At 52.0% G+C, this 68,830-nt stretch overlaps 3 protein-coding genes across 3 annotated transcripts; 1 reads left to right on the top strand and 2 right to left on the bottom strand.

Annotated features, from left to right (window-relative positions):
- Positions 1 to 28,586: 28,586 nt before the first annotated feature.
- On the bottom strand, positions 28,587 to 32,155 carry LOC147412677 (acrosin-like). Its single transcript, XM_086481147.1, has 5 exons — positions 31,974 to 32,155; positions 30,525 to 30,725; positions 29,906 to 30,186; positions 29,488 to 29,627; positions 28,587 to 29,002 (listed from the first exon to the last, which is right to left on the bottom strand). Exons 1-5 carry the CDS (start codon positions 32,153 to 32,155, stop codon positions 28,655 to 28,657), a joined length of 1,152 nt encoding a protein of 383 aa, XP_086337273.1. The 3' UTR covers positions 28,587 to 28,654.
- A 21,506-nt stretch (positions 32,156 to 53,661) lies between these two features.
- Positions 53,662 to 58,397, bottom strand: LOC147412676 (ubiquitin recognition factor in ER-associated degradation protein 1-like). Its single transcript, XM_086481146.1, has 12 exons — positions 58,352 to 58,397; positions 58,141 to 58,154; positions 57,931 to 57,964; positions 57,709 to 57,830; positions 57,280 to 57,410; positions 56,849 to 56,921; positions 56,241 to 56,309; positions 55,655 to 55,720; positions 55,293 to 55,340; positions 54,815 to 54,897; positions 54,134 to 54,215; positions 53,662 to 53,736 (listed from the first exon to the last, which is right to left on the bottom strand). The coding sequence occupies exons 1-12, from the start codon at positions 58,395 to 58,397 to the stop codon at positions 53,662 to 53,664; spliced, it is 843 nt and encodes a 280-aa protein (XP_086337272.1).
- A 111-nt stretch (positions 58,398 to 58,508) lies between these two features.
- LOC147412675 (ubiquitin recognition factor in ER-associated degradation protein 1-like) lies at positions 58,509 to 66,972 on the top strand. Its single transcript, XM_086481145.1, has 15 exons — positions 58,509 to 58,521; positions 58,623 to 58,731; positions 59,750 to 59,883; positions 60,909 to 61,009; positions 61,073 to 61,265; positions 62,016 to 62,048; positions 62,803 to 62,924; positions 63,223 to 63,353; positions 63,712 to 63,784; positions 64,324 to 64,392; positions 64,913 to 64,978; positions 65,293 to 65,340; positions 65,736 to 65,818; positions 66,419 to 66,500; positions 66,898 to 66,972. Exons 1-15 carry the CDS (start codon positions 58,509 to 58,511, stop codon positions 66,970 to 66,972), a joined length of 1,332 nt encoding a protein of 443 aa, XP_086337271.1.
- Positions 66,973 to 68,830: the final 1,858 nt, after the last annotated feature.

Here is a 68,830-nt window from a genome sequence, read left to right as displayed (position 1 = left end):
GCCCCAAAGGCAGAGCGGAGAGGCCCTGGCTCCCATCAAGCTGCTCCCTTCCCCACGTGGCAAGGGACACCCACAACCTTGCCGAAGGTGGCCTGATTACTAAACCAAAACACTCATCCTGTCTGAGGAACAGTGATATTCCACAAAAGAGCTGTACCAAGGTCCTGACATGGCCATGTTCCTGCAGCTCTGATTTGGGAGATCCCCTTGGTTTTGCATCGCCTGCTAGGTTTTCCTAGCAGCGTTCACTCACCAAAGGTGTGGGGGGGTGGGGGGTGGGGGGGTGGGTGAGGGCTCTCAATCCCAGGGAGTTTCCTCAGGCAAAGTCCCGACCCCAGGGGAGAGTCCCCGACTGCAGCCCTGCTGCTCCCAGGAGGATCGGCTCCAGTCGGCCTCCGGTGAGGCCGCATGCGTACCCGAGTGATACAAAAAGTGAAGGGAAAAAAGGACTCAAAAGCAGCGTGGCCTTTTCCGTCACTCCGATTTACAGCAGAGCGAGCAGCTCGTATTTTAACACCTCTGAAGGAATCCCTAACAAGGGCTGCTTCAGAACACTGCTTCGGGGCTCCCGAGACTCGGGCAGATCGGATTAAACGCTCAGAGCTGCCAACACAGAATAGGGAAATGAAGAGGCTATTCTAGAAAGTCCTGTTTGTGTAAGGGCAAAAAACCCCAGCTCTTTCATGATTATCACAACTGTGAGGTTCACTTTAGAAAAAGATGGGAATGAAGGAAAATAACCTGCCTAGGTTGAGGTATCACAGAACCACAGAATGCCAGGGGTTGGAAGGGACCTCAAAAGATCACCTAGTCCAACCCCCCTGCCAGAGCAGGACCACCTAGAGCAGGTCACACAGGAACATGTCCAGGCGGGTTTGAATGTCTCCAGGGAAGGAGACCCCACAACCTCTCTGGGCAGCCTGTTCCAGTGCTCCGCCACCCTCACAGTGAAAAAGTTCCACCTTATGTTAATGTGGAACCTTTTAATATGGAAGCTATAGCATGATCAGTTCATGAATGACCAGGGATTACTCTGTCCAGAGAGGGCAGGAAAGATCCCAGGAGCAGGGTGAATTTTACTGCAGAGGAAACAGCATCAACACCCTGGCAGCGTGAAGGCTACAGGAGACTACTGAGAAGATTGCAGGCCCCAGTTCTCTGTGGGACCATTATCCTGCAAGGGGCTTTGCTGTGGCAAGGCGACGGCAAACCAAACACGGCCACTTCAGCACTCGAACTACAGCGTCACCATCCCAAGGGGCTCAAGTCCGCAAGACTCAGACAGACTCAGCTGAGAAAAGAGTGAGTCCAAATGAAATGGATCTCCAGCAGGCAGAGCTCCATGGCCTGAGCACAGCACTATGCTGTAAGCTCGACTGACTGAACCTCTATTTTTCTACACAAATGCTAGTGATCTCCATGAAGAGAAAGCTGGTTTAGGCAGTTCTTCTCCAGAGCCCTTACACTGGTAAAGCCAAACAAAGAGGAGGGCCCTTCTGCAGACAGCCACAGCAAGCGGAGAGGAAAACACTTGTTAAACCCATCTGGAAACCCATTCCAGCAGAAAACAGAATCCTTACTGGACTGCTGGCAAAACTCCCCACATCTCCAGGTTGGGGGACATCAGCAACATGTCCGCACCTCTGACGTGTGGGGTCCACAACAAAGATGGTTTCCGTTCTGTGGAACCCTCTCAGCTTAACCCATTGGCAGGAGCTGGCTCATCCTGGGACTCGGTACCCCTCAGGCACGCGACCTGCAGTCCAGAAGTGCCCCTGAACAGCCCTCGATGGCCTGCATTAACACACCAGCACGTGCTTGAGACGGCAACACTGCCAAGTCATCTCTGATTTGCAGCACATACAGAGGACCCAATTGCGCAAATTGAGCCTCGCTTCTGCTGGAACTTCCCTTACAGACACCTCCTTTTCTGTGTTCACAGACTGTAGCAAAGACCTGTTCTAGTGCAAAGGCTCAAACCCGGCCTACGATGAAGAAGCCATTTAGACAAGCCCAGTTTTCTTTCCTCACTGCTCTCTTGCTTCCCAGAAATCAATCAGGATCAGAAGCTCTGTATGAAGACTGCATAACAAAGCCAACTGCAGGTGCCTTTACCTGGTACTATTTTTGTCAGGCACCGTTCTAGGAAGAAACCAGCTTTTCCTACGTGCTTTGCTACAGCCTCGTTACCTTTGAAGATGGCGCTTCTTACCTCTGCTACCCCAATGCAGCCTCACAGCCCAGCCAAATCACACTGCAGGGAGGAAACCTTCACCGTACAGAGATGGGCACGCTACAGGAACACGTTACTCTCAAAGAACAGGCTCTTCCAACCCCTCTTCCTTTTGCTTGCCAAAGTTCAGAGTGTGCTAGAAAACAACAGCAGCAAAGCAGGGTTCCCTCTCACATCTGCCAGAGCCCATTATAACAGCCATTCAACATTAAGTCTAACTCCAGGCTGAAGCCCAGAATAAGAAATACATCTTAAAAACTGCCGGGAACAGGAAGGGCTTAAGTGGCAAGAGCAGAGAACATTGATGGAAGCCCCATCACGCAAGTACCTGATCACAGACTAACTGCACCGTTGCCTGAGTAAGCAACGTTCTCCACTGACGTGCAGCCACTGGCATCCGGAAAATGGCTCCGGGTCTCTTTTTTATTAGCGCTGAGCACACGGGTTGGAATTGGAGCTGAGGAAGAAACGCACAGGCAGTCGGTCTGGTTTCATTTAAGTGCATTAAGACAAGTCCAGGTCACATTTATGAGGAATCACAGCAGGTCCCACCCGTCCCTGCAGACCCCAACACCGCTCCTCTGCAGCCTCCCTAGGAGCAATAACCATCACACAAGAAACCTTCCTTAAAAATAAGGCCCACAGCCTGCTCTTTCAACGAGGTGCACAGAGCACAAGCTTGGGAACAACCTCTGCTTTAACTATGCCTACCTCTGTCATCTGCTTAAGGAGATCAGCTCCTAAATGATCCCTAGCCCTAAAGACACGGATCTCCCCTAGGACAGTGCTAGGTAAATACCAGAGCACGGGGATACCTGGTCAGGCCAGTTAAGCTGATGGGGTGAAGGGCTAGAAAGAGAAAAATAAGATGAGGGAAAAGCCTGAGGAGCCAAGAGAGAAAGAAAGGTGCAGGGAAAAGCCCAGAGAGACAGAGAAATCAAGAAAAATAGGGACAGGGAGTCTTGCAGAGAGATGGAGGAAGAAAAAGTAGGGTCGGGGAGCAGCACAGAGGGATAGGGAAGAGGGTGGGAAGAAGGAAGACGGGACAGAGAAAGACGGGGACAGGGAATAGGACTTACAGACAGAGCGAAAAAGAGGACAGTGAACAGGACAGAGAAAATAAGGACTAAGAAATAAAGAGAGGCAGGAAGAGGGAGCAGGGCAGAGAAAGAAAAATAAGGGCAGGGAGAAGGAGAGAGATGGAGAAATAATCTGGGGTAGGCACCAGAACAGAGAGCGAGTGAAAAAGCAATAGGGTCAGGGAGCAGGACAGAGGGATAAAGCAAGAAACAATGGGACAGGGAGCAAGACAAAGTGACAGACAAGAAAAACAACAGAGAGAAAGACAAGGGAGTTTGAGCCTCACCGAGGGATGGAGAAAGAACAAGAGGGATCAGGAGCCCTGTGGAGAGATGAGGAAGAAAAAAAAAAAAAGAAAGGGGGTCAGGGAGCAGCAGAGAGGGGCAGCATGAGTAAGAGATGGACAGGAAGAAGGACAGGGACAGTGGGATACAGAATGAAAAAAACCCACCCAGAGACAGTGAGCAGGACAGAGGGAGAGAGAGAGAAAGAGAAGGAAGGTCAAAGAAAGTGTAGCCCCCGATGAGCAGCAACAGTAACAACAGTAACAACAGACAAGGAGAAGGCTGAGGTTCTCAGCAACTTTTCTGCCACAGTTTTCACTGGCAACCCCTCTCCTCACAGCTCTCAAGCTAATGGCCCACAAGACAGCCACCAGGGAGACCAAGTCCCTCCCACAGTAAGTGAAGACAAGGTTCGTGACCGTCTGAGGAACCTGAACATACACAAGTCCACGGGACCTGACGAGATGCATCCCAGAACCCTGAGGGAATTGGCTGATGCAGTTGCCAAGCCACTCTCCGTGATATTTGAAAAGTCACGGCAGTCAGGTGAAGTCCCTGGTGACTGGAGAAAGGGAAACATGACGCCCATTTTGACAAAGGGTAGAAAGGAGGACCCTGGGAACTACCGACCTGTCAGCCTCCCCTCTGTGCCCGGGAAGATCATGGAACAGATCCTCCGAGAAGCTATGCTGAGGCCCATGGAGGACAGGGAGGTGATTCAAGACAGCCAGCGTGGCTTCACCAGGGGCAAGTCCTGCCTGACCAACCCAGTGGCTTTCTACAACGGAGTGACTGCATCAGTGGGCAAGGGAAGAGCTACGGGTGTCGTCTGTCTGGACTTGTGCGAGGCCTTTGACACAGTCCCCCCCAACATCCTTCACCCTACGTTGGGCAGATACAGATTCGATGGGTGGACGGTTCAGTGGATAAGGAATTGGCTGGATGGACGCATCCAGAGAGTAGTGGCCAATGGCTCAATGTCCAGATGGAAAACGGTGACAAGTGGTGTCCCTCAGGGGTCCGTACCGGGACCAGTGTTGTTTAATGTCTTCATCGATGATATTGACAGTGGCACTGAGTGCACCCTCAGCAAGTTTGCTGATGACACCGAGCCGGGTGGTGCAGTCGATATGCCAGAGGGACGGGAGGCCATCCAGAGGGGCCTGGACAGGCTGGAGAGGTGGGCCCAGGCGAACCTCAGGAGGTTCAACAAGGCCAAGGGCAGGGTCCTGCACCTGGGCCGAGGCAACTGCTGCTATCAACACAGGCTGGGAGAAGACAGGCCAGAGAGCAGCCCTGTGGAACAGGACTTGGGGTGCTGGTGGATGAGAAGCTGGACGTGAGCCACCAGGGCGCAACTGCAGCCCAGAGGGCCAATCGCACCCCAGGCTGCATCAAAAGCAGTGTGGCCAGCAGATCGAGAGAGGGGATTCTGCCCCTCTGCTCTGCCCTGGGGAGACCTCACCTGCAGGGCTGCGTCCAGCTCGGGAGCCCCCAGCACAAGAAGGACGTGGACCTGTCGGAGCGTGTCCAGAGGAGGGCCACGAAAATGATCAGGGGGCTGGAGCACCTCTCCTATGAAGACAGGCTGAGAGAGTTGGGGTTGTTCAGCCTGGGGAAGACAAGGCTCTGGGAGGACCTTATACCTGCAAGGGGCCTAGAAGGCGGCAGGAGAAGAACAATTCACAAGCGTTTGTCGCGATAGGACAAGGGTAATGGTTTTGAGCTAGAAAAGGGTAGATTTAGGTTGGACATTAGGAAAAAGTTCTTTAATATGAGGGTGGTGGATCACTGGGACAGGTTGCCCAGAGAGGGAGTGGAAGCCCCATCCCTGGAGACATCCAAGGTCAGGCTTGACGGGGCTCTGAGCAACCTGACCTCGTTCGAGATGTCCCTGCTTGTTGTAGGGGGGTTGGACTAGATGGCCTTTAGAGGTCCCTTCCAGCCCAACACATTCTATGATTCTGTGAAGGGGAGAGAGAAAGAGGAGGACAGGGGTAGGACTGGGACTTACAGGCAGAGAGAGAAAAAGCAGCTCAGGCAAGAAGCCAGAGAGATTGTGAACAAGGAGGGATGCAGATTGGGACAAAGAGGCAGCAACCGAAAAAACAGCCGTGCGCTGCAGGACAGAGACACAGGAAGGAAAAAAGCCGGGCAGGGAGCAGGACAGATGGAGAGCAAGAAAAACCAAAGGGGCAGGTAGAATAGCAGAACAAGAGAGGGGCTTGGAAACCAGAGAGGGATGAACAGGGAGCAGGGTACAAGAATAGACAGAAGAAGAAAGGTACAGGGAAGAAAAACAGTGACGCCAGTGATGGAAGGTGGGAAGGCACAGGCACAGGGAGGGACCTGCACGCAGAAGAAGGGTGACACAGCCCCAAGGGCCCAGGACTCACTGCAGCTCCCGCTCTTGGTGCTGCTGGGAGGATTTTACTGTTCAGACACTTCTGTCTCTGCCTCTCTCAGCTCTTACAATACGAAGCTTCCTAGATACACAGCCTCACGTGCGCACACACACACACACACACTCCACGGCTGTACCGTGCTTTGGCTACGCACACAGACCCCGCGGTGCATGTTGGTGACCAGCTCTGCTGAGGACTACTCACAGGGACCCTTCCTCACGCCGAGAGGCCCGCTGTCTCTTGTCTGCAGCTGGGGGCAGCTTGCAGCCGGATCCCCTTCGTGTCCTTCTCCAGCCGCTTTTCCTTTTGCCCATCTCCTCAGCTTCAGCCTGAGCTGGATGCAGCTGACGACATCCCCAGGGCAGGAACAGACAACCGAGCCCCTGGCACGGCCTCTGGCAGAGGGAAAGAACCCTGACTGTCACAGCCGGCCCCAGGCCGGAGCCCCTCCTGCTGCAGCAGCTCCTGCAGACCCCGCTCCTTCCCCGCACGGCTGCTGAAGGCCCCTGGGTTAACAGAGCCCTGGGCCTGCCCGAGGCCCCGCTCGCCGCTGCCAGGACAGGCCGTGGGGCAGCCTGGGGCTGCGGGACTGGCCTCAGGGGAGGGGCTGGGGACGGGGCAGCTGCAGGGGGGGAGCGGGGCTGGGGCGGCTCAGGGGGGCTCTGGGAGTCGGGGTGCCCAGTGCCTGTGATGGGGGGTCTGTCTCCCTTCTCCTTCCCCTTCCCAGCTCTCAGGTCACCCCTGGGCATGCCCCAGCCGGCCCGACTCCGACTCCGGCTTGGAGCTCCCACCCACCACCCCCGGGCAGCCAGCGGGCAGGAGACACCCCCTCGCCCGCCCAAGGGCCTCGCTCGTCTCAGGGGCAGCCCCAGCACTCACCTCAGCTGGGCCACGGCTGGAGCAGAGCCTGCACCTCCCGGCACCAACATGGACGCCCGGCAGCCCCTGCCCCAGAACTACAGCTCCCGGCATGCTCCGGGAACCAACATGGCCACCGGCAGCTCCTGCCCCAGACCTGCAACTCCCAATATGCTCCGGGAACAAACATGGCCGCCCGGCAGCCCCTACCCTAGGACTACAGCTCCCAGCATGCCCCGGCGCCCCTTGCCTGCTGCCTGCCCCTGCGCAGGCCGAGAGCAGGGCGGGAAACAGCCCCCAGAGCCTGAGGGCCAGCGGGAGGGGAGGTGTGGGGCAGGGCGGCAGAGAGGGACCGAGCAGCGATGGCCTCCGGGCTGGGGGAGCAGGGGGAGCACGAGGGGCCGGGGCAGGCAGGGAGGAGGCTAGAAAAGATGGAGACGAGGAAGCAGAGTGAGGAAGAGGAAGAGAAGCGGCACAACAGGCTTCAGGGCAGAAAGGGAACAGCTGGAAACCAGGGAGCCAGAGCCTGAGAGAAAGGGAGAAAGACCAAAAATACCGGCTGTGGGCACTGCTGCCATTGCTTGAGCCCTGCCCAGGAGCTGCACGGCCAGGAGCCTCAAAATAGGGGCGGCCTGTGAAAGCCCTTGCCCCGGGCCCGCTCCTGCACCCCGATGGTGGTGGTGAATGTCGCCTGGCAGGGTGGCCAGGGCCCGGGGGAGAAAACCCGTTGGGGGGCGGAATTGCCCAGCTGGTTTTCTGTTTGCTGGTTGCTGTCGCTGTTTTTAGAAATAGCATTAAAGCTCTGAATACAACCTGCAAGGAGAAAGGAACCAGGCGTACCGGGCTGGGAACATTTAAAGCCCAAACCCTCATCGGGAGGGTCCAAACCCGGTTAGGGCCCCAAGCCTTGTTTTTAGATGCCAAAGCCTCATTTCTGTGGTTCAAAGCCTCTTTTTTAGGGTCCAAAGCTTCACTGTTAGGGTCCAGACCTTCACTTCTAGGGCTCATCGCTGCATTTTAGGCTCCACTGACTCACTTGTAGGGTTTTAATCGCTCTTTTAGGGTAGAAAGCCTCATCTTTACATTCCAAACCTGTACCTTTAGAGTCCAACCCCTACTCTCTAGGGTCCAAAGTCTCAGTTTCCAAAACTGATGACAGAGCCCAGATTCCCTTTTTCAGGGCCCAAAGCCTCAGCTGTAGGATCCAAGCCCTTGGTTTATGGGCCAAATGCTCCTTTGAAGGTCCAGCCCCTCCTCTTGAGTACCCACAGCCTCATTTTTAGGGTCCAAACACTGTTGTTTACGACTTGAAGCCTTGCTTCTAGGGATCAAAGCCTCATTTTAGGGTCCAGATCCTCTTTTTGGACACCAAACCTCATTTTTATGACCCAAAGTCTCTGTTTCAGGTTGCAGACTCTCCTTTTTAGAGGCCAAACTGCATTTTTAGTTTCCAAAGCCTCGTTTTCGAGCTCCAAAGCAGCATTTTTAGGATCCTGCCAGTCCTTCTGAAGGGCCAAGCCGTATCTTTAAGTGTCCAAACTCTCATTTTTGTGGTCCAAACCTACGGTTTAGGGCCCAAAGCCACCTTCTTAGGTCCCAAAGCCTCATTTCTAGGATACAAACCCTCCTTTCTAAGTTCCAAAGCCCCCTTTTAAGGTCCAAAGACTCGTTTCTAGGGCCCAGAGCATCATTTTTAAGGCCCAAAGTCTGATTCTGAAGGTCCAAAGCCTCACGGTTAGAGTCCAAACCCTTATATATAGGGTCCAAACCCATCTTTCATTAACAGTAGCCTTTTGTGAGGACACACACATTTGTGTTTAGGGTCTAAACCCTCACTTTAATGGCAGAAAACTTCATTTAGGCTCCAAAGCCTCATTTTTATGGTCCAAAGGCTCTGCTTCACTTTGCAGCCTCCTTTTCAGAGTCCAAAGCCATATTATGAGTTCCTAAAGCCTCATTTTCAGGCTCCAAGGTGGTGTAGCGTGCACTCCTGGTAACCTCACCGGAGGTCTGCCATTGCCAGGAAATGTCCTTTCTCACTTCGTTAGCACCTCTGAACGGGTGACCATGCTGCCGCTGCAACGTTTGCTCGGTTTCAGCAGAAGCAAAGGACACTCCCAAAGTTGCTGCGAACCAATGCGCTCCAGAGCCTCTCTTTCTCCTCTCAGCTGTGCTTCTGCTCTGGGGTGGCCATAATCCAGTTTTCCCAGGGCTGTGGGTTTGTTCCCCCTTCACATTTGCTCCCCCCTTCACATGCGCGCACCACTTCTTTTCCACCCGCCCACCTTCGCTCTCCAAGGCTCGCTAGTGCTGCTGCACGGAGGCAGTCTCTGACCCTTTGGGACAGTTGTTATTGTCATTGTTGTTGTTGTTGTTATTATTTCGTGATACTCTGTTCCATCTTGATGCCAGCCTGGTCGCTGCTGTCACATTCCTTCCACTCCCTCTCCCCGCCCAGCCCCGCTCACTTATCCAAGGTCTGGGGTGGGGAGCACTGCTCCAGCCCCGCAGCCTCTGCCACCATGGCAGCCCATGCCAGACGTGCTGCTCAGCGCTGGAGGGCCGTCCTTGCCAGCACCTCCTTCCCTCTCTGCCCAGGCCATCCTGATTCAGGGCAGCATCCCAAGCAAGCTCAAGGGCAAGCCTGCGCACCTCAGCTCCCACCAGCCGTGCCCCTTCTGGGGAGTGAAAGCCTTCCTGACAGCCCCTGCTGGGAAGCCAGGCTGATGCTGGGTCCCTCGCTGGAGGGCAGGTCTCCGACAGCTTCTCTCACAGACCCAGCGCTGGTCCCAGCTCTCTGCATTGTACCCTGATGGAAACGGCCGAGGGCTCGCTGCTTTTGGCCAAACCATGTTTATTATGTGTTCTAGAAAGATTCATCTTCTGACGTACAGTATCCCTGTTGGTACTGGTAGCAGGGACACCAGGAGGAATTAGGACAAGGCGAGTAGAGAGAAATGCAGGTATTGGGCTGAGAGCAGCTTTGAGACGTGGGCAGAGCTGAGGGGTCTGCCTTCGTGTTCTTGGACAGCTGGGCAAGCTCTTCCGCAAAGCTCTGTGGTAATGGGCTGGAGCTGCTATTGAAAATCTCCGTTGTTTGGGCAACCACATTCTTTCTCGTTCCTTCTCCTGCCTTCGCTTTGCCTCGATCTCCAGTTTGATCTTCACGTTTGCAGGCAGAGTTGGAATCAGCTTGCTCCAGCTCTTCTTTGCCCCTCCGAGTCCTTCTGCACAAATGGGTTTCAGAAAAGACTACTCACTGAGATGAAGAGGCCTGTTAAAAAATCTGACAGCAGTCCTCTCCGCAGAGCGCGGCCAGGAGCTGCCCTGGCACTCGGGGCGCTCTGACTGCAAATCCTTCACTGCCCGCTGCAATAAATAACTGTGGGGAAAAGCCAACTCACACATTGCTCTTCCTCAGCCACACGACGACTCCGCAAAACACCACAATCTGAAGCACCAGCATGCCCCAGGCTGCTGCGGTCACTGGGATATTGGCCTTGCGCTGCTCCTCACGACTGGCAGCCTCAGCCTTTTCCTCAGCGTCTGCCCCTGCGGGAGAAGAGACAATGCCAGACGTTCCTGTGCTCTGCGCTACGGATGATCTCACGGTGTTCTGCACGGGCCCAAGAGATTTTCTTTTTCCGCGGTTGCTGCCTCTGGCTCCGGTGTCTTTGCACCAGAGGACAAGAAGGGTCGCCTAAACTTCTCGGGGAGAAGCTGCAGCAGCGCTCCCCCTGTCTGTTCCTGCGGGCTGCAGGCCAGGGCTGCATGCTGAGGACCTGCGGCTCATCCAAGGAGAGCCCTGCAGGGATAGAGCAGAAATGCTCCTGCTTTTCCAAGCAGGCATCTCCCGAGCGCTCCCCTCCAGCACGTCCCTGAGGCTGAGAGACGGGATCCAGCCCACGGGCTATGGCCTGGCTACTGCAGTGTCACTTCCTTGTCACTCCCGGCCCTGACACACACCCTGGGGGAAGGCTGGCCCTGGGACAGTGTGGCGCGGAGCTGGGTTGTAGCCCTCGCGTGGCCTCATTCCCAAAAGGGCAATGTTCCTAAATTCCTGGGGACTGGGGGTGGTAGGAGGCGAACAATCCCTAACCGCATCCAGAGAGGTCTAAGAGCGTTGCTGGCACGCTGCTGGCGATAACCTCCACACACCACAGACACGTCATCCTCCGAGAGCTGCTCCTGGCTGCTTTGACAGCCCTTCTCTGCACTAACACTTCCCGGTTTGGCTGCTGACAGTTTGGACGTGCAAGAGCGGGCTCCGGGGGAAGAGCCTGCGGGCACACAGTGATTCTGACTGGAGACACCGGGTGACCTCGGGACAGCAATTACCTAGCGCGCTGATTCCTTGGGGTAGCTCTCTGTCTGCACCTGAGACTGGCCCTTTGTGACTGCTGCTCTTCTGACAGTCCTCCTCCTGCGCAGTCTCATGGTTAGTCTCTTTCAAGAGAAAGCAGGACAATTAAATCAGAAGTCGCCCTTCCTCCTCAGGGACACGATACCTCCAGGAGGCAAAGCTCTCCAGATACGTTAATAAAGCTTAGAAACAAAGCCTGGGCTTTTGGGGGTGCATCTAGTCCAAAGGATGTATCATTCACAGAGAAAACTCAAAGCACGTCACACTTTTCCCTCTCCCAATACAGTCAGCAAAACCTGACCTGCTGGGAAACCGGGAAATTGCGTGGGACCTTCTTGTTCACGTTACGTGGAGCGCATTTTTGGCAAACCCAAGATGATGCTAAATTGCTTCTTTCAGAGAGGATGGGCAAAAGCTGCAGAGAGCGTGTTCTGACCCACGTGGCCATAACTGGACAGCAGAACATAGAAAGGTGTCACGTCATGACACGGCACAGGCGCGCGGGGCTGCGTTCTCACCCCCGCAGAGGCGCCTGGCTGACTTTGGGCGTTGAGCTGGCAGCTCCCGAAGGTTTAAGGACAAGGCCATGACGCACCTGCGCGACCTCTCTGCAGGCCAGCCCTGGAACCCAGCCGGGAAGCTGGACAGCCCTCGCCTGCAACCGTGACCACAACACAGAGCAGCTCCTGTGAAACGTTTCAATGTGCTGCTTCAGGTCAGAATGCCAGCGAACGCAGCTCAGACACAGGACTGCTCCAGAGCGCTCCCCTCGCCTTCCGCTCAGGTGCCTCTTGCCGATATTTACCGTCTGCCTGCAGTGGCGTGGAGCTGTCTCGGAACTCCCAAAGCTCATAGTCAGGATCCAGCTGAGAAGCTCGATAAGCCAGGCCAAGGCCATCACCTGCAATCCAGCAGAGCTCAGAGAAGTTTCCACACACACAGAGGAAGCCCACCCCTGGAACTGGAGGAAAAAGTGACAACAGACTGTGACAGGCGGCAGCAGCGCTACCCCTGCCTGTTCCCGCAGGCTGGGGACCTGCGGTTCATCCGAGGGGAGCAGGACTGCAGGACTAGAGCAGAAATGCTCCTGTTTTCCCGAGCAGACCTCTCCTGAGCGTGCCCCTCTGGGGTGGCCCCGAGGCTGACAGCCTGGATCCAGCCAGGGAGTGGCAGAGCCACTGCCCTGGGCACGGCTGCAGCCAGCCCGGGGAGGAACGCTGCCGTGGGCTGTTGTCTGGCTCCCGCGGTGCCACGCGCTCACCCGCCCTGGCACACAGTGGGGGCGGGCTGCCCTGGGGCAGGGCAGTGTGGCACGGGGCCGGGCGTCCCTACAGGGACTTAGTGCTGGGTTTCTTACTCTGCACTGCTGCTCCCAGCCCCCCTGCTCACCCAGAAAGTGCCCCCAAAGCAGCCACAGCCCCTCTACAGCTCCTCAGAGGGTGTCTGCCCCCTCTGCCCACACCGTGGTGCCTGCCTGGCTTGCCCAGCCCGGCCCAGCTGCTCTCCCAGACCCAGCCTTAGCCTTGGCCCCACGCCACCCCACTGAGGCGCACTGGATGCCACACCGCACTCCTCGGGGCTGGGTGCTGGCCCTCTGCCTGCCCACCTGCTCCCTGTGCTTGGACTGGAGCAGCCTGGGCGTCCTGGGCTTGCAGGACCACCAGGAGGAGAAGGAGGAGGCGGGTAAGGACCCGGGACCCACACACTCGCACCATGCTGCTACCGGCCGCTGCTGCTGCCACCGCTGCCGGAGTGTTGCCCACAGCTGGCGCGGCACAGCACAGCAGGGCGGGGCTCTGTGATGTCAGAGACCTGTCGGGCCACACGCCCCACCAGGCCCCCCCAGCGTACACCCGGTGCCATTGAGTTACCGAATCTGCACACTCTTGCGTTTCCTCGTTCTCCGTGCGCGGGGAAGAAGCTGAAGCGGAGAAGGGTGGATGGACTTGTTTTGGGAGGTGTCGTGTCTCTAGTACCTCACCTGTTGTGCCTCTAGGATAGAACTCTTGCATGAATATATTTCAAAACACCTTTCTCTGTCTTTGAGGTGAGAGGGAGAGTTATATACCCTGTTTGCTTTCTGGGTTAAGAAACGAAGGAAAACAAGGCCTGTCTTCTCAAGTGTGGCTTCAGGAACCCACTGGTGAAAGCGCCTGAAAGGCTGGAGCGGATGGTGAGCCTCCGAGGACAGCGATCTGTCTAACTGCAGTGCACTTCAAAGTTAATGGCTGAAATCTTTTGTGCCTTTCCTTGGGAGCCAAATGCAGTATGTGTGACCTCACAGGCACGCTGGTTCTCCAGATGCCCGTGGGCTATACCCAGACGGATCCGGAAGAGCAGTCCAGGGTCACTTCTGCTGTCCCCTCCACGTGGGCACCAGATACGTCAGTGTGCTCAGAGGTGCAGGTCCCGCCCTGCCCAGCGACCCGTAGTTGTTATCACCTGATACAAAACAGTACATAAGCGCGTTGACTGAGCACCGGTTTGGTATCAGGAAGGGCTGTTGAGGCCTCTTCCATTCGGTACCGAAGCCCGTTACCGGCCTGCAAGTACAGACGAGGCTTGTCCAGAGGTGAACTGCGTTTTTTCCGAAGAACATCACAGAGAGAACCCCACAGAACAAAATGTACCAAAGGAAATCAAACCAACCATAGAATGCAGCCTTTTCTCCTAAAGTCAGTGGTGACCAGTGACGTTTCAATTCCTTTGTTAGCACAGGTTTTGCCCTGTTCAAACTCAAGGCGGTATCTACCTTTACGAAGCGGAGAGAGCGTCCTGCGTTACAGCTGAAACCCCAACGTACAGGAGCTGCAGATGAAGCATGGAGGAGTGGTTCTCCAATGCGCTGGGACACACACGCTCAAAGATCCCGATATTCAAGATATTTTCCATTCTAAAGAGTGACCAAGGAGATTCGAAAATTGGCTGGTCTTTGTTCAGCATCTTCCTTCAAGGGGACTAATGAACTGACCGTTTTCCAACAACAAGCAGCAGTGTGGCATTTGAGACCCCATCTGGAATAGTGTGTCCAGTCCTGGGCCCCTCAGGTCAGGAAGGACGGGGAACTGCTGGGAAGAGTCCAGCACAGAGCCACAAAGGTGATGAAGGGGGTGGAACATCTCCCTCATGAGGAAGGGCTGAGGGAGCTGGGTCTCTTGAGCTTGGAGAAGAGGAGACTGAGGGGTGACCTCATGAATGTTTATAAATAGGTAAAGGGCGAGTGTCAGGAGGATGGAGCCGGGCTCTTCTCGATGATGGCCGATGACAGGACAAGGGGCAATGGGTGCAAGCTGGAACATAGGGGGTTCCACATTAACATAAGGAAAAAGTGAGGATTTGCAGCTCAAAATGAGGTTTTGGGCAATAAAAAGAATGGGCAAGATGCTATATCTGACCCTTTGGACCCTGCCAAGGGGGGGACCTCTTGGTTCCTCTGTGGCCCCCAGAAGTGCAGCTTTGATCCCAAACACAGGGCTTTGGGCACTACAATGGAGGCCTAGAGCTGCAAACGAGGGCTTTGGAGTCTCTGAAGGAAGGTCTGGGCCTTCCCAGTGGGGCTTTGGGCCCTAAAATGGGGCTTTGGAGATGCAAATTAGGCTTTGAACCTCCAAATTTGGTTTTGGACCCTGAAATGATGCTTTGGTACCAAAGCCTGAGGCTTTGCATCCCCAAACCAGTTCTTTGGAGGCTTAAAATGGGGATTTGGGCCCTCAAAATTGCAGACTGAATCCTAACAAGGGGGCTTTGCTGCCTGAAAAGGAGGCTCTGGCAGCTAAAAAGGAGGGTCTGGGCTTGCAAATGAGCCTTTGGACCCTCTAAAGAAAGCTTTGCACTCTAAAAATGAGGCTTTGAAGAAGTCGTTACTCACAGGATTGGGTCCACACTGTGACCATCGCTCTTCTTGGCAACAGAGGGGAAAGCTCTGGATGCCTGAGGCTGTCAGGACGCACTCCAGAAAGAGAAGATCACTGCAAGAAGGTCCCCGTCACCTAATTGCAAAGAAATAATTCTAGCTCAGTGCAAAGGGTACCCAAAACGAAACACACGGAACAGCACCCGTTATCCAGACTGTTTCAGGGGTAGTTTTAACTGCTGCCGAGCTGCAGGTGGACAAACGTCGCCACTGTCACAGGGCCCCAAAAGAAGGAATCATTAGCAAAGAGGAACTCTCCCCGTGGCCCATGGCTCTGCAGCCTTTAAAGGGACAAACTCATCCTGCAGCTCTGGAGGTACAGACCAGCCCAGACTTGTTTCCTCTGTCCGCCTGCTCCATGGGCTGTCCACAAACTCAGACCACCTCTGCCTTTGGGAGAGGAGGGAACTCGGGAGGAAGGGGGCAGAAAGGAAGACACCGGTGGGAAAAAGGGAAAGCGTAGGCATGCGATTCCAAAAGGGAGAAGGAGCCGAGTTATCCCAAAGATCGGCTCAGCCCAACTCGCTTTCGCTGGCAAAAATCTGGGCAGCTTGGAGGCCCCAAAGCTGCCTTTGGTGCTGGGATGCACACAGATGTCGGAGTTCAGATCTGAAAGAGCAGGAAAACCTTGTCAGAGCTCCTTTCCACTGTCTCCCCACCTGTGCGCAAGCTGGGACTTCCTCGCTTCCCCGAAGTCCTCGCGGACTAACAGGGCCGTGGCGTCTCTCCAGTCCACGTGCCGCAAGGACAAACAGCGGTGACCACGGAAGGGGCAGCAAATAACTGCACCTGCAGAGGCAAAGGGGCAGCCACCCCTCAGCTTTGGAGAAGCCCAAAGCTGCCCGGAGCCTCAGGAGCCCCTGGCACCCCAGCCTGTCCTCGGCCCTGAAGCCCAGCGGGGCCACCCAGCGTGGGGGAGCCCCAGGGACAGGAGCCAAGGACAGTGGCCAGCCCCGTGGGGAGAGTGAGGCGTGCTGTGTCCTTCCTTCTGGGCCACAGAAGGCTGCCCTGGGCCACGCCAGGACAGGGCGTTTCTCCTCCCCATGGCCCGGGGGAAGGCGAGGCCTGAGGAAGGCGCCGGGCACTGGGCTCAGCCTGAGCAGTGTGACGGGGCAGGGCCCTGGCTCCTGCCCGGGGCCGGCCTGGCCGATGCCGGCGGCTCCGTCACACAGCTCCTCCTGCCCGGGGCTGTGGCTGGAGCAGAGGCAGAGCCGCCTTTTGGGAAAGCCCTGCCGGCCCAGAGCAAGCCCAGGGCAGCTCCCCTCCTGGGCCCTCCTTCCCTGAGCAGGCCCAGGCCCCCGACGGGACCGAAGGTGGGCAGAGCTGTGCCCCCCCCTGCGCTGCTGTGGGCTCCGCTCCTGCCGAACGGCCCTTCCCGAAGGCGGGCAGGGGGCAGGGGCAGGGGGCAGGGACAGGGGCAGGGACAGGGACAGGCCCACACCAGGCCCAGACCCAGGGGTGCTGCAGATGCAGGAGCAGGTAACTCCCAGCGTGGCCGGGCCTGGGGAAGGGACCTGGAGACCGCAGGGCCCACGGGCCCCACCATGGCCCAGTTCACCAGCCCTGGGCCCGAGTGCTCAGCCCCAGGGACAGCCCCACATCCAGGTTCAGAGAGGCTCCTGCTGCTGCCCCCAGGGTCACCAGTTCCCCTCTGCCAGCCCTGAGCCAGCCTGCAGGGTTCTGAGCCAGGGTGAGGTGGAGGACCCTGGAAAACAACTAATGGATGAGGCGAGGGAAGAAGGTGCAGCGGGTGTGGTCCCTGGGGTTCACTGACCCCCTCAGTTTTGTGTCTGGATCAGTGCTGGACTTGGGCATGGACTGACCCCAGCTGAGAGCAGGAATTCCCTTTACTAATCCTGGGTGCCCGAGGGCTCTTGCTGCCCTCTGCTCCCCGGTGCGACCCGAGCACACGCCTGCCCTGCCTGCTCCTGCCCTGGTGCCTTGGGACCTCGGGGTGAAAAGGAGAGAGGGACTCGTGTAGTCACAGGGCCTCTTGGGGTGTCCTGGGTTTGCTTTGCTGCTCACTTCTGCACCGTTTCCTGGGCTATTCACCGTGTGTGCGCCTAGGGAGGCAAAGGAGGCACTGGACTAAGTTTCCAATTCAGGGTTTTCTCTGAGAATAAAACCTCCTTCCATTTTCTCATCGGTAACAGCCTGAAAGACCGACGCTGAGGCAGCACGTGCCTCCTGTGACAACAGGTAACAGCAGGTGATTGTTGTGTTCAGTTGATCCTTAGTAGCTTTGGGCGCAGGGAAAGAGTAGAGCGATGTTACTGCGTGGGCACCGGGTGTGTGGATGTCCACTTTTCTGCCTATTTGTGACTGATCTTTCTTGTTTCTTTTAGACAAGAAAATGTTGATATGTACTGCCAAGGACAGAAGGAAATGCGAAAAACTGATAAAGCAAGAGGTGCCAGTGAAGGAGGGCGTGCAGGTTAGTGCTAGTTGTAATTTTCTCGACGGTGTTCTAGCTAAAAGCCTTGCCTGAAGCGACTGAAACGAGCTGACCCATTGGGTAATTTTCGTCCTTGCACAACTGTGTATTGCTACGGCCTTTACCAGCCGTAGTCACGGACTCTGGGCCTGTCCTGTAGTGAGCTCAGAACAGGAATTCAGGGAAAAAAAGTGTGACTTTTGCACAATTCCTATGAGATGGAAGGCAACAGCCGGCTGCACACAGGTGGGAGCACACAGAAATGGGCAGCGTCGCTCAGAATGACAAGAGCAGTATGGGGACAGCCGCAGCGTGACAGTTGTGGTGGCCGTGAGCAGCACGGCACAGGTTTTTCAGGCAGCAAGGCCGGCTGGCAGGGTGGGTGAACAGCTCCTCCCGAGTGTGGAAATGGGCACGGGAGAAGCCAGGGCTGTTCCGTCTGTGTGTAGTGGGGGACGGTCGCAGGAAGCTGCTCTCAGGGCCTGTGACCAGGAGCTGTCGCCTTGGCACTCCCGGAGGGTGACGGTTCCCAGGGAGCGGAGCTGCCGGACAGGGGCTCCAGCTCGCAGTGTGCCGTGGGGTGAAGGACTCCCGCTGCCAGCGTGTGTGGGGTTGTTATAAAGGGTCTGGGGAGCTCCTGCTGCCGACTGACGGGGTTCAGACCGGACCCCCTTGGCTTTCCAGAATCCCTCTTGGAGAGGAGCCTGGGTGTGGCTGGATCCAGCCTTAGCCCCCGACTGTGAAGAAGAGTTGGGACCCTCGGTTCTGCCCCAGAGCCGGTTTCGCTCAGCTTGAGCTGGCTGCCTCTGGAGAGGGACACCCCTCCGCTGTTTCCCTGTGCCTTTTGAGGCCTCACACTCGATTACACAAGGTGCTCACGCGCCCAACTGTGCGACAGGCACCGACTTTTTGTCCAGTTAGCTGTTTAATAACGCAGCCCGTTCCCATCTGCTCTGGGCACAGGGGGAGTCTGAGCCAGTCAGCACCACCTGGATGGGCCCAGACCTTTCCATTGCAATGTCAGTGTGGTCTGAAGTGGTTTTGGAAGCAGAGGGGTGTGAAACATGGTGCTAGGCACGTGACCCATCTCTTCTAAGGAACAGATTTACCAGTCCCTTGGGCACTTTTAGTACCCACGAGATAAGCGAAAGCACCAACCAGTGGGAGCGCCCTGTTCAACTCAAAAGGAACGTGTGCCTCGTTGAAGAACCAGAGGTCTCGCAGACTTGTTAAAGCCCTTGTTTGCCGAGGTTTGATCCCTCCTCTGCCCTCTCTGGGGTGCCCGTTGGCTGGCCGTGGGGGGCACTCCAGGCCCGCCTGACTACAGCAGCCAGTCAAACACAAGCGGTCCGGAAGGGCAACGGGTCTCTTGCCCTACTGCAGGCTGCACAAGCAGGTACAGGGCTGCTGGACTGGGACCCCCAGACATCCCTGGCTCATTTTCAGCTGCACCTTCAGGTCCCTCTTCCCCCCTTTTCTCCTGACCCTCTCCTTAGCGGTCTTTTGTCTGGCAGGTTTTCCCTTTATGGTCTCACCAGTTTCACCCCAGGCCAGTTTTCTGCTTTCACAGTGGGCCATCTGCAAGAGCTTCTCACTTTATAAAGCTAGGGATGACGGAGGCAGAAGCGAAGGAGAGCTGTCAGCCAGGAGACCGCAGCCACCATCCAACAATATCTGCCCTCTCCGCTGCCCACCTTAGAAACCTCGAGAAATCTCTAAAGGCACAACGAAGGAGCAGCTTGGAAGCTGTTCAGAGCAGTGGGATGTGGTTTGGGTCCCAGTGAGACCCGTGTGCTTAGAGAAGGCTTTTCTGGATGAGTCATCCAGTTCTCTGTCTCTTCGGCTGTAGGTGAGGGCATTGATTCAAGACATTAAGGCAGCGTAAAAAGAGAGAGAGTACTTCTTTTGGGTTTCCTGTTCTGGCAGTGCCTGGTGAGCGATAGGCACAGTAAGAGTCCCATCGACAGCTGTATCCCCAAGCAGGGACTGGAGGAGAGGAGCAGGCGTGAACACCTTTTGCTTCCTGGTGCTTAGCGAGACTTTCAGAGTGGGGGAAAAGGTGTAACCGCGAGATGCCAGAAAGTGTAGAGGTGCGTAGAGAGCACCGCACAGAGGGGGACGCGGGGGTCTCCCAGAGAGGTGCTGGGGCCACGCCAGGGCGCGTGAGGACAAGGCTCCGGGACAAAGCAGCAGGTACAGGAAGGTCCTGAGGGGACATAAGGGTAGACGGGGGCCTGGGGGCACCCCAAGAGGACCCATGGGTCAATGGCGAGCTGGCTCCTGCCCCCCACATGGGTGCCCTGCCCCTCCCAGCCCGGGTGGTGGGTCAGAGTGGGGCCCTTCATGATGCACCTCTGTGACACCCCACAGTGCCATAGTAACCCTCGTGACTGTGGCCTGCAGTGTCTGATGGGACAGCAAGGGGACAGGCAGGAGGGTGAAGCTGGCGAGGAGATCCCCAGCACAGCCCACCTCTTTCCCTGCCGCCCCGGCAGCCCCGCGGTGCCGAGGCATTTCCCTAAGCTGCCCCCCCCCCCCCCCAAACACTTTCCCCTGTTTGACAGGATGGTGGAGGGACCCCTCAGCCACGCCAGGGCACCCTGGGAGCTGCGGGCTCCCCAGGAGAGCAGCTCTCTGCTGGAGCCCTACAAGATGTCCTGGGTCCAGGTGGTGCAGACCGGTGAGTGAGGGGCCCCCGGGGCTGGGCAGCGTCAAGGCCAGCGAGTGGCACTGGCTTGATGCCGGGATTCCCTTTCCTGGTCAGGCTGTCAGCGGGGGTCCCACGGGCGGGGGGCACGGCGGTGCTTGAATGCCAGGGCTGCTTGGGGCTGGGAGCCGGCCCCAGCACAGCCTCTCTCCTCAGCCGTGCGGAGTTCAAAGCTCTTTTCGCCCTTTGGGAAGCTTGTTGACAAAGGGGCTGCATCCGACCGACTCTTCTGGGTTTCCCCTCCGCGTAGGTGAGACGCTGCCAGAGGAGAATGCAGAGCTCGAACAGGGATGGGATTCTGAGAGTTCCTCATTGAGTTCTTCACTCGACGTCGTAGACCTGCTCATGGTAATGAGCCCACCCCTTGCTGGGAGTCCTGTCTACGGCATCGGCAGGAGCCAAGGGACCCAGAATCGCTGGCCCTGCTGAGAGGGTTCCCGCTGTCCCCGAGCAAGGACTACCCGAGGGCGGCACTCCAGTGTCCCAGCAGCAGATCCAGCCCTCCTGGCCACCAGCGAGCCCTGGTTCTCCGTAGGGCCAACACCTGGTGCCATGCCACTCCTCCCTCACCCTGGGACCCCTCTGCTCTCGTCCTCCACCCTGTAGAGACTGCAGCCCCTCCTTCCAGCTTTTCTGCAGGCACTGCTGCTGGCACCGCCTGGCATCTCACCAGACCTGGTGCTGCTCAGCCAAGCAGCACCATCAGGGCACTCAGCGTGCCGTGTCTTCTGTCCGTTCCTTCCTCCCACAGGAGTTTGGAGAAGACCTCCAACCTGCTCAGAGGACAGAAATTCTCTGCATGGCTATGGAGGCCTTGGCAGCGGGTGACATCAGTGACAGGCAGATGGGCAGCGACATCCTGGACATGGCCATGAGACACCCTGACTCCTGGCTGACGGAAGTAAGTGCCCTGTGGCTGGATCGCCCTGCCCGTGAGCCCTGTCAGGCCCTGTTCTTCCCTCCTTCCCTAAGCCAGCTCTCTCAGGTACCTGAAGTCATTTCAAGGCAGCAGAGAGGGATGGGAAGGGCAGCACTTCCAGCGGCAGCTCGGGAAGTGGCTGCACTCCAGTTGCCGCACCGTCCTCACCTGTGTCCCCTCCAGGTGCCAAAGATCATGAGGTGCATCCACCAAAATGTGGAGAGCGTCCGCACAGAGCCAGCCCGGCGCAGCCTGGAGTCCCTCCTCCTCCTGCTGCTCAACGAGTGCCCCAGGGAAGTGGTCAGGAACCTGCTGAGGATCTCTCCAGCGTGTGACAGGTACTGGCCCTGACAGCCTTGTGGGCTTGTTCCCCGTGATGAGAGGGGCCCAGAGACTCTCTGGCTGCCGGACCCATGGAAAACTGCAGGACAGCACGAGGAGCAGAGCCCTCCCTCCCACCACGCTTCCCGGCCCCAGTGTGTCGGCCAGGCCCGCAGCAGCTCAAGCTGCCCAAGGCAGAGCCCCGCCACCACGCTCCTCGCTGCCCCCTGGGGAACACGACCTCAGCCCCCTCCTGCCTGCCTGGGCAGGCCCCCGGGCACCCAGGGAGGAGGGTGGGCAGGGAGAGGGCTGCAGCACCGCCTGGGGCTGGAGGAGCTGGCCCAGGCAGGGTGCAGGGGCCGAGGCAGCCCTGCTGAGTGAGCTCTGGGTCTGCAGCGCTGCCCTGGACATGTGGGAGGTGATGGTCTCCCTCGCTTTGGGGAGAGTCTTGCCGGAGCTGCTCAGCGTGCTGCGGGACCAGCAGCCGCGCAAGGTGTTCAGCCCTGCCGCGGAGGATGCCTGCATCTGTCCCTTGGCTGTGAGTGACCGTGCACACCTTCAGGGCTGTGCCTGCCTCCCCAGGAGAACAGGCACGGCCCCCCCCTCCCCCTGCCTCCCAACGGCCCCCTCCTCCGGCGCGTAGGGACACAGCCCGTAGGGTCAGCAGGGACCTGCTCAGCACCAGCCAGACCCCGTGCCAGGCCCTTGGGGCCACCCCGTTCTGTCTTGGCCCCGCTGAAAACCACGAAGCCTGCCCCTGCCCAGGCAGCACTCCACTTCCCGCTGCCTGCACCCCCCTGCCCCGCTCTGCAGCCTGGAATCCTGGGGCAGGGGCAGAGAAGGGGCCAAAGCCAGAGTCAGGCCAGTTGCTGGGCCCGTGCAGAGGCTGAGGGGGCTTCAGGTCTGGGGAGAGGCGACCCTTGCCCCCGCCCGGGTGTCATGCCTCCTTTGTGCCAGCGCGGCGGAGGGAGCCTGCAGGCTCTGCTGGTCTCTCACCGCTGTCCTTGTTTCAGCTGCTGCTCTGCGGGGGCATTGGGACAGAGGAGTTCGCTGCCCTGTATGAAGCAGAGAGGTTCCTGAGGTACCCAAGCCCGCTGATGCTGCTGCTGGTGCTCAGGGCCCTTGTCGTGCTGTCGGAGACGCCTGACACGGTGAGCGGGGTGTAGTCAAGTGGAGCCGTGTTGGCAGCTGGGGCCTGGGGCAGGGAGGAACGTGGTGGCTTGGCCTGGCCTGGGTGTGAGAGTGTGGGATGATGGCTCCGACCACCCTCCCCGATCTGGAGGGGGCTGGCGGGTGCCTGGGGAGCGGCCCAGGCCCAGGGGGTTCCCAACCCTTCTGCCCCTTGGGGTCAGAACAGGGGGTGGCTGAGCAGGGGACACACCTGCCAGCGGCCACTGCCTGCCAGGAGGCTGCTGCAGTGACTCCTGTGCCGCCTGCTGGGGAGCTGGACAGGAGGCCTGTGCTCAGCGCGCACCGCATTTCCAGGTGGCCTTTCAGTGCCTCACCATGAGGAAACGCTGTGTTTCGTACAGGCAGGAAAAGTGCTGGTCCTGCTGCCGGACATCATGGAGACCCTGCAGGATGGCAGCCCTGGTGTCAAGACGAAGGCCCTGCTCTTCTTCAGCAATGTGATGCAGCACCTGAAGAGGGAGGAGGCCAGCCTGGTCCTTCTGCAGCTGGCGGAGAAGCTCCTGCCCCTCTTTGATGATGTAAGGCTGCCGGGGGAGCCTCAGCCCTACAGATGGGCGCTCTGCAGAGGCCGCTGCCCCTCAGCCCAGCCCTGTGGGCAGCGCTCGGGCAGGGCTCCCCTCCTCGCTCCTCCTGCCGGACCTTTCAGGGCTCTGGGGCCGCTCAGCTGCAGCTGCAGACCTCGTGCGCTCAGGATCCGACCCCAGAGCATCTCTCCTGACGTCAGTCATGCTAACGCCTTGCTCAGCGTAGGCAGGGAGCAGCTGTTGCTGAGGTCCCTCTGTCCTCCTCTCTGCCAGGGGTCCAGCTGGGTGCGGGAGCTCACCATAACCCTCTTCAAAGATGTCATCAAAGCTGTGGAGGGGAGAAACAAGAAGAAGATGAAGACGATGGTGCAGAGGGTCCTGCTCCCGCTGCTCCTCCATATGAGTGACGAGGTGGAGAGCGTGGCCAAGGTGAGCAGCGGCCGGTGTTGTGGGCTGGGCATGCTGACACCACAGGGGTGGCCTGGGCAAGAGGGGCATGGGCTGCTGGACGTCAGAGTCTGGGAATGTGTGTCACCTCAGGGTCCGTCTGCTCCCCTCCTTCCCTGCACTGCTCCCCCCGCTGCCTTCCTCCTGCCCCACTGCAGCCTGCTGCAGAGGTGGATGGGGAGGTGGGGTCCCCTCCCAGCCCTGCTCTCCCCGTTCAGCCCCTCCTCCAGCCCAGCCCAGAGGAAGGGTCCCTGCTGATCCCACACGAGCAGGACCGGCGAACCCGGCACAGACACTTCCCAGAGCTGCTCTGCCGGCTCCAGCGGGGCTCAGCAGCAGCCCATGGCCACCAGACACACGAGTCCCTACAGGCTTCCCCGCTGTCCCTGCAGGAGTCAGAGGCCAGGGCGTTGAGCCCCAATCCCCATCCCCCAGGGCTGTGCCCTAGAGAGCAGCAGGTGTTGGGGCCAGGGCATGTCCCAGCTTCCGGGGAGCAGGACGGCCCCAGGAGCGAGGCCCTGCTCACCCAGGTGCCCCTCCGTGGGGCCAGTGAACTTGGTCTGTGCAGGGGGGTGCAGCACTTCCAAGGGGTGGAGAGCCAGCTTGTTGCCCAGCCTGGGGCAGGGTGAGTGGTGGGAAGGGAGATGCAGCTGGAGAGGGACTGGCCCTGCATCCCGGGATCAGAGCTCTGCCCATGCGGAGCCTGGGCTGAAGGAGCTGGGGCAGCCCTGGCTGGGGAGCCAAGCTGGGGGACGCCCATGGGCCGTGCTGCTGGCTCCGTCCTGCCCCAGTGCCTCTGGCACTCAAGCCCTCGCTGCCTACAGCCCTGGGCCCACCCCTCCTTTGCCCTTCGCTCTGCTCCCAGCCCTGGCAGCAGCTCAGCAGCTCTTGAGGGTCTCTGTTCTGCTGATCGCAGCATGAGGTCCCTGAGCTGGTGGCTGCCCCATGTCCCTGCCCTGGGCGCTGAACCCAGTTCAGACTGGGTCCCCCGCTGCCCCTTCCCCTGAGGGGCTGGGAGCGGCTGGGAGCCCGGCCAAGAGGAGGAGGATGCCAGGTCTCCTTCCCTGGGCTGTGGTGCCATCTCCCAGACTCTGTTTCTCTGCAGGCCTCTGGATGCACCCTCTTGGCCTGTGTGGAGTTCCTGGGGTGGAGGCTGCCCAGCCACCCGCCTGAGCCAGAGCAGGCACAACGGATGGCAGAGTACATGGTGAGGATGACCCCCAAACCCCAGGGCTGGGCTGGACGAGGGCTGCCCCACGTGCCCGTGGGGTGGGCTGTGCAGCTGTGCCTCACCTGCCCTGCTCCAGCCCGCAGCCCAGAGCCGCGTTCTCCCCTGCCTTCAGGTGCGGATCCCCCACGGGCTCTTCTCCAGGCCCCTCTGCCCTCCCTGCCCCCAGGGTGCTGAAGGAGACCCTGGTCCACCTGGGCCTGGCAGTGAGACAGAGGGGTCTCAGTACCCCCAGCCCCCTCTGCCCACGGCTCTTTCTGAACCTCAGCCCCACAGGGCTCTGCCTGTCTGGGGACAGGAATCGCCGGGGGGGGGCGTGGGGGAAGATGGTGCTGGGAGGAGGGACTGGTCTGGTTGACTGGGGAGGGTCTGTGCGAGCCTCGTGCCCTTGTGCTCTCTCCAGTTAGCGCACAGCAGGAGCAGGGTGGAAGAAGCCTTTCAGAGCCTGCCGTACCTGAAGGACGCTCAGGCCACCTTGCGAGAGGCGGCCGTCAGGTTCATCGGTGAGCCACAGTCCCCGGGACCCTCTTCTGGCAGCCTGGCCCCAGTCCCCGCCACTGCACTGGCAGCAAGGGGCAGCCCTGTTGCTGCCAGAGCCCCAGCTGCCCCGAGGAGGGCCCACCACACGGGTGGGCTCGCTGGGCGCCTGGCTCAGGGCCACCGCCCTCGGGTACTGTCCTTGCCTGGGGCCGGCCCTGCCGAGGGGCAGGAGGGTGTGCGGCCAAGCCGGCAGGGCCGGGGAACGTGCTGCTGGGAGGGTGCTAGGGAGCGGGAGGTCTGACATGAGCTCTATGCCTAGGGCTTGCCGCATGGCACCGGCGGAAGCTGAACAGGGAGACACTGTTGGATGTCTGCAACGGTGAGTAGGGGCAGCGCTGGGTGTGCCGGGGCTGGTGGGGCAGGAGGCAGAGCCTGAGCAGGGTGCTGCTGTGCCTGGTTCTGCTCCGGGAAGACGCTCCAGGGGCAGAGGAAGATGCCAGGGGCACACGGGCCGTGCCTGAGCAGCAGCTGCCAGCTGGTCTCTTGGTCTCAGCTGCTCCTCCTGGCCAGGGGAGGAGAAGGGTGGGGCTGGCACCGTCCGGAGGCGACTCCTGGGGGTCTCTGCAGGCAGCGGGGGTTCATGGCTGCTCTGCTTCCTTCTCTTGCAGCCCTGTTGGCCTTGAGGAAAGACACCAAACACTCTGTCAGCTTCCTGGCAACTCAGACCGTCTTCAAACTGACACGTCCAAAGCAGTGGTCAGCATCAAGATGGAGCCCGTGGTCACTCTTCTGCTGCTTCTGCTGAGCCTCAGAGAAGTGAAATTCTGCCTCTGGAAAAGGGCCCATTTGAATCAATCCTTTTGTTAATAAAGTTGGAACAAGCAGCCCAGTCCCATGGTGTCCTTCCCATGGGGAGCACCCGAATGTGCCGAGCAGACAGCGTCACTGCTGGCCTCCGCTGCTGCCTGCACAACAGCACAGCCAGGCCCAGGGTGTCCTTGCGACAAAGTCCCAGCTGCCCTGTGGGACCCCGGAGGGGAGGAGAGAAGCTTTGCCCAGCCTGTCCCTCCAGAGACACCTCAGGGCAGGAAAAGGGCAAGCTGGGCAGTTGTCGTTTGTCCTGGCATCAACATCCTCTCTTATACCGGGGAGCTGTGCTGGTTTGGGCTGGGACAGGGTTAATTTTCTCCACTAGTGGCTCATGTGGGGCTGTGTTTTGGCTTTGTGCCTGAAAGGGTGTGGATAATACAGGGATCTCTTAGTTACTACGGAGCAGAGCTGTGATGGTTTGCGTGGCGAGGTTTTGGTAGCGAGGGCGGTGGGGGGGTTACAGGGGTGGCTTCTGTGAGAAGCTGCTGGAAGTTTCCCCTATGTCGGATATAGCCAATGCCAGACGGCTTTAAGACGGACCCGCCGCTGGCCAAGGCCGAGCCCATCAGCGACAGTGGCAGCGCCTCAGGGAGAGCGTTTTTAAGAGAGGAAATGTTACTGGGCAGCAGCAATTGCAGCAAGAGAGAGGAGTGAAAGTATGGGAGAAACATCCTGCAGACACCAAGAGCAGTGAAGAAGGAGGGGGAGGAGGTGCTCCAGGCGCCAGAGCAGCTATTCCCCTGCGGCCTGTGGTGAGGACCACGGTGAGGCAGGCTGTCCCCCCGCAGCCCATGGGCAGTGGAGCAGATGACTGCCTACACCCCGTGGAGGACCCTCGGCCAGAGTAGGTGGATACCTGAAGGAAGCTGTGACCCCGTGGGAAGCCTGCACCGGAGCAGGCTCCAGGCAGGACCTGTGGCCCGTGCAGAGAGAGAAGCCCACGCTGGAGCAGGTTTGCTGCTGGTGACCCCGTGAGGGGGGCTCACGCTGGAGCAGTCGGTTCCTGAAGGACGGCACCCCATGGAGGAGACCCACGTTGGAGCAGTTCATGGAGAACTGCAGCCCCTGGGAAGGACTCACGCTGGAGAAGTCATGGAGGACTGTCTGCTGTTAGAGGGGACCCCACATTGGAGCAGGGGAAGCGTGTGAGGAGTCCTCCCCCTGAGGAGGAAGGAGCTGCAGGTACAGCAGGGTGATGAACTGACCCCAACCCCCATTCCCTGTTCCCTGTGATGCTCAGGGGGGAGCAGGGAGAGAAATCGGGAACAAAGTTAAGCCCAGGAAAGAAGGGAGGGGTGGGGGGAAGGTGTTTTAAGATTTGGTTTTATTTCTCAGTGCTTCTCTCTGAGTTAATTGGTAATAAATTACATTTGTTCTCCCAAGTCGAGTCTGTTTCGCCCGTGACAGTGAATCAAAAAAACTCACTAACAACCCAGTGTTATTAAGCAGGAGTTCTTTATCGCAGCGCTGGGCAGCACACGGGATGGCTCCTTCCATACGTGCGTGCCCAAGCGTTAGGATTCTTGCCTTGTATTTACAGCTTTTGTGTTTATTCATTACATTTCTAAGAAAAGGTTGGGTTATTCCAATTATTTCCAGGAATTCACTAACATAAGTTCCTCCCATAGTCCCGCCTAAGTCCTCCCAAGTTACGCCTCCGTCGGGGGTCCTTGGTGGTCGTTGGGGATGAAGGTCCGAGTCTTCCTCATGGTTGAACTTTTGAACTTGTCCTGTGGCACATGCCCTGCACCATCCTGGGTCTTTTCCAATTCATAGAACCAGCTCTTGCTGAGTGACCTCCCTGTCGTGATCTCAACCCACAAACCTGTTGTTCTATTTTTCTCTCCCCTGTCCAGTTGAGGACGGGGAGAGTGATAGAGCGGCTTCGGTGGGCACCTGCCACCTAAGCAGGGTCAAACCACCCCAGCCAGGCCCTAAGCATGGGCTTGCGTGCCTTAACGCGTGCCCCCACGGCTGTCTGCGTGGCACGTCGTTGTCTCCTGTCCTCTTGTGAGCCTCGGGGGCCCGTCTTCTCCACCCCATGGGGGCTCCCAGCACCCTCCCCTCTGTCCAGGCACAGTTTCAGCCCTTTGGTGTGACGCTTCCCCTTTGGGCCCGACTTGTCTGCCCGCAGCCTCCTGCCGCAGGGGCCTGCCGTGGAAGTCCTTGCCTTGCACAGGAGACTGAACTGGACTGAAGCGTGGTCAGCTGTGACAACTGGTGACTTTATTTCAAGAACTAAGTCGAGCGCAGCAAGTGCGTGCCCAGAGAGGAGCGTGGGCAGAACAGAGCAGGCCTCTGGCACTGAGGCTGCCTTTGCATCTCAGCAGGCATTGCCCCAGGAGGAAAGGGTGGTGCTACCCTGCAGGCTGCACTGGCTCCTGTTCCTCCTGCTGCTCAAGCCTTGATCCCCCTTAGGACCTGCAGGAGCTCCTGCAGCAGGTTAAAGAATTCCAGCAGCTTCTGCCGTGGAAACTGACAGGGCCTAAACCTGCCCGACTGGGTTGGGATTGGCCTTGGCCTCTGCACGGGGGTTGAGGTGAAGACTGGCTGTGGCGTTGGAGCAGCCGTTCCTGCTGGGCGCAGTCCCATCTGTGCCAGGATCCAATCGTAGAAGTGCTGCGTGGAGGTGTAGACTCCGGGCCGCTTGGCTCTGGCGCAGCCTTTCCCCCAGCTGGTCACCCCCACGAGCCAGAAGTAGTCAGCGTGGTTGTCTTGGCAGACAAGAGGACCACCGCTGTCACCCTGCAGCGGAGCGGAGGAGAGAGAGAGGGTTCCGGTGTTGTTGGGTGGCCCCGGGAGCACTGTGGCGGGCTCCTTCTCTCTCCCGGCACCTGCCAGAGCCGTACCCACTGCCCAGAAAGGCTCTGCTCAGGTGCTGGAGCCTGCAGGGCCTTGTCCAGGAGGGGCTGGTGGGCCTGCAAGGTCGGGCGCTCTCTCCTCTCTGCCCCAGTGGATAGTGGAGGTGGGATCGTGCCAGGGCTGGGATCCGGAGCTCTGGGCTGGGGCAAGAGCACTGGGTGGCCTTTCTGGGCAGAGTGCCGGGGCTCTGGGACAAGGCGGGCGCTGGGCAAGGGCCTGCAGACGGGGAAGGGAGGCGAGCCCCGACAGCGGTGGGGACCCAGCGGTGGGAGGGTGACTTGCCGGGCGCAGCCCGCACCGGGGGACGTTTGGGCGCTGGCGACAGGGCTGCCTGTGCTGCTGGGGGCTGGCGTGGAGCATGCTCCTACCTGGCAGGTGTCGATGCCGCCCCGCGGATAGCCGGCACACACGTTGTGGGGGTGGATGGCCCCTCTGTACCACTGGCTGCTGTTGCAGAGCTTGACATCGATGAGGCGGACCTGGGCTTCCTGCAGGACAGCGGTCGATCCTCCAGCTGTGAGCACAGAAAGGAGTTATCCGGCAGCAGCCCTTCTGTTCCCAGTTCTCCTCCCCTGTCTGGCTGAAGCCCTTCCCTAGGGCTTGCCTTTGCCCCTGCAGAGGCCTTGTGCCGGGCTTGCCCTTCCATCTCGCCTTGGCTAACGGCTCGGGCGCCTCTCTTCGTGGCCGTACGTCCCCACAGCCCGACTCTGGCTTTTGCCGCCGTTGCTGCCATAAGCCCAGCCCGCCCTCCCCAGCGCGCCGAGCTTGCCCTCGGGACACGAGCACTGTTTGGGAACTCACATCTTGCCATGGTGGCACCCCAACCGCTGACATAGCAGTTCGTCAGCCCTGACACTCTCAGCGAGGTGTCCGGCACGCAGGCGAGCTGTACGTAGTAGCCGCACTGGACAGGCTGGTCCAGTTCCAGCAAGGCGATGTCGTTCCTCTCCGTGCCGTTACGGTAGTGTTCGTGAACCACCAGCCGCTGAATGTTGCGCACTTGGGTCTCAGGGCCTGGCTGAGCCAAGTGGGTGGCCCCGATCACCACGCGCCACATGGCCACATTCCTGGAAGGCAGGTGGAGAGAGGGCTCAGAGGGAGCGGAGCCCCGTGCTGCAGTAGCCTCCCAGTTCCCTGCCTTCTGCTTCCCAAGGCAGGGAGGAAAGCAGCGCTGCGGAGGGTGCCAGTGCCCCAGCACACCTTGGGCACCAGGAACATGGAACTGGAGGCTGCTAGGAAGCGGTGGCACGAGCCCAGCCTTCTGCGGAGCAGTCTCTCAGTTGGGCTCGCCAGTGCCCCGGCACCGAGCGCACTGCAAGGCACCGGGATGGCAGGAGCTCGTGGTGCTGCGGACAGGGCACCTGCTGGTGCTGTGGGGATAGCCCCCTTCCCTGGTCCTCCTTACCTGGCCCCGACGAAGCAGTGGGCTGCTGTGAGGACCCACTGCGGGCTGATGAGGGACCCTCCGCACACGTGGCCCGTGCCCGTTTTCCAGGGGTTCTGGATGCTGACGATCCAAGGCCAGGCCCCTGGCTGGGCACCCGTACCACCCACGACACGTGACATGCCATAGTGAGCCGCCATGGGCCGGAGCCCGCAGGTCCCGCTGTAAGAAGAAACTCATGAGTGTGCTGCTGGACGGCTGTGCTGCTGTTGAGGCTGAAGGTCAGCCGTCTTCCCTCCCCCCGAGGGGCTGCATGGACGGCAGGGCCAGGGAACCCCGTGGCTGTGCCTCCAGCCCTCTGTCCGCTTCAGCCCCGTAGATGGGTTGTGCCAGCGGCCTGGGTGCTGGAAAGGAGCTGAGGCTCCCACAGGGGGTTCGGGAAGCTGTGGGGTGGCCACGGGGCACAGGCGGGCCCCCTCCAGTGAAGCCCAGGAAGGGCTGCCCGAGCTCCCTCCCAGAGCCTCGGCCCACTTACCCACAGCTGGCCCACATGCCGTGCGCAGGCCGGCACACGGCCAGCAGGACGAGGAGGGCGAGCAATTTCATCGCTGCCGGCGGCACGTGTCAGCTGCAAGAACGAGGTCTTGTTGCCTCCAGCGCAGCCGCCGACGTACTGCCCGCAGCAGTCACGTTGCCTGAGGTGTCCTTGGCCCTGGGGCTGATGTCACAGAGCCGCCGTTTCTGGGTGTGGGGCACGGTGGTCTCTCGGAGGGGTTGGAGGTGGGGGTGTCAGCAACATGGGGGGTTTCCAAGCAGGAGGGGAGGCAGAAGCCGGGATCAGACTCCCCTGACTGACCCCTGCTGAACGAGGGCGCGCAGGCCCCATGGCAGGCAGTGGCGCCTGCCTCCGAGCGCTGCCTGCTCACAGCCAGCAGGAAAAGAACAAGCGTGGCATGACGGCCTCTTTGGGAAGTTCACTGCCACCCTGCTCTCCACAGCCGTTTGCCTCCAGGTCCTGCCCAAAACACGAACACCGGGGAAGATCACCGCTACAGGCAGTATGCGCCTGTTTGGGGGTGGAAGAGCCAACCCGGTCTCAGCCGTGGCCGGCAAGCAGCCATGTGCGACGGGGACGAGTCCCGCAGACCTGGATGCCTCCAGCGGCTGACGGCCAGAGAGCTTTTGACCAAACCCGGCGCAGAGCAGCCCCCTCGGAAAGCTTTGGCTCTCCCCAAGGGCCGCTGCTGCAGCCGGAGCGCACGGCAGCGTGGGCAGCTCTGGCCCGCCCGGCCTCCAGAGGGGGCGCCTGCAGACGGGGCCGCCCCGCGCAGCTCACGTACGGCAAGCGAAGAAAGCGTTTTTCCTTCTTTTTCTCTCTTTAGTGATGGAGGTTTTCTTTCCTTTTCTTTCCCCAGTCTGGCCCTGGTGTTTGGCTTTGGTTTTCGGCCTCGTTTTTCACAAAATTCTCACAGGATTTCCAAACCTTGAGTTCTTTCAGCCTTGTTTTTCCCAAGATTCAGGGCCTCTTGTTTTGTCTGATGGACCAAGGGGACTGTCAGCAAGAGTTCCTTTCTCAAAGCTTGGTCCTGTTTTTCCAGACCCCAGTCCTGTTTTTTCCCAAGATTCAGGGTCTGCTTCATCCGCCGGACCATGTGGTCTATCAGCAATGCACACCTTTCTAAGTGACTGTTCCTTTGAACAAGAAGAAAACCGCCAGACTGGTGAAAGGGAAACCTCCTGCCCCGGAAAGTACCACCAGAGCGTCTTGCTTGGTTAGACTAAGAGATGGGCAAGAACAAATCAGTCAGTGAAAACATGGTTTTGAGGAAAAGATCCAAAGAAATTGCGGCTTTCGGGGGCCAAGGTGAGGCAAAAGAATGCATCTTTCAGACCTAATACTGTGAACCATTCATAGGTTTCTTTTAAACTAGTCAATAAGGTGTATGGGTTTTGCCACTACCGGCTGGAAATCTTCAGCTCTCTGATTTATTGCCCGCAGGTCTTGTACCAACCCTCAGGCTTCTTGACAGGCAGAATAGGAGTGTTATACTCTGAGGAGCATTCAGTTAATAACCCAAATGTTATAAATTCGCCTATAATACTTTGCACTCCTTGTCTGTCTGCCAATTTCAAAGGATATTGTTTTACCCTGACGGGTCATGCTCTTTCTTTCAGTTTAACAACAACCAATTCTGCATTTTTAGCCTTTCCAGGTATTCCCAAGGCCCATACTCCTGGGTATACCTGGTCTTTTATTTCTTGTACAATTTCTTCTTCTCTGATCTGGGGTACAGTGAGGGCCAAAGTTAAGATTTCAGTGTGGTTTTCCTTTGGTACTGTAAATTCAATTTCTCCATTGTTAACATTTATTTTGACATTCAATTGCTCTAGGAAGTTCCTTCTCAAAAGTGGTTTAGGGGCTTCAGGCAGGCAGAGGAATTGATGCACCCCTACACTTTTCCCAATTTTGAATTTTAATGGTTTCCGAAAGAAAGCCTTCTCAACCTGCCCAGTTGCTCCCATAATATTAACAGTTTGCCTACTCACAGGTAATAAAGTCTGATTTAACACTGAAAATGTGGCACGTGTACCTATTAAAAATTCTACAGGTTTCTCTTCTTTCCCTAGCTGAACTTTTACCAAGGGTTCCGCTAGGGAGGATTCCCCTGGTCCCAGTCAATCTTCTTCCATGTTGGCAGCTGTCACTGATTTGCCCAGTCTCGGCCATTCCTTTTCCAATGCCCCATTTGCTTACAACAAGCACACTGTTCCTTTAAGAGGGGTTGACTGCCTCTAGGTGGGGGCACTTGCACCACTTCTTACAACTCTCAGCCTTATTCAGAGGGGTTTCTGACCTCCTGCCCTGCGCAAAGCACCTGCTGTAGCACCAGCAAGTGTTTTGCCCATTATTCTCTCTTTCTGACTGTCTCTATTCCGATATACTCGCCAAGCAGTCTCCAGCAATACCGCACTAATCAATTCCTGGCTCCTGTTTGGTTGGGGTCCCAGCCGGGATTGGTAACTGGAACATGATTATCCGCTGTTCCAGCAGAGTCCCAGCCAAGGTTAGAGCCTGTACTTGAGCTCTAGCTGCCCTCACAAGCATCTGTTTCTCCGACTCACTAAAACACCACATCCAACATCGCATCCACATCCTCCCAGTCAAGGTCCTGAGGTTTTTTACAATCTCTTCTCTGACCCCTGCCTCTGGTTCTTCGCCCCCTACAGCACCACAGTCTCCTCCCTATCACCTTCTTTTTCGGTCGGAAGCAAATAATCCTCCAGCCTTTCATTCTGCAAGCCAATTTTGAAACCTCTCTGTCCAGTGCTACATACCGAACACCATCATTTTAATTTCTCTTCTTGCTTATTTTTATCTCTTTCTGTCACCAGAACCATAGGATCCTGGGACGCTGGGTTGATTCCACATTCCTTTTCGGTGTAGAAATAACATGAGTTGCAACAAAGTGTTATCTTTCAAAGTTCCGTTAAAAGGCCATTTTCCCCATCAACCAGTACATAAAGGGGCCTCCATTGGTTACAATATTTGCTCAGGGTCTTCTTATTTACCAACCCCCCAGTGGCCCCCCAATTTCCTCCCAATGCACTAATACGCACCCAAGGGGGCTTTTCTTTAAAATCCCCCCCATCCTCTAATTTTCCAATCTATTTTATCAGGGCTTATTGAGCCCTCACGATACTGAAAGAGTTCAACCCCTGACAATCCCTGACTAAGATACAGAAAAACTTTACTCGCATCTTTCCTGAGTTTTTCTTCCCCTGCAAGGATGGCTTTAGCTATTTGCTGAGCAAAGCTGATAAATAGGTAACATCTTGCCTGACATCAAGGAGACAAAGCTCCAGCCATCAAGGAGACACCTCTAGTACACAACTGCTTGTTACAAAAGGTTGCATCAGAAAAGGGGCCCGGGCTTGTGCTCCAGAAGGAGGATTCAACTAGAGGACAGCTGAGGAAGACTATGAACGCTGGGAACTCATCACCATAAGACTGCCCTTCTCAGGAAATCTGAGGGATATGTATGATTTTTGTGTACAGGGACTGATGTGTTTTGCTAGCCCGTTGGAGCACGGATGGAAGGAGCCATCCCTCGTGCTGCCCGGCGCCGTAATACAGAAGCCCTGCTTAACAACGCTGAAGTCGTTAGTGAGTTTTCTTGGATTCAGTTACATCACTGCTTCAGCAAATGCTTCCCAGGCTCTGGAGGTGAAGTGGCCTCACTAAAAACTCAGTTTGGGTAAACATCAAGATTTTAACTACGCAGAGGCAAATTAAGCTTCAAAACACACATTTAAAGAGATATACAGATGCACAATTCAGCAGAGCCTGTGATTCTGTGACTTTTCTGGACACAAATGGCACTAAAAACACGACTAAAACTTTCTTAAAACACACACTTAAAACAAAAAAATGGTCCAAGTTTCAGATGCTCCAATGCCTACAACTTCTACAGCCTAAACTTAAGAACATAATGGATGTAGAACAAGGCTTGAATTTTCCAAATTTGCCAGAAGTAGGGAGGCACAGAGAAGCTATTATAAGCTGTCTTAAAACAAGAATTTTCACCATAGTGAAAAAAACCCACTGAAACTCAAAATCCAAACCAGTCTGGGTTTTTGTATGGTTTTAGTTTTGGGGTTTTTTTTTTTTTTGGTTGACTGTTTTTGGTTGTGGTTTTTGGGTTTGGTTTCTTTGTTGGCTGGATTTTTAAATGACAGTCGAGGACATCAATATCAAGCACAATAAAACCCCCGCAAACCACTCCCTCTCCCATAGGGAGAAGTAGGATGAGTTAACCTCCTTTTGTTATCCCACAAATCTAACTCTTCTACAATCCTTTCCTCCATATATCTAAAGTAGAAAACGAGCTTGATCTCGATTAAAAAGCAGTGACCATCAAGACAGAACACAAAGGCTTACAGCACTGTCAAGACTAAATGGTTTAAACCGTTTCCTCGGTTTCAAGTCGTGCCATCACCTTACAACTATGTACTGCACAGAAACAGTGCTTTCCACTTCTCTCACAGAGGAAAATAAGGTTTAGATTGGAAGGTAAAAAAGAAAGGGGGGCGGGGGTGTGGGTGTGTGTGTTTTTGAATTGTGCTGTTTCAGCTCATCAAACCTGGGTACTGCTAGTACTAGAGGCAGTGTATTCATGTGAGGTTTACGGGAAGAGACATACATGAAAAGGAAAAGAGGCAAAAACCCAACTGGTGGAATTAGAAGTTTGTTTCATCTGCATTCCTGAAGGAGTATCAGCTTTTTTCCATCTATGCATTATTACAAAGGTTTTTAATTTCTTCAACTACGTGGTGATCTGTTACAGATCCCAGCCATTCCTTAAAGTAACTGGAAGTGATGGAGTTAGATGTGCTCTGCTGTACTGGATATCAGCCCTGCTCTTCAATATCTGTAAATTGAATATTTAAATGCATACTCAGAACCAGAGTCTTTTTGACAGAATACACCCTAGTATAGCTGTTACAAATCTTGTGATCCAGTTTTCAACAAAAGCTTGGATGTTAAGATTTAATGTAACTGAATTTTTCTTTTTTTTTTTTTTTTTTTTTTCAATTAAGTCATTATTGGAAAATTCTGCAACTGTTGTATTGATATTCTTTATTTTCTTCTCCTTTTTGGGAGAGGAGGAACATGTGATAGGGAGAGCTGTCCGATAAATCTTTGGCTCTGTCAATACCAGAGTGACTGGGTGTGAGTGCAGTCTCTTGTGGTTATACTTTGAGGTGTGTGTTTCATTCATTGGTGTGGGTTTGTTACAGAACGTTAAAATATTTGGGGAAATCTTGTTTAAAAAATCAATTAAAGGAATAAACTTGTAATTAAGGGCGATAGTGTCATCTATACAAAAGGAATGACTTCTAGTGAACTTCGACACAAATCCTAGTTGTGATTACTGTTACCGTGCTTTTAAAAGTGGTTGGTGTTCTTTGTCTTTCCTCCTTGTAGTGCTGGTGTTCTCTCCGTTTTAACAGAAATGTGAGACCTAAATGTAGTTCTATGTAATGTCTTAAAAAATCCCGTTATGAAAAGAAAACAAGATTACATGTGCCAAAGGACAGCAGCTGTTTTACAGCGTCTGATTACAATGATGTTTTTTTCCAAAGTACTGTGTTTTAAGCAGTCTGTAATTTGAGTGTTTAGTCTGTCATGATTATTAATACATAGTATAAAGGAACTTTTTATTCTCTGATATTATTTGCAAGCTAGGATCAAAATGGAAAAAGTATGAGGGTTTTGTATGTAAGGAAGCACTGCTTTTTTTTTTTAACCTGTTGGGTTGGGTTTTTTTTTCTATTTTTGATGACTTTTCAGTTGACCAACAAAATGCATCACCGTGATACAATACGTATTTTACAAGGAGAAAAGTATTGTTCGTCAGCCGATGTTCTAGCAGCTGCCAGCGTTTGGAGCAAGGAAATCTCCAGGTTCAGGCTGGAGGCTAGCCGTGTGACAGGACAAGGCGCCAACTGCATGAAGGGGTGTTTTTCTGGCAAGCAGCTGCTGTGCACACGCGTCCCTAAGTCAGAAGTAAATCTGATCTGAGGTGGTTTCTGCTGTTGTGAGTTAGTTCAAGTTTAGCTCTGGATTCTTGAAGCGTGGGTCACATCTGCAGGGAGAATTGCTGCTCTTTGGCTTTCTGTGGTTGCACAGTCAGGTCAGGAGCTCTTTTTCCATTCAGGAGCTTCAGTCACATTTAAAGTAAGCTCAGCTGCCACTGGGCATCATTGTCTCTCCTTGCCAACCTGTATGTTGGACTATTTAGCTTTCAAAAGGCTTCTGGAAATGGTCTCTCGTGAGGCTCAGTGGTATTTCTGCTTAGGCCCAATCATAGACAAAAGGCTTCGCTCCAGAGAGGGTTTGTAACGGTTGACATGGTTGTAGTTTTGTATTAGAATTTGCTCAAGCAGTTAAAAAATTTCTTTAAAGAAAAGAAAAATAATCAAACATTTCTACTCTTAGTAGAGAATGTGATGAAAATGGAGTGATCTTTTCCAAAAGTGAAATAAACTGATAAAAAAGGAATTGTGGATGCAGTTAAAACTCATCCTTTCCATTAAGTGAAAGGTGAAAAAAGTGAGAAATGCAGTAGAAGGTTATGATGATAATTAATATCTCTTTAGAAAGAGGTTGCACTTTTTCCAGTGGGAAGACAAATATTTCTGTTCTGGAATTATCTGGGTTAACAGAGACCTTGATCCCTAGCGATTGACCAGTAGCAGCCACAATAACAGGATTAATGTGTCAAAAATGTCCCATTTAAATATTTTTGTTAACTTGCCGTTGTTGTAGGAAATCATGTCTTAGACTTTTCTTTGTTTTAAGACAGTTTCTTAATCCTTGAGACAGGATGAAAATTTCAAGGGGCAATCCTTCAGCTGGGTGCAAGGAAGTTTGTCAGGAGATGATCTGGCTGGTCTGGCTCCATAACATCAAGAAGTTGTTTTTTCAAAAGTACAGAACGCTCACAATTCCTATAAAATCAGTGTATGTCTGGCTACCTGCAGGAGTTCCACCCTTAATCCTTTTTTTTTTTTATATAGAAATGTGCTACAAATGTTTTTAGTTAGAAACAATAATTGGAGTCCTGTGTTTTTCTAAGGCACAATTGTCGAGGAGAGTTACTTATTTGTCGGAGAGAAGCAGCAGAACCCACGGTCTCATTTGTGAGTTGTGTATGGGCTTGAGTTTTTAGCTCTTCATGACCACGATTTTTAAGTGATTGCTGTTGTTCATGCAGTCGTAACTTAAGGGTTTTGTCTCCCCCCCAACTCCCCAGTTCCTGTCCTGGACAGAATTTTATGCATCAAGACCTGAAAACCTCCTAATAACAAGAGTAATCAAAAGGCTCGCCGTATCAAACCACTGCCCTTTTAAGCAATATCTCTGTGGTTCGGTACTTTTACTGGAGTTATTTTAGATTGGCTTGAACTCTTGCAAGAGGAGGATTCGTTCACGTTGGCCTTTCAAGACTGCGTTCAGATTGAAAGCTGAGAATCGTGTGCAGAACCTTTGCAAAGGCATTTGATTCTTTTCTTTCTTTTAATTCTACTCCTGCAAAGGAATTGTTTTCAGTGTTTATCGCACATACAGACTTCCCGACTGCCTTTCCGTCTGAGTGCCATGTATGCACTCAGGAAATGATTTTGTGCTTTAAAATATTTAAGCAATTGTGAATTTGGTGCCTTAATGACAAGACCATCATTTAAGGTAATGGGATGCACCAGTGCTTCTGAGAAACCCTCACAAGATCTGTGCCTTTGTACCATAACACTGGGTGCAGATTTGTACAGCTAAACTGACGAGCAATAGACTGGAAAGAGGCACTGTATGGACAAGTCCTAAACCCAAAGGCGTTATTAAAAGGTGGTATTGTGAGGGGAAGCAAAGATGTCTGTGTTCATCAGTTTCAGCTTGATTTCATTGAAGTGTATGCCTTTTTCATCATGTGTTAAGAACAATTGTGAGTATTCTGTACTGATAAATGATTTCCAAGACTCACAGCATAGCATTTTGTTTTCTGAAGATTAAAGTTTTGACTGTGCTGTGTCTTCCAATGGTTTTGAACCGTATTCAGTTACAAGTCTGCATACGTGCTGGAGCACTTCCACTTTCTGAGAGAACTCTTGGAGGGATAGTCCCTGACATAGTTTACCTCACAGGGTTCCTTTCTTTAAAAAACAAAACAAAACAAAACAACAACAAAACCAAAGGAACAAACAAAACCCTGGTCAGGGAAACTTGGCAGACAATCACATTGGAAAATAATAAACAGGCCTCTGCCAGGAGGGTTTGAATTTGTTACATTCGTCTGGTTGGGACTCGTAGCTGCTTAGAAATCTCTGAATAGCAACAGTAGAGGCGGCAGAGGAGCAATTTTTCTACAGGCATAGGGTTGAAATGATTCTTATTTGGAAGTCTGCCTTTGTCATCAAAGAGTTAGAAATACAGCATTTTTTTTCTCTTAAAGTTTTTTTTCTGAAGAAATGAATATGTAGTAATAAACAGAATTTGAAATTTGCGGGAGCATTCATTTTAGAACAGGACAGTGCAGAAACCCCCCGGTGACACTGATGAATGAGTTTCTGACCAAAGCCCTGACAAAAAATAAATAACCTTACTTGTGGTTTTAGATCTCAAGGTCTTCTGGTGGTTTCGATGGCAATTCTTTTCTGCTTTTCCTAGAAATAAAGGAATTCTTTGTCTCTTCAAGGGCTAGAGCCCCAGGGATTTGAATGGCCAGCTTCTCTGTAGAGTTGCACAAGCCTTACTCTTACTTTCTGTCAATAGGAGGTTTTCAGGTGGTTGTCCCAGCCCACAGTCATCACTATTAATACTATGCTGCGGCAGTCACCTGTGTGAGAAGTTCCCGTTGGTTTGTGCTTTGCTCTCAATGCACTTTGTGCTTATTTTCCTTTTGATATATTCAAGTTAATTGGCTAGGACTTGCAATCATCAGTCAAGTGTTGGCCTTAACTATGCAAAATACTTGTTAAGCACTGATTTTTATTGCTGGTTACGGTCTGTTTCCTGCAGTTGTCCCAAGTGTTTGAATGACCGCTGGAAGAGTAAGTGTTGATGGTTCGGGTGTGAGAGCAGTCTGATGGTTAGGGTGTGAGAGGTCAGATTTTGGTTTTTCCATCAATTTCCTCTGAGGCTTTGGAAAATGCTCCTAATATCTAGAAAAATGTCAAATGAAGTAGAAGAGAAGTCCTAATTTATAATTTGGCACAGTGCTGCACTGGTAATCTGATCTAAATAATTTGAATCTACTTGATAACATTTTCACTTCTTGGTCTAATTACAAATGAAAAATAGATCCTTTTCTTCATCGTCCTGAACTTTGCTCTCGATACTTCCAGGTTCTTTTGTTCTGGGTGCCTGAACAAGTTTGTGTGTGTCAGTTCTTTCTTAAACTCCTTGTTAATAATCTCATCGTTACTGTTCAAAGGATTGAATGAAACCTTTCTCTGAAAAGGACCAGGAGCTGGGACAGTGAAATAATGAAACTGTCTAGAATAAAAGTGATGCCATTAGTACTGGGAATAAAATGCAAATACTTCCAACTCTGAAACACGAGAACGGGAATAGTTGTGTTCTGTGATACTGGTGTTCACAGAGAGTTTTCCAGACTCCAACTAGAGCCTCTAGTGAGAGATGGTTGCAGCTTTATAGTTCAACAGCCCAAAAGCATTTTACTAATTGATGATCTTTGTGGACTGTGAGTTAACTGCAGTGATAACTGTCCAACAGACCTCAGGGACAAAGAAATTGGAGGTATGATTTGTCGGTGTACTTCTGAACTTGCACAACTTCTTGATCTTCTCCTGACACTGAAGGAAGTTGCATGAAGTTGTTGCATGGCTTCAGAAAGACAGCCTTTCTTTTCAACTCTTGGAAATGTCAGTGGTAGCTTCTGAGGAAGACTCTGAAGTGCTCTTTGAAGGTGTCTCTTCACTAAGCAATGAGCAGTAGGGCTGCCGCAAAGTGTATCACACCATGACGTTAACACCCTGCATGCTTTCAGATCTGGTCAAGTTTACTGAACAGTTTGGCATTCAAGTCCATTTCTTACTCAAGCTTGTCATGACGAGGCATGTAAGCTGACGTAATGTGCTGGTAAAAGCTCTTAGAGCATCTCGCTATGAAAAGTAGAATATACCACTAGAGGTACATGGCTGAGCAAAAGCAGTATTGAAGATGCAGAATCACTGGATAGTATTTTACAAGGTTAACCTGGGTCTTCAGATTCGGTTGTTAATCTTTGGAGTTCTCCATAGGGTAACCAGCTGCAAGGGTATCTAAACACACGGGAATAAGCAAAATCTGTTTTCAAAGAGATGGAGACAATCACTTCTCTGACGATGAAAAGGAAAATATCTTCAGTAGCTTCTAGTCCTCTTTTTATTCTTTTAGGGCTAGCCTCTACTATGGCAGTGGCTGTAGCATGGGAAAAGAATGGTTTGGGCAGATTACCGTATGTGTATTCTGCCATCAGCTGGAAAAAAGACCTAATAAATGCTTGTTTCTGTAAGCCCTTGGGTATAAAGCAATAAAGCCACTACAGAAAACCAACTAGTAGGGAATAAACTGGCTTCAAATGTTTACTTTGTCATAGGTTCATCAAAAGGTGTATTCACAATGCGTAAAACTGCCTCTCATAGCTAATCTGTAGTGTTATCCCCAAGTTTTACCTGTTACTGTGATAAGGAGACTTTGTCCTGTTCACTTCCATAGTCTACAGTGTCCTGGGAGTTAAATGGATTCTATTTTGTTTAGTTTTCTCCCCTCTCCATTGCACCTTCTTTTAGTGAATATTTAGTCCAAAAAGTCTCCAGTGTGCTTTATGGGTTTTGTTTTTTTCCGGATCTCTACTACCCCGGCTTTCGTACAGAAGCCCTTAGTCCCCATGGACCTTTGAGTAACGCAGTGAGATGTCTGTGTTTTCTTTGCATGTTGTTATTTCAGTTATCAGGTTGTACTGAGGAGCTTAAGGAAGTCCTATGGGTATCTTAAATGTGGGAAGTCCTCCGTTCTGTTGTTAAGTATGTAGCCTTTAAACAGATAACGGATCAAAAGCGAGGACTTACTTTGATCCGACTAAATGATGATGATGGATGTCATTATTTTCTCAGTGCATTGGAAATGCAAGTTCTCTTCCATACTTGAAGCAGTCCTGTTGCTTTTGAGGATCCTTTCCACTCAAAGGCTTAATACAGTAAGATCTGAAATATTTGTAGTAAACTTGTGTAGATGTTTGATTCCTTTTTCTAAGCATGGTGATCAGTAGACATGAATTTTCACAACCGGAATCAATGAAGTTCTGTTAGTGGAACCTTGTATGCAGGTTTGTGCAATATATGCTGTTCCTTGTCATCTTCAATTTAAGCAGGACTTTGTGTAAAGCCAAACTTCTTAGAATAATAGCAGCAATCCCAGGGGACATAAAAGAAAGTATCTTGGGAACAGAGCTAGACCTGTGGTTTTGATGTGTCATCCTAACTTTGTTTTCAAATGAGAACCAGTTCTGTAGTTGCAAGGAAACCTTCAACGCCAAAACCAAGTCAATCCTCTAAAATACTGCCTGCTTGAGCTGTCAGAGAGCTTTAAACAATAGCTCTGAGGTATGAACTGACCCATTCTTAAAACTGTGCCAATCTGAGTGCCAGTAGTGATCATAGAACCATGGAATCATTAGGCTGGAATAGACCTCTAAGATCATCAAGTCCAACCGTCGACCTAATACCACCATGCCCACTAAACCATGTCTGGAAGCACTACATCAACACGTTTTTGAACACCTCCAGGGATGGTAACTCCACCAGCTCCCTGGGCGGCCTGTTCCAATGCTTGATAACCCATTCGGTAAAGAAATTTATCCTGATGTCTGATCTAAACCTCCCCTGGTGCAATATAGAATCATTTTGGTTCGAAAAGACCTTTAAGGTCATCAAGTCCAACCATTCTCCTAACACTACCAAGCCCACCACTAAACCAGGTCCCTAAGCACCACACGTGTACGTCTTTTGAACACCTCCGGGGATGGTGACTCTACCACCACCCTGGGCAGCCTGGTGCAGTGTCTGACCACTCTTTCAGTAAAGACGTTTTTCCTAATATCCAATCTAAATCCGCTGGAGGCCATTCCCTCTTGTCCTGTCATTAGTCACTTGGGAGAAGAGACCAACACCGGCCTCACTACAACTTCCTTTCAGGTAGCTGTAGAGAGCAATGATGTCTCCCCTCAGGCTCCTCTTCACTAGGCTCAACACTCCCAGTTCCCTCAGGCGCTCCTCACAAGCCCTGTTTTCCAGACCCCTCACCTGGACCCGCTCCAGAACCTCAAGGTCTTTCCTACACTGTGGCGCCCAAAACTGGACACAGCTCTCAAGGTGTGGTCTGACCAGTGCTGAGAACAGGGGCACGCTCACTGCCCTGCTCCTGCTGGCCACACCATGGCTGACACAGGCCAGGATGCTGCTGGCCGCTTTGCCCACCTGGGCACAATGCCGGCTCACCTTCAGCCGGCTGCCGACCAGCACCCCCAGGGCCTTTTCTGCCGGGCAGCTTCCCAGCCACTCCTCCCCAGCCTGCAGCGCTGCGTGGCCTTGGTGTGACCCAGGTGCAGGACCCGGCACTTGCCCTTGCTGAAGCTCATCCAGTTGGCCTCGGCCCCTCGATCCAGCCTGGCCAGATCCCTCGGCAGGGCCTTCCTGCCCTCGAGCAGATCGACACTCCCACCCAACCTGGTGTCATCTGCAAGCTCCCTGCGGGAGCACTCGATCCCCTCACCCAGCTCATCCCTGAAGATGTTACACCAGAGCGGTCCCAGTCCTGAGCCCTGGGGGACACCACTTGTGACTGGCCGCCGGCTGGATTGAACTCCCTTCACCACCACTCTCTGTGCTTGGCCGTCCCAGCCGCTTTTTAACCCACCTTAGAGTGATGATCTGAAATGTCCGAGTCCTTTACTGTTTCACTGTTCATTGAGATAGAAAGCAAGACCGTGTCTATAGACATCTTGCATTCTGAAAAATGTAGAGCCCAGACAGGCTGATAGCGTCAATAAAATGAGTAAAAGAACAGATGTACGAGGATATTAAACTGAACAGCTGCAAAGTCTTAGATTTGGAATTGCTTTTTCTTAGGTATGTATTGTAAAACTGTAGCCTTACTGCTGTAATTATTGTCAATTCAGGATGCTTCAGTTGCAGGGCGTACACATGTTAATTGGTGGAGATTAATAATATTTATGTCCTTGAAGAAAAACTGCCTTCACTGATTTTTCACTTCTTTAGGGGTTTTGAGAACAACTTAGCTGTTTTCGCAATTTGTCAAGTGTGGCGCTTTTCCTAAATTAAATACTTGAACTTACTTTAAGCTGTCAGACTTACTCATTGCTTTGCTCTTTAAGACCTTACATTTAATACTCAGATGGTTGAGTTCTTAGAAGTCTTGTTCTGACCAAATTCAGACCTGACCTTTGTGATTTACAATTCTGCCTATTCTTTTCAACTGATGGGGGATATACTTTCCTGACTTGTAAATAGTTCGGGACTTCTACGTATGTATGTTTACTTTTTTAGCAGAGAATCCTAATACAAAGTTAATAAATTGAGTTGTCACGGTGTTTAAAAAGTAGGGATTTCTGTGACTATGAAAGACATCATGCAGGTTAACGCAGCCTCTGTGTTTTTCTAGGTGAATCTAATGAATTACCCTTTTGAAAACGTGGGCTTTCATGTTCCTCATCAACGTTTTCCTTTATTTACTTTCCGAGTGCTGTCTGATTGGTTTGATAATAAGGCAGATGTCTACGGGTGGATCTATTGATCCGGTTTGTTTGTTCTTTTTAAGGCCAGATTCTTAACATGGGAATAGGGGTGAGCTACAGTCAGCATAGGGAGAAATAATCAGTTTAGCTCAGGTGCTGGAACAGTCTGTATGCAGCAACGTGAGCTTATTTACTCTGCTGTTGTGCTGTGCTCTGTTGTGTAGTTGTACCCTCAATATTTCATCGCCGTGTATTTTTCTGTTTAAAGTACACAAAACCAAAACAAATGCTCATTCCCAGTTCCAACGTATCTGAATAGATGGACCATTTTGAAGTTCTGGAAGGTTTTTATTTTGTATGTACTATTCATCAGAAAGACTTTTAATGAACTGCCAGGTTTCTGTTTTACTTCACGGTGCATGCCAACGAAGCTCGGCTTAAAAGGAGAACAAAACCGTGTGCAAGATGTTAAGACCGTAACTACAGCGGCTTAGAAACAGCCTTTAAATGACACGTATCACACCGGGCTTCACTCTTCGTTAGAGTGATTTGGAGTTGTGTGGCATGAACAGCTCATAAAGCTGAGTACTGAGCTGAGCGTCATTCATGACATACAGATGATTTCTGTTCAACTTAAATACTTTCCAACTAGGTGGAAACTTGGTTTAGTGCTGAAGTTCTAAATCTGTGTTCAGCTGAGATAGGTGTTGTTAATACAGAAGGTGTTATATTAACAGTTGTATTGATTGTTAATATTGAAGGGTTTTGTTCCACCAAAGTCCACTCAGTTTAAAACCCATGTAAACAGGTGAAGAGAAACTGGAGTTTCTGTTTCAGTAGTCTGTTTTGGGGGGGTGGGGAAAATAGTACAAAGTATGTCGTTGAGATGGGCCTTAACAGCAGTTTGCTGTAGCACGTTCTGTGTCTGTCTTTAGAATACATAAGTGTATATTTGTGTGTGCCACGTTTTTGAAAGAGTCGTATGAGAATGTCCCGGGGGAAGTTTTGTTTGCTGGTTTGTAACAAGCTGTCATAAAAATACGTTGTTATTAGTAGAAAGAGCAACACTCTCCCGATTGTTTATAACGAGGCTTTGCCTTTCACACGTGGAAAACGGTGGCTCATTCTGTCAGCTGGGTCCGTGGGAATCTCCAGTTGTCAGACAAACTGGATTGGATTGATGGAATGCGTGAGACGGCGAGACTTTCTGGCATTCGGTTCTTACACGTATGAACAAAAGGCTCCCAGGTAAGATCTGGTTTTCCTTGCACTTGACAAAAGCAAAACAGTCTTTATACAATCATTCTCCAGTATCTTTTCAGTTAGTGTGTGTGTTTTCATGAGGTCACAGAAAACTGTTTTGCATGACATGAAATGTAGAGGAAGGCCATTCAAAAGCAGTAATAATGGACTGAATGGTTAGTCTCAGAGATTAAATATAGCTGTTTATTTTTAAGAGTGAGTGCCCCAGAGGTAATCACGCCAGTGAGTCTCTTCTACTGACTGAGTCTGAGAATGAATGCTTTTTAAAACCATAACCAGTAAGTTGAGAACATCTTAGAAAGAGGAGATGATTTTCCTCCAGGGCAGGCAAAGCTGCATCGAGTGTGTTCTGAGTGACATTTTCTGTGAAGCAGACCTCTGGGTGAGATCTGATGGTAAGACAAGAAGGGCTCTGGCTTTATTAAGGACATGTGTCATGCAAGTCGTGTGTGGTTCTGTTATTTCGATAGCAGCATGAGAGGGAGCGGGAGCGGACAGAGTGATACTTACACTGCTCTTTCTTTGAGACCCCAGCAGCTTCCAGCAATACCAAAGGCTTTCCTTGCCCGGATTCTGAGGGACTGGACCAACTAGAATGTTTTCATGGCTTCAAATGAGCCCTGAACTGCACCTGATACGAGAGATAACTACTCTCACTCATGTGGTCTGCGCTGCTGTTGTCATCTTCTTTCCTACCCTCCTTTTTCTTTCCTACCCTCCTTCTGCTTTCTGTTGTAACAGACTGTAGCTGAGCTGACCAGGACTGATCGTTTTGCCAACTTTCGTGGACAGAAAGACAACTTGGAAACTGCTGTCCTGAGCAGACCAGCATTGTCTCGAGCCAGCCCGAAGCGGGAGTGTCTGAAGCTGCCGTTCCTTAACACTCCAACCCAATTCAAGAGTGTGACCATCTTTCTCCTTTGCAGTTGCCTGGGACACCTCGTGACCCAGTGCAGGTTCTTGTTGGTCTTGCTGGTGCTGGCCCTGTGTTTTGGGCGGGGGGCGGCCCTGGCAGCAGAACCCCGGTGGTGTTCAGTTGGTATTTGCCAGTTCAGCTCCCTGATCCGGTTCACCACGATCCCCGAAGAGTGCCGCTGTTGGAGCGAGGGAGGAGAAACGCAGAGCTAGGGACAGGGAGGGGGGCTGGTGTGCTGCCGGCGTAGGTGTCCTTGAGCGGTCACGGCTGCAGCCCGCAGAGCCTGTCCTGCCTGTCATTTTCTCAGATAGCCGTGCGTGGGGGTGAGCGCAGAAACAGGCTGCATGTTCTGTCCTGACTGCTCTTTTCTCTTTCCTTCTGTGCACTTAGGTTTTGTTCCCACTCAACCTTTCCAGATCACAACAATAGCAGTTGCAGCAGTTCCCAGTCACCACAGATAATTTTTTTTTCTCTCAGAAGAGTCATCACTGCCATTTATGTAGATACTCCTTTTCTCCTTAGCTGGAAAAGAGGTTAAACGGAATAGCACTAAGAACAGATTTCAGGTATTTTATTTTTTCCATATTTTGTATCTCTTATTAAGTTTTACATGACCTTTTTTAAACGTCTTTTCTCTTTTATTTTATTAAGCTATCTTGACTATTCCATAGTAGACTAAAAAAATCTAACAGGGACATGGTCATAGGCATACGGATTTTTGGTCAGATGATTGAAGAACTTGCTGAAAACTAGAAAAAAAAACAAAAGAAAACCAACCCAAACCCCTAGCTCTTGCCAGATCCAGTCCCTGAGCACCTGAGCTCAGCACTGGACACAAATTAGTGCAAGGCAGCAGCAGCAGCTTATGCTGATGCAGAGCTACACTTTCAAACCCCAACCTGATTTTGAGGTAGCAGGGTCTTGTTAAAGCTGTTGGTTCTCTGAGTTCATTGATAATGTCAAAGTTGAAGAAATTATACCGAAGCTGTTCAGTACACTACTTGACTATGTAGTGCGTCAGGCAGAGGTCTTTGAGCAGGGATTTAATTGCTTACAAAGAACAGAATCTTAGGATTATATGGGGTTGTTCTTTGAAAATTTGGAATTTTCAGTCCTTTGCCACCCATGTGTGTAATTTTCAGCTATTTTGTTTTTTATTGTGAATGGACACAGTGAATACCTGGCTATCAATGCTTTTAAAGCCTTACTAAAGCATTGAATAATAAATAAATAGGGCTGGTTTTGTCTCATGTTGCTACCTCCACACGCAATATTTTGTGATGTCTCGAACAAGGTGAAAGTTCTTAAACTTTTGGGGTTTTTATGCTTCCTATACTACTTGTGGCATCCTCAGGGAGAAAGCACGATACCCAGAGCAAAACAGCAGACTTTTGAAATGGGCTAACTTAGATTCTTCCCCTACTTCTCTTGCTGCAAAGCACGTTCTAGTTACTCCTCGTGGTTAAAAGCTTGGAGGCACAATTACCAGCTTACACAGCTCTCATGCCATTTCTCTGTTTTCCCAGATGTTGAAATAATAATGCAGTGCCTCGTTCCTAGAATGGTGACCGGGAAAATGGTCACCAGCTGCATGTTGGACTTTGTTTTCTTCAGTATTCTGCAAGTCCAACAAAAATAGAGGTCAGTAAACGCTTGTTTCCTGACTGCAGCATGGCCATCCGTATATGTTGTTGCAGCCTGTTGGGTGTTTATTTTTCCATAGGTAAAAATTAGAAGTACTTGATTTTCAGTTATTAGGGCCAAATGATGAGGAAACCCATGGAAAGGTTCCACTCTATGGGACAGAAAATGTACCTTAAAAGTGAGAGTATGGCTGTTTATTTTGGAAAACTGGTTGTCCGTAATTTAAATTCAGGAAATGGGAGTGTGTACTCGCACAGTTGGATACAGCCGTGTTTACTCTGCATTTCTGAAATTACAGTGACTATATCCACCCTGTTGTGCAGTATCGTGTGGAGTCCATGGTGCTGCGTATTGCAAAGCCAACAAATTGTGTTCCTGGGACACCCAGCATCCAGCCGCGAGCTCAAACGAAAGCCCTGCAACGTGCTCCCTCAGTAACGGAGCCAGAATCCCGCTCCGACAGCAGTGCTGTTCTCGTGTGAGCCTTCCAGCCGTTAGAGCCTTCCGTTGGGATAGCACAGAGCTACTGATTTTCAGCCTGCCTGGGACAGGTTGAAAGCTTAGGGAAGTAAGTGGTTAACATTTTCTCACAAACTTTGTTTCCCTGGAGACTTTAGCATCTTTTCCAAGGTACTGAGAACCCTTGGGTGTCATTGGAAACCACTGGCACGTACGAATAGCACCATTTTCAGCTACACAACAGAGATGATAAAAATGTACCGGGGTGTGTGTGTGTGTGTGTGTGTGTCTGCACACACATATACCTATGGACATCAATATGTCTTTTTAATTACACAGAGAATTAGACTCTGTTCTGTTAAAAAAGAAAAATCAACTCTGTATGTCCATGTGTGTAGAGCTGTCCCATTCTTGTGGTGAGGCTGGTTTTTCCTATTGCTTCAGAATAAGTTAGAATGTCACATAAATGCACTACCTCTTTTCAAAACTGGACTAGTGTTATTCGGCTGTATGTTAATAAATTATTGTGGTTCTCTTTTAACCGTGGTAGTTCATTCTGGTCTTAACCATGCAAAATGGAAAGATAGAATGAGTTACTCTGTGTGGCCTCTCTTATGGAGCTTAACAGCAACTCTGTTAATGGGAAAAAAGTCTCATGGGTCATTATAACATGTTCTTTATAATTATAGGTAGGTAAGAAATTTTGAATGAGAGTATGTTTGTTTATAGCTGAGATTATAATTGTGGTTGTATCCTTGGTAGTGTTACCAGCATTTAATGTGAGTTGGTGGGTTTCCTTGCTCGGGCTGTAAATGAAAGAATTGTCTTCCTATTTCGTTTTCCTCTTTATTAGAGAGGATGCATTCAAATCTGGCCGTGCATCTCTCAGAGCACTTCTTGACTGGCTTTACCAGATTAGAGATGATACCCCAGTGTCACCCAGTGGAGGAGCTTTTGTCAAGCTGACGATATCAGGGCTCTGTGACGGGCACTTTCCCTTCCTGTTGGCCGAGCAGCTTAAGATCAAACGGATCTTGTAGTTTATATTTTGCTGCATTACGAGCAGAGAGAAGGGGGGGAGGTTCAGTCTCCCATTTCCCAATGTTTTTGATATTTGTCAGCTGGCTGAACTTCTGGCAGTTCAGGAAATATTTACACTTTATGCTTTCATGTACACTGAAGGCTCATTTCCTCAATAATTAAACTGTGTTTTACTTGTGCAGTTTGGGGATCAAACAGTAATTATCTGTGTGTAACACTTCCTTCTTCTTCTGCCTGTAGAGCAGAACGTTTTCCTAGGCAAAGAGTCGTGGTTCGGGAGATGAAACTCCCTGACCTGCTTTCTGTTGTTCTCATTTTGTATGAGGTGTCTGCTGGCTGCTTTGTAAGGAAGTAATAAATATGGCCTGGAGCTCTTTCAAATAATTAGCCAATCACCAGCATACACCTATTTGCCATAAAAGAGAAACTTTAAGAATATTTGTTCCTCTGGCATTAGCCAGTTTGAGAATGAACAGTTAACTCTTGAAGTCCCGTTTCAGGTAACAAGGGTATCTAACCAGTGGGTGAGTGGGGCTGATGGAAACAAAGAACAACAAGCTGTTTACCCTGCCCTCAAGAGCTTTACCTGCAGTCGGAGTTGCTTGTGGTAGTTGTGGGAAGAGCCAAACCGTTGGTGCCTGAGGCACCTTGCAAACTAATTTGTCCTCTGAAGAGCGATTATCTCAACAGTTCTGGGTTTTGCTTTTACTCCTCACTATTTAGGTTGGGCTTTTTAACGTGATTTTTCCTTGGTTCCCTTTGTGGCAGCCTTCCAGAAGAAAGGGTGTGCTGCCGGGAGTGCCGGAAGGGATCTTGAAGCCGAGGGTCGTGATGAAACAGCCCGTGAAGGCTTATCAGCCTGCCAAGGCTGTAACTGGAATGGCTGAAGCTCGGCAGTCAGGTCTGGAATTTACAGCTGACGTTACCTGTGGTGACACCGGTGCTGATTGTTCTGGAAGAGTGCCCTGCACTGAGGTGAGCCTTGCGGGTAGAAATGCAGAAAAACTCTGGAAAAGACACTGTTAATAAAGGATAGTCAGCTAACACAGTAGTATTATTTGAAACGTGTTTAACCTAAATACCTACACAAAAGCTGGTTTTATTTGTAGTACTGAAAATCAGCAACTTGGGATTTATTTGCCATCTTTTTATTAAAAAAAAAAGTCTTATTTTTATTCTTCCCATAAAAATGCCATTTGGCATTGGCATTTCTGTAGAACTCTCTCCAGAAGTAGATTACAGTTGTAATAGCGGAAATAAAATAAAACATTGTGGCTGTTTCATAGTTTTCATGAAAGGAAGAATCAGAAGAATCCAAAAACTAGATCAAATGATCCTAAGCAGTCTTGTCGTCCTCCTTACCCTGCTAACATGCTAAAGAAGTTTAAACCAAATTTTCCTTTATTTTAATTCTTAGTAATTTGTGATCACTCTTCCTTTAATTCATGCTATTTTGGGGTAATGTAAGCACCTTTTTATTTATTATATGCATTAAACCCTTAAATAAAATATATTGCCTCAATATAGTAATTTTCATAAGCAAGGTTGGACTGTGTTTACCAAGAGCTCCTACTGGGTTTAGCAGTAAAGATTTTCAGTTTATTTTTAACGTTGTATGTTGGGGATAACCCTATGCACAAAGCCAGAGAACCGCTGGAGCGCGCTATAAAACTGGTGAAGGACACAAAAACCGGGGTGCTCCCTTGTGTATGGTGACAGGGACAGGCATCAATGGTCTGACTCTCACGGCGTTTTAAAACCGTAGTAGTTCTTCATAGATATATTTTTCTTTTGTCTCGGCAAGGGAAATTCTTGATACTGAAAAGGGTCTGTGGACCCTCTTTGGGAGGTTGCTTACTGTCTTGCAGGATATGCAAAGTAAATAATATTTATTTCCTTGGAGTTTCTTTTGGGACTCTTAGAAAGAGCTTTGAGGGTTTCCCTTCCTTTGAAAATTATGTAGAAGAGAAGAGGGGGGGATATTTTTTCAGGTGTGAATTAATGTAAGTCTTATTTATTGAATTAATACTTTTGTGCCTGCTTCTGATGGTATTTTTTATTTTGGAAAATAGAGTCTTTATGTTCCAGTAGGTATTGCATGTTGATACTCAGAGCAAGGCACTGGTTTTAAGCCTGAAAAGTGGACACAATTCAGAAGCGACCACCAGAGCATACAACGAGATGATCAGGCGGCCTGAAAGACATCAATACAAGTATCTCCCATCTCTCAGTCTAGGATACACTCTGGGCACGTCCATCTCTGGTGCTGGACTTGGGTAAGTTTCCAGCCATGGGAGACAGAGCTTGTCTGGCTGTCCTTCCTTAAGAACTTGAGAATCCAGCGAGTGATTTCAGCCAGATTTCATGAAAGACTTGAAATTTCAAATATACTAAGTTCATAGTAGCTTCAACTGATATGGGAAAGTAGAAAATAACCCAGTACAGACTGGATCCCTTCCCAGTACAGACTGGGCCCTGTCCCGGTACAAACTGGAACAAACTTGACACCCTCCCAGTACAGACTGGGCCATGTCCCAGGACCGACTGGATGCCCTGATCCCCTCTCAGTGCAGACTGGGCCCTGTCCTGGTACAAATTGGATCCCCTCCCGCTACAGACTAGGCCCCGTCCCGGTACAAACTGGATCCCCTCCCGGTATAGACTGGGCCCTGTCCTCGTGCAAACATGGCCTTGCTGTGGCTCCCCAGGACCAGTGAACCCCAGTGCCGGTAGCCAGGCAGCGTGGGGCCTTCCCACGGCCCCCTAGGACCAGTAAACCCCAGTGCCAGTAGCCAGGCAGCATGGAGTCTTCCCATGGCCCCCTAGGACCAACCGCTCCAGACCCCTGGGTCTGACGCTCCCAAAACACCTCCTGGCGGACGTGCCCGGTGGCCACTGAGGCACGGACCCATCTGAGGGGAAAGCTGAGCCCGAGACCCCTTTACTCCGCAGGGACACCCCCTTGTACCCCCCCGAGATAGTATTTTTAGCAACAAACCTCTTTATCTCCCACTGAGCCGCTTACCTTTGTCGCAAACTGATTTATACCCTCCTGCAAGGCCTCCTCACCATGGTGTTCCCACAGCTTCTCGCCCACCAACGCTGGCTCCTTCCACAGGTCGTTCCTGACTTGACTCCTACCCAAAAAGCTTCCCAGAAATTGTGGCAAAACAGAGAGAAAGGGAGGAAAATATCCAGCGTAGAGCTACCCGAGACTGTCATCGCTTAGGGTCTAAGAGAGGAGGACGTCGCCCTGTTGGGGAAGGTAGAACTCGTTGGGGTTGCTGCTAAGGTTTAGCTGAGAGCTGCTCTCTCTCTTGAAAAACACACGCAAAGAATTTTTCAGAATTCCCAGAACTTCATTCTCCACTGAAAATTCCGACGTTTTGACAGCGCCGGGGCTCAGTGTGAAGCGAATAAGCAGGGAAAGGGTGCGTGTGTTGCCAAAAAACAGTCTCTCCTATCAACTGCGACGATCCACACGCTGCAATTGTTCTTCCTGACTGACCGAAGGTGCCACAAGTCAGGGCTTTCCTCCCGTTTCTTCCAGAGAATGGCCTTCTCCCAAAAAGGGGGTAAAGTGGCTGCCGGATTTCTCCTGGAAAAAGGAAAGAGGGGAAGGAAGATGGTTACCTCTGTGCTCGCTGCTGGGGCAGGATGAACGCTGAGCGACCATTGGAAGGAACAATTGTTCCATCAGAGCAGCCACTGACCGGAGATAGTTCACATCCTTAATCTGGGTAATCAATGCTTTCTCCCCAAAACTAAAAGACGAGCATTTTGGTGACCTTTCAGCCACGTGAAACAGGCTTCCATTAGCAAGCAAGGACACCGGAGGTGGCTTTCACCTCACTCCAATCACTTGGTGACTACTGCCACTTTTTAAGAGAAGGGTGCTGTGAAAAACCAAGTGTGGAGAGAGCAACCACAAACTCAGGCAATAGTCCTCATGTCCTAATTCCGTGCAAAACTGGGAGGGATCCAACTCGATTTACCTCTTGGTCTTTCTGAACCGGCGGGTGTGAGTTTCTGTCGAAGGTGATTTTGCCCATCTGGAAGTCGCGGTTGGGGATTTCTCTGGAAAAGCAGCATAAAAGTACGATGAAAGGAGAAATTTTGTACCTCCCATCCACCTGAACGCAGCGAGGCCTATTCTGTGTCGGTCAGTGTTGTACCATCGCTGGCTGCGAATTTTCATCCCCAACTATTTCTAGATGGAAACCACGGAATTATTTCCTAAAGGGGGGCATACGTGGCACGGAGGAGATCATCAGCTCCTGGACCTGCTGTAGAAGCTTGGTTTCCACGTTGCCTGTGGTCTCCACAGGGCCACGGACGTGCTTTTCCACCAGGGTTCAAGATTTCCCGCGACACCACGTTTCGCTTTAGGAAACGGGCACGGCTCCCTCCAGCCCACCAGACTCGGCGAGCCTGCTGCCTCTCCCCACGTGTCTTCTCCAGAACCGGAGCTGACTGAGAGAGTTTTGGCAACGTCGACTTAGGATCTGCACCTTCAGCAGTCAGGGATGTCACAGTCAAGTCTAGAAGACCAGACTTGCTTTTCTAAACGCCAATTAGGAGGAAAACACCTTGTTTATATTGCAGGAGCAGGAAAAAAAAACCTCCACTCAAATGCTGAACCTTCACTTGCTGACAAGGGAACGAGATGGACCAACCTTTGAACGGCTCCTGGTTCAGCTGCCGACGGCTCTGCACCTTCCTTCTTGCTGTCTAGCCTGTACCCAGGACCGGAGAATGCCTGTGTGCACAGAACGAGGTTTAATTTAATTGAAAGCAAGCTGCATGGGGCTGCTCTATTCTGTAAAAGCTTGCTATCCATTTTATTCAATTCTTTGGTTCAGCAGTTTTCTTTCTGGTGTGTCAAAGAAGCCGCTGACCCCTGGGGGTGTGGATGTTTCCATCGCCTGGTTCTCGCCTGCCCCTTGAACGACAGCAAGTCGTGCCCTTTCTGGCCGTGAGCAAAACAAAACACGGGCAGAGACTCGCCAGTGAAGGAAGGAGCCCCTCTAAGATCAAGTATTTTGCAGTTTCTACGAGTATTTTGCAGTTTCTACGAGTATTTCGCAGTTGTTTGGAGCAGCATTCCCTCACCCTTGCACAACATTGGGAAAACAGCCGAGATGGGGGACTTACGTGAAAGCCTGCGTCGCTCGCACGTCCACTGGGGTCTCCTTCAGCGTCCTGTGAGGGGAAAAAAGTGACTTCCTCGTGTTCCTGGTGCGATGTGCGGAACACACAAGAACAGTTCCACGTATTTCTGACCAAACAAAACTTTAGAATAATTCTGTGCAAAATGAGAATAATTATCTTTCTGAAACCAACTGTTGGTACACAACCACCTCCTCAGTAACACAGGAAAAAGCATCCGGTAAGGAAAGGTCAGCCTTAAGAAATCCTTTCGGGCAAAAATAAACGATGTTGGAGCTCCCCGTTCCCTCACAAGCAAGGCTGGTTGTCTAGAGGATGCGTTTGTGGAGAGCAGAAGCTTAACTTACTGTGGTCTCTTCCTGTTGTGCGCTTCCCTCTGGTTCTTTGGGCCCCACGGGAGCAACAAAATCCACCTGTTTATAGAAGCAGCGTGAAAATAAGCATGAACGATATTTTTCTTTGGATCGTAAGGTTTAGAGCACTGTTTCTCCAAACTCCACCAACTATCACTCCGTTTTGATCAAGAAAGAACTGACGTCTGCCTGTTACATATTTTAACTCAAAAGTGAAAAGACTAAACCTCCCAGGAATGAGCCTTAGCACAGAAGTGGGACAGAGCCGTGAACCAGCACCCCACAATTCTTTGAACCAAGAAAAGGCTGCTCTATCAAACTCAGATTCTAAAACACCTTGAGGACAAACACGGCCCCCGAGGCATGACAGTCACCTGAGGGGACATGAAGTGCAGCTCAGGACCACAGCCGTGGTCACAAAGGCACACGGGGTTCTCTCAAACGAGTCCTCTTCCCCGTCCCATCTGACTTGACCTTTCCTGCCCCGTCCTCAGAGGTGCCCGGTGGGCGATGCTGTCACTGACTAAGATGCCCTCTCCTTTGGGGAGGACACAGGCTTTCCATGTCAGCTTGAACTTACCTCGAGATCACAGTCTGTGATGGACACGGCCTTCTCTGGTTTGGTCTCCACCACCTGAAGCTCATAGATCTGAAAGAGCAGTGAATATTTCAAGACGGCCCATGAAAGAGCTCAGCCTGTAGAAGAAAAGCATGGCAAAACCTTTCCCTTCAGACAGCTTCAAGAAAATTGAAGGAAGTGCTCCCCTTACTCGACGACTGGATACTACAGGACCTCCACAGAACATGACCGCAAAGATTTTTTTGCCCTAGACACAAGATTGCTGTATGGTGGAACGAGAGAACCTGCCTTTTACTGTACCTTGCTGCGCTCTGACTGTACCTTAATCTGCATTTCTGAAAGCAAATTACGAATGTAGGGTAAAACTGAAAAAGAGCTTGTAAGAACATCAGCAGCACAAATGTGTGTTTTCTCACGAGTCAACAACCAGCCTAAACATCATCTGTGTTGATTGTTTTAGCATCGACATCGAAGAGCTGAGCTGAGTCTGCAGCCCCAACGGATCCAGTGGGCACAACACTCACCCATAGAATCGCTTCTCAAGATGTAGCCGAGGTACTTGTGCAGTCACAACTGACTGTACGGTGTCTATATCTAATATACTGTACCTTTTCGTTGTACTTGATGGCAATAACATCCCCCGTAGTGAGACAAGGGTAGTTTCTCAAGGCGTTTTCTAATCTTGGGAGGATGTTAAGATGAAACGTTTGTCTTCGATGCAACATCAAAGCTTTAAAGCTACTGTGTCATTAAAACCCTGATCCTTGGTCCCTCAAAGGTGGTTTAGAACCTTTTAGTAAACCTTAGGGTGTTTAAGTTTTTCTAGAGAACACTCAAACCCATTGGACTTTCAAGATTCACGCTTGTGCCCTCCAGGTGACGCTTTGTGCCAGCAGTTGGCGTCATCTCTGTACGTAAGCCCTCCATCCTTCCAGGAGTTACTGGAGGAGTGTGAGCCACGCCTGAAGAGCGAGCTCTGCCTCGTCCTTCCATTCAGGAGAAAACTTGTGCCCCGCTCCGTAGCCGGTAGGAAGGATACACAGCTTTGACGCTGGTGATGGAAAGAAAATCTGGGCTCTGGGGCTGAAATGTGGCGGAAGTACCCACGGGAAGGTGGACGCTTTCCACTTGTACCAGGCCTCCCGCTTCCAGCGACAAGTTCTGCATCATCTGCGAGAGTGAAAACAAGGACACGAACCACGATCAGCGAGATCTCTTTCCTTATTTTCGCTGGGGCCACCACCTTCCCTGAAATGCACCAGTCGGCCATGTTTTCTTTTCAGGAATAACGGCCTTCAGAAGCAGTCTGCTTCGCTTACGGAGTTAAACTGGGGGAGGGAAACCTGGCTGAAAGCTGTGAACGTGACTAGCGAAGACAGGCCCGGCCAGGACACCTCCCACCTCTTTAATACCAAACTGGCAACTCATTTGTCCTGCTCTTCGGGTTTGGACACAGGAGACCACTCACCCAGGGCGGAAGGTAGCAGACACCCTCCTCAGCCTCAGATTCCAGCACTCCACAGTGCGTCGCTCGGTCCGCCTTGGTGTTTGTCAGCCGGAACAGCATCGGGCAGGGCATGTCAAGTCGGACTGGGGAGAAAGGAGACAAAAACGTTACTTGTTGACAAGCCCCTACTGCGTTCTCTTGTGGAGAAGGTGCACGCAGGAAGATCTGGTTTGTAAGATTTACCTATTCTTCCCAGCCCAGTAAGGTCCAGTGATCTCTGCCCCGTTCACCATCCACACCGCACTATGCCTGTTCACAAACAGAACTACATGGATTTAATGAGGATTAATTTGGCATGCTGTCAGTCACTTACCGAGGAGCTGTTGTGAATCAGGCGGTCTCTCCACCTCAGGTTCAGAAGGATCTCTTAGTTTCTGGTAAGGGATCTCAAACCTTGGGAGGTGTCCCTGCTCAAAGGGGAGAGTCACCGGGCGTGCAGTCTGGTTGCAATTTAGGGAGAGCTCAAGTTGGGCTCATGCAAAGATCTGTGGCTGGTAAAAGGTCTCTCTGCCTCAAGGAACCACCTTGAGAGGTGACCCAGCTCAAGGGGAGATGACTGCCATGCAGCCACGCTGCCGAGCAGGGAGAGCCCAGAGCGGCTCACTTAGGCCGTCACATTGATGGGATGAAGTGGTTGGCTCGTAGTCCATCTGCAGACAATGGGAAAGGTCTGCATGAGACTCCTTGTGCCCACAACTTTCTTTGTGCCTTGATCAATGAGTCTGGGAAGAACCACCTGCTATTGATGTGTTAATCACGTGATGGATGATCCAAGCTCATGTGCATCGATACTCGCTGGGTCACCCTGTGTGGGTTCCCTAGAACCTTCCGACGTTCCAAATTTCCCCAAAAAAACCCATTTCTTTTCCCCAAAGGACTCTCCGAAAGCAAGCTCAAGAAGAACTCTTTGCATCTCAACTCTCACCAGCACATCGCCATTCTGGTGGATGAAAGCCTTGTCGTCAGCCCCAGCTGGGAAACCAGGTTGGTGCTGGGACTATCTATGGGGTCCCTCACTGGAGTGCAGGTCCCTCACAGTCTTTCTCACAGGTCCACTACTGGTCCCAGCTCTGCACAATATACCCCAAAGGAAACAGCCCAAATGACCAAGGACTCACTTTTGGCCAACATGTTATTTCTTATTTATTCTAAAAAGCATCATCTTCTGATGTACAGCATCCCAGTTGGTACTGGTAACAACTGCTCATAGACAGCCCAGCTCAGCTCAGGTGCCAGGAGTCAAATCCCAGTCCATCCATGGTTTGGCCACAAATTCCCCTGCTCACCCTGCTCCACCGGTCACGGCGGGGGTACAGAGCTGGCTCTGAAGCCCGTGGCCAGAGCCCTGATGGGACCGAGGCGGGTGAAGGCCACTCCAGCCTCCCTGTGACTGCTGGCACAGCCCGAAAGCTGCTGCGTTTTCCAGTTCTCATTGTAAGGAAAGTGTCGACAGGAGTGACAGGCCTTGCCATGGCCCAGTTTCCCCCATTGGCCATCCCCATGGCCACCACAGGGTTCCGGAATGTCTGTCTGTCACAGCCGGGGCGTTTGTGACGTCATGGCATGAGCTGGACTCATCTGCCCGCACGGCTGCCCCCCAACTCAGTGGTGTGTTTGCCACAGGCAGTGAAGGACCGAGACCTGGGGCTCTTCAGCCTGAAGAAGAAAAGACTGAGAGGGGACCTCATCAACGCTTGGAAATATCTCAAGGGTGGGTGTCAAGGGGATGGGGCCGGGCTCTTTTCGGTGGTGCCCAGTGACCGGGCAAGGGGCAACGGGCACAAACTGGAGCACAGGAAGTTCAACCTGAACATTAAGGGTGACAAGAGCACTGGAACAGGCTGCCGAGGGAGGTTGTGGAGTCTCCTTCCCTGGAGATACTCAAAACGCTGCCTGGACACACTCCTGTGCAACCTGCTGTAAGGGGATTAGCAGAGGGGGTTGGACTAGATGATCTCCAGAGGTCCCTTCCAACCCCCACTGTGGTGTGATTCTGTGACAGCCTGCGACTGCACCAGTGCCGCCCCATCTCTGTTGCTGTGATGCAGCTGAGGTCTGGACGTCGCACAAAGTCACCGTCCCCCTCTGTGGGACCTCCCCCGAGGAAAAGGAAGCGCCGGGCTCGCGCGGAGGAAGGTGAGTGCAGAGCATCCCCCCTCCCCGGGCGCCTAGGGCCCGTAGAAGAGCGGCCGTCCCTCCTTCGCAGGGCAGCGGGGGCCAACAGCCCAACCCATGCCGGGCCTTTGCCAGTGGGGTTGGGAAACGGGAGCTGCGACATGTGCGGGGCGCCGGTCCCAGGGGTTGCTCGGCTGGAGGTGTTGCAAATCTGGAGAAGAAAAACTTCTCCACACACAGACCAGTAGAGACGTCGTTTATTAACGACGTGCAGCGGGGATGTGGGATCCTTCCCCAAGATGGCCGCCTGCACATTGCAATCAACAAATATTTATATATTAAATTCGTACATATTCAGTCATCATTGATATGTATCAATGATATATCGTTGAAATATCATCCATGCATATTCATCATCGTCCTCTCGATGATTGGTTCTTCTTCTCTCGCTCCTGATGCCAATGAGCGCGCAGCCTCTGTCGTAGTCTTCTCTTGTTCCCTTGTGAGTAGGGGGTATCGTTTAGGTAGGTGGCCCGTGAGTCGGAGGTCTTGACCGCTCCTCAAATTGACCATGTTTGGTCAAGGAACATGTCCTTGGCTCGTAGGCTCTTGGCTCGTACCTGCTTTGGTCATGATGCAAAGATTATACACAATGGGCACCATCATAAATCCTGTCCAGCAGACATCTTGGACTACAACACACTGTCCTTGTTTCTAACCACTAACAGATCATTGGTTAATGAATACTGTAGCTCTGGGACTTTACAGGGGTATGCTAGCAGCATTGGCAATACAGATTTTATTTTATATTTGATCGTTTATCCCATTTGAGACTTATTTTCCCAAAGTAATCATTAGTTTCCCCTATTAATATCCACTAATTAGAATTCTTGATATTCAAATCAAGATGGGAACAGTAAAGGGATTTCTAAGCAGTATCCTAAAATCCTAAATCTGGTGCTTTCTGCACCAGAGGCGCCGCGCTGGCTTTGGCTGCCGCCGCTGCTCCTTGTGCCGCCGGTGAAGGGTTTGCTTTGCCGTTTCAGTGAGTCCCCCGGAGAGGCCGGAGCGGCCGCAGCAGCACGAGGAGCCTGGAGAAGGGCCGAGCAACCAGAGCAGCCCTCCGCAGCTGTCGCCACGTCAGCAGGTGCGAAACCCCCCTGGCCGGGGGTGTCATCTCCCTCCGCCGACAGGGACATCAACCTGACAGCTCCTCAGCGCGGTTTCGGCTGAGCTTGGGAAGACCCCGGTGAGCGCCGCGACACCTCGCTCGGCGGCAGACACCTATTCACACACTCTCCTCTTTGTGTTCTTCCACCAGTTCTCGTCCCAGTCCTGCTGCTTCTCCACATTCGTGCTTCCTGGGCCTCACGCCAGCTCCAACGTGGAGAACGGCGGGAAGAGTACGTGCGGGCTTCATTTTGACTCACAACCTGTTGGAAGAACGTTTGTGGGTGACACCGAGTAGGACAGCTTTTGGGCAAGGCTGCGGGAACGTCGCTGAACTGCCCGCAGACATCCTGCTGGCTTTGTGGCCAGAGCTGGCAGAGTGTTTGGGGGTGGCTTTGAGGACAAAAGAGGACGGGTTTACCGCGTTAGTGCGTGGTTACAAAACCTGCCACGTGAGTCCTGGTTTAGGAGCGTTAGAAGAAGACATTCTTCTTTTTTAAAGTCTCCTGTTAAAACCTTAGGCCCATTAGGAGCCACGGGAATTTATGATTAAGGATGTTTTCCCTCCTTGCTGTACCTCACTAATCTTGAGCAAAGAGAATCGATCACCCAACAGAATTTTCAAGCTGTCAGACTAATGCTACGTACTTTTGAGTTGGCGTTGATTTAAGAGCACTTATAAGCCCAAACAAACAAAATTGCCTTTAGGAAACATTTTCTTTCGTACTAGGTATTGCAAAACCTTGTCTTCTTGTTTTTTTTTTTTTCTGATTAAATTCTGAAATCTCCATGCGAGCAGGTCTATTTGTCAGGACTGGTTATCCTGAAATCTGGGGCTCAAAAAACAAATTTGCAGGAGATTTTAGAATCTCCTTTTTTTGTTTTAGAAGAGATTTTAGAAAAAGGAATGATAAAATTGTATGTTATGTACTCTTTGGACGATCCTATTTTTCCTAACCTTATATTCTTCCTCATTTCTGCAGTAATTATGCCACGGTCTGCTATGGATCAACTCAGTAAGTGAATATTTTATTTGCATGAGCAAATGCATAAGCAAATACTGCAGTATTTTAATTACCTACTAAACTCTGACTTAAACAGAGACTATGAGACTAATTAGTTCAAAAATTGTGTTATGGAACTATTTTGTCTGTCAGAATTCATGGGGATTGTCTGTCTTCAAGTACAGACATCTGAAGTGTTGGGCTACCCGAGGCAGGAATCGTCCTTAGTAACTATTAAGAGCTCAATACAACGGTTACCATTCATGTAGTAAATTCTTAATCATAACCTGCTGGTGCTGGACGCACTTGCCCGGAACCAATTTTGTTTTGAAGACGAAATAAGTGATAATTAACTTTGAAATGGGAAAAAAAGATAATCAAATCAATAGTATAAATGGCTTTTATTGGTCTTTTTAATCAAGGCGGATTTCCCCCACGCTCCGGTTTTAACCTGAATAGAATTTCCTTGAGGAAACAGTTTAGGCGGGACTTGATTTTCAAAGAGGCGGGGCCTGTTAAAGCCCATGAGGTAGGAGGTAACTGATAATAGCACAAGGACAGAAGAGCTCTCGGTGCGAGGACAGCATCTGTGCGTCCGCGTTCTCTCGAGGGTTCATAGTCTTGAGGAGCTGCAATGATGGCAGGAGGGGAATCCTCTGCTGTAGCCTGGCCCGTTCACTGGCTCATGTTCAATCTCCAAACTCAAAGTTCAGGAACGCAGTAGGGGCTTGTCAACAAGTAACGTTTTTGTCTCCTTTCTCCCCAGTCCGACTTGACATGCCCTGCCCGATGCTGTTCCGGCTGACAAACACCAAGGCGGACCGAGCGACGCACTGTGGAGTGCTGGAATCTGAGGCTGAGGAGGGTGTCTGCTACCTTCCGCCCTGGGTGAGTGGTCTCCCGTGTCCAAACCCGAAGAGCAGGACAAATGAGTTGCCAGTTTGGTATTAAAGAGGTGGGAGGTGTCCTGGCCGGGCCTGTCTTCGCTAGTCACGTTCACAGCTTTCAGCCAGGTTTCCCTCCCCCAGTTTAACTCCGTAAGCGAAGCAGACTGCTTCTGAAGGCCGTTATTCCTGAAAAGAAAACATGGCCGACTGGTGCGTTTCAGGGCAGGTGGTGGCCCCAGCGAAAATAAGGAAAGAGATCTCGCTGATCGTGGTTCGTGTCCTTGTTTTCACTCTCGCAGATGATGCAGAACTTGTCGCTGGAAGCGGGAGGCCTGGTACAAGTGGAAAGCGTCCACCTTCCCGTGGGTACTTCCGCCACATTTCAGCCCCAGAGCCCAGATTTTCTTTCCATCACCAGCGTCAAAGCTGTGTATCCTTCCTACCGGCTACGGAGTGGGGCACAAGTTTTCTCCTGAATGGAAGGACGAGGCAGAGCTCGCTCTTCAGGCGTGGCTCACACTCCTCCAGTAACTCCTGGAAGGATGGAGGGCTTACGTACAGAGATGACGCCAACTGCTGGCACAAAGCGTCACCTGGAGGGCAGAAGCGTGAATCTTGAAAGTCCAATGGGTTTGAGTGTTCTCTAGAAAAACTTAAACACCCTAAGGTTTACTAAAAGGTTCTAAACCACATTTGAGGGACCAAGGATCAGGGTTTTAATGACACAGTAGCTTTAAAGCTTTGATGTTGCATCGAAGACAAACGTTTCATCTTAACATCCTCCCAAGATTAGAAAACGCCTTGAGAAACTACCCTTGTCTCACTACGGGGGATGTTATTGCCATCAAGTACAACAAAAAGGTACAGTATATTAGATATAGACACCGTACAGTCAGTTGTGACTGCACAAGTACCTCGGCTACATCTTGAGAAGCGATTCTATGGGTGAGTGTTGTGCCCACTGGATCCGTTGGGGCTGCAGACTCAGCTCAGCTCTTCGATGTCGATGCTAAAACAATCAACACAGATGATGTTTAGGCTGGTTGTTGACTCGTGAGAAAACACACATTTGTGCTGCTGATGTTCTTACAAGCTCTGTTTCAGTTTTACCCTACATTCGTAATTTGCTTTCAGAAATGCAGATTAAGGTACAGTCAGAGCGCAGCAAGGTACAGTAAAAGGCAGGTTCTCTCGTTCCACCATACAGCAATCTTCTGTCTAGGGCAAAAAAATCTTTGCTGTCATGTTCTGTGGAGGTCCTGTAGTATCCAGTCGTCGAGTAAGGGGAGCACTTCCTTCAATTTTCTTGAAGCTGTCTGAAGGGAAAGGTTTTGCCATGCTTTTCTTCTACAGGCTGAGCTCTTTCATGGGCCGTCTTGAAATATTCACTGCTCTTTCAGATCTATGAGCTTCAGGTGGTGGAGACCAAACCAGAGAAGGCCGTGTCCATCACAGACTGTGATCTCGAGGTAAGTTCAAGCTGACATGGAAAGTCTGTGTCCTCCCCAAAGGAGAGGGCATCTTAGTCAGTGACAGCATCGCCCACCGGGCACCTCTGAGGATGGGGCAGGAAAGGTCAAGTCAGATGGGACAGGGAAGAGGACTCGTTTGAGAGAACCCCGTGTGCCTTTATGACCACGGCTGTGGTCCTGAGCTGCACTTCATGTCCCCTCAGGTGACTGTCATGCCTCGGGGGCCGTGTTTGTCCTCAAGGTGTTTTAGAATCTGAGTTTGATAGAGCAGCCTTTTCTTGGTTCAAAGAATTGCGGGGTGCTGGTTCACGGCTCTGTCCCACTTCTGTGCTAAGGCTCATTCCTGGGAGGTTTCGTCTTTTCACTTTTGAGTTAAAATATGTAACAGGCAGACGTCAGTTCTTTCTTGATCAAAACGGAGTGATAGTTGGTGGAGTTTGGAGAAACAGTGCTCTAAACCTTACGATCCAAAGAAAAATATCGTTCATGCTTATTTTCACGCTGCTTCTATAAACAGGTGGATTTTGTTGCTCCCGTGGGGCCCAAAGAACCAGAGGGAAGCGCACAACAGGAAGAGACCACAGTAAGTTAAGCTTCTGCTCTCCACAAACGCATCCTCTAGACAACTAGCCTTGCTTGTGAGGGAACGGGGAGCTCCAACATCGTTTATTTTTGCCCGAAATGATTTCTTAAGGCTGACCTTTCCTTACCGGATGCTTTTTCCTGTGTTACTGAGGAGGTGGTTGTGTACCAACAGTTGATTTCGGAAAGATAATTATTCTAATTTTGCACAGAATTATTCTAAAGTTTTGTTTGGTCAGAAATACGTGGAACTGTTCTTGTGTGTTCTGCACATCGCACCAGGAACACGAGGAAGTCACTTTTTTCCCCTCACAGGACGCTGAAGGAGACCCCAGCGGAAGTGCGAGCGACGCAGGCTTTCACGTAAGTCCCCCATCTCGGCTGTTTTCCCAATGTTGTGCAAGGGTGAGGGAAAGCTGCTCCAAACAACTGCGAAATACTCGTATAAACTGCAAAATAATCGCAGAAACTGCAAAATACTTGATCTTAGAGGGGCTCCTTCCTTCACTGGCGAGTCTCTGCCTGTGTTTTGTTTTGCTCACGGCCAGGAAGGGCACAACTTGCTGTCGTTCAAGGGGCAGGTGAAAACCAGGCGATGGAAACATCCACACCCCCAGGGGTCAGCGGCTTCTTTGACACGCCAGGAAGAAAACTGCTGAACCAAAGAATTGAATAAAATGGATAGCAAGCTTTTACAGAATAGAGCAGCCCCATGCAGCTTGCTTTCAATTAAATTAAACCTCGTTCTGTGCACACAGGCATTCTCCGGTCCTGGGTACAGGCTAGACAGCAAGAAGGAAGGTGTTGAGCCGTCGGCAGCTGAACCAGGAGCCGTTCAAAGGTTGGTCCATCTCGTTCCCTTGTCAGCAAGTGAAGGTTCAGCATTTGAGTGGAGGTTTTTTTTTCCTGCTCCTGCAATATAAACAAGGTGTTTTCCTCCTAATTTGGCGTTTAGAAAAGCAAGTCTGGTCTTCTAGACTTGGCTGTGACATCCCTGACTGCTGAAGGTGCAGATCCTAAGTCAACGTTGCCAAAACTCTCTCAGTCAACTCCGGTTCTGGGGAAGACATGTGGGGAGAGGCAGCAGGCTCGCCGAGTCTGGTGGGCTGGAGGGAGCCCTGCCCGTTTCCTAAAGCGAAACGTGGTGTCGCGGGAAATCTTGAACCCTGGTGGAAAAGCACGTCCGTGGCCCTGTGGAGACCACAGGCAACGTGGAAACCAAGCTTCTACAGCAGGTCCAGGAGCTGAAGATCTCCTCCATGCCACGTATGCCCCCCTTTAGGAAATAATTCCGTGGCTTCCATCTAGAAATAGTTGGGGATGAAAATTCGCAGCCAGCGATGGTACAACACTGACCGACACAGAATAGGCCTCGCTGCGTTCAGGTGGATGGGAGGTACAAAATTTCTCCTTTCATCGTACTTTTATGCTGCTTTTCCAGAGAAATCCCCAACCACGACTACCAGATGGGTAAAATCACCTTTGACAGAAACTCACACCCGCCGGTTCAGAAAGACCAAGAGGTAAATCGAGTTGGATCCCTCCCAGTTTTGCACGGAATTAGGACATGAGGACTATTGCCCGAGTTTGTGGTTCCTCTCTCCACACTTGGTTTTTCACAGCACCCTTCTCTTAAAAAGTGGGAGTAGTCACCAAGTGACTGGAGTGAGGTGAAAGCCACCTCCGGTGTCCTTGCTTGCTAATGGAAGCCTGTTTCACGTGGCTGAAAGGTCACCAAAACGCTCGTCTTTTAGTTTTGGGGAGAAAGCAGTGATTACCCAGATTAAGGATGTGAACTATCTCCGGTCAGTGGCTGCTCTGATGGAACAATTGTTCCTTCCAATGGTCGCTCAGCGTTCATCCTGCCCCAGCAGCGAGCACAGAGGTAACCATCTTCCTTCCCCTCTTTCCTTTTTCCAGGAGAAATCCGGCAGCCACTTTACCCCCTTTTTGGGAGAAGGCCATTCTCTGGAAGAAACGGGAGGAAAGCCCTGACTTGTGGCACCTTCGGTCAGTCAGGAAGAACAATTGCAGCGTGTGGATCGTCGCAGTTGAGAGGAGACACTGGTTTTTGGCAACACACGCACCCTTTCCCTGCTTATTCGTTTCACACTGAGCCCCGGCGCTGTCAAACCGTCGGAATATTCAGTGGAGAATGAAGTTCTGGGAATTCTGAAAAATTCTTTGCGTGTGTTTTTCAAGAGAGAGAGCAGCTCTCAGCTAAACCTTAGCAGCAACCCCAACGAGTTCTACCTTCCCCAACAGGGCGACGTCCTCCTCTCTTAGACCCTGAGTGAGGACAGTCTCGGGTAGCTCCACGCTGGATATTTTCCTCCCTTTCTCTCTGTTTTGCCACAATTTCTGGGAAGCTTTTTGGGTAGGAGTCAAGTCAGGAACGACCTGCGGAAGGAGCCAGCGTTGGTGGGCGAGAAGCTGTGGGAACACCACGGTGAGGAGGCCTTGCAGGAGGGTATAAATCAGTTTGGGACAAAAGCAAGCGTCTCAGTGGGAGATAAAGAGGTTTGTTGCTAAAAATAGTATCTCGGGGGGGGTACAAGGGGGTGTCCCTGCGGAGTAAAGGGGTCTCGGGCTCAGCTTTCCCCTCAGATGGGTCCGTGCCTCAGTGGCCACCGGGCACATCCGCCAGGAGGGGTTTTGGGAGCGTCAGACCCAGGGGTCTGGAACGGCTGGTCCTGGGGGGCCATGGGAAGACTCCATGCTGCCTGGCTACTGGCACTGGGGTTTACTGGTCCTAGGGGGCCGTGGGAAGGCCCCACGCTGCCTGGCTACCAGCACTGGGGTTCACTGGTCCTGGGGAGCCGCAGCAAGGCCATGTTTGCAGAAGGACAGGGCCCAGTCTATACTGGGAGGCGATCCAGTTTGTACCGGGACGGGGCCTAGTTTGTAGTGGGAGGGGATCCAATTTGTACCAGGACAGGGCCCAGTCTGTACTGACAGGGGATCAGGGCATCCAGTTGGTCCTGGGACATGGCCCAGTCTGTACTGGGAGGGTGTCCAGTTTGTTCCAGTTTGTACCGGGACGGGGCCTAGTCTGTACTGGGAGGGGATCCAGTCTGTACTGGGTTATTTTCTACTTTCCCATATCAGTTGAAGCTACTATGAACTTAGTATATTTGAAATTTCAAGTCTTTCATGAAATCTGGCTGAAATCACTCGCTGGATTCTCAAGTTATTAAGGAAGGACAGCCAGACAGGCTCTGTTTCCCATGGCTGGAAACTTACCCAAGTCCAGCACCAGAGATGGACGTGCCCAGAGTGTATCCTAGACTGAGAGATGGGAGATACTTGTATTGATGTCTTTCAGGCCGCCTGATCATCTCGTTGCATGCTCTGGTGGTCGCTTCTGAATTGTGTCCACTTTTCAGGCTTAAAACCAGTGCCTTGCTCTGAGTATCAACATGCAATACCTACTGGATCATAAAGACTCTATTTTCCAAAATAAAAAATATCATCAGAAGCAGGCACAAAAGTATTAATTCAATAAATAAGACTTACATTAATTCACACCTGAAAAAATATCCTCCCCTCTTCTCTTCTACATAATTTTCAAAGGAAAGGAAACCCTCAAAGCTCTTTCTAAGAGTCCCAAAAGAAACTCCAAGGAAATAAATATTATTTACTTTGCATATCCTGCAAGACAGTAAGCAACCTCCCAAAGAGGGTCCACAGACCCTTTTCAGTATCACGAATTTCCCTTGCCGAGACAAAAGAAAAATATATCTATGAAGAACTACTACGGTTTTAAAACGCCGTGAGAGTCAGACCATTGATGCCTGTCCCTGTCACCATACACAAGGGAGCACCCCGGTTTTTGTGTCCTTCACCAGTTTTA

Source organism: Leptosomus discolor, unplaced genomic scaffold (genome assembly GCF_034619465.1).
Source record: "Leptosomus discolor isolate bLepDis1 unplaced genomic scaffold, bLepDis1.hap2 HAP2_SCAFFOLD_45, whole genome shotgun sequence".
Classification (NCBI taxonomy): Eukaryota; Metazoa; Chordata; class Aves; order Leptosomiformes; family Leptosomidae; genus Leptosomus; species Leptosomus discolor.
The sequence above is the reverse complement of the archived record's forward strand: the minus strand, read 5'-3'. Positions and strand labels throughout refer to the sequence as shown.

Excerpts from the sequence above, each read along its gene's own strand:
- LOC147412677 (XM_086481147.1), bottom strand. The coding sequence starts at position 32,155 with ATGGTCCGGCGGATGAAGCAGACCCTGAATCTTGGGAAAAAACAGGAC. Across the intron at positions 30,187-30,524 it reads CACTGCTTCGTCGGGGCCAG|GAATGTGGCCATGTGGCGCG; the intron begins GTAAGGAGGACC and ends CCTGCCTTCCAG. Across the intron at positions 29,628-29,905 it reads AAGATGTGAGTTCCCAAACA|GATCGACCGCTGTCCTGCAG; the intron begins GTGCTCGTGTCC and ends TCACAGCTGGAG.
- LOC147412676 (XM_086481146.1), bottom strand. The coding sequence starts at position 58,397 with ATGGACTACGAGCCAACCACTTCATCCCATCAATGTGACGGCCTAA. Across the intron at positions 54,898-55,292 it reads CGAGCGACGCAGGCTTTCAC|GCATTCTCCGGTCCTGGGTA; the intron begins GTAAGTCCCCCA and ends CTGTGCACACAG. Across the intron at positions 54,216-54,814 it reads GAACCAGGAGCCGTTCAAAG|AGAAATCCCCAACCGCGACT; the intron begins GTTGGTCCATCT and ends CTGCTTTTCCAG.
- LOC147412675 (XM_086481145.1), top strand. Across the intron at positions 59,884-60,908 it reads CCGGGCTCGCGCGGAGGAAG|TGAGTCCCCCGGAGAGGCCG; the intron begins GTGAGTGCAGAG and ends TTGCCGTTTCAG. Across the intron at positions 65,341-65,735 it reads CGAGCGACGCAGGCTTTCAC|GCATTCTCCGGTCCTGGGTA; the intron begins GTAAGTCCCCCA and ends CTGTGCACACAG.